Genomic DNA, 72,089 nt, shown 5'->3' with positions numbered 1-72,089 from the left:
CAATACTTACACAATATCTGCGTTGTTTACCCACCTCGGCTCAAAGAACATACTAGCTGCACAGCCACACTACACCAGCGGGAGGGAGGATGGGGGGAGGTGGGATAGTAGTTAAACCACAAACAGCAAATAGTTGAAGACCCGAGGAACTAAATTTACTATTAAATACGGCTACTGCAAATTTATATGCATAATGCTTAAATCCAGTGTTATACCAGAAATATACGAATGAAGGTTGCATTGCTAGACATAGGGGAGGAATTACTGATTGTTTGAATGCTGTTATATTAAAAATAAAAAAATATGTTTTTAAAAAACATGATTCTACAAGCAGTTCTAATGAGAAAGTTTAAGAAACCTGCTAAACGTTTGGTCAACACAATGTGCGCAGTAAATCTCCATTTTTCTGAACATATATTCCCATGATTTTATTCAGGCATACCAGTTTAATATGAGGCTGTGCAAACTAGGCCCAAACCTCGCTAACTTAAGACCTACAATTAATAAGCAAATACATAACATAAAATCATTAAAGTAACATATTACTATAATTTCTCTACACGTACACTTTGAATAATAATTAATATGCATCTTCTAAAGCATTACATATTAATGGCATCACTCAAGTGGGCACATTTTTCAAATCACACATTATTCTCTATGTTAACCTAATTTCTATGCAAATTCATAACTCATAAAACATAAAATTCATTAGTAATAAATTCAGCGTTCACAATCCCTCCACTGATGACTATGGCCCTCATTACAACCCTGGCGGTAAATCGCGCTTTCTGCCGTGCAAAAGAGCGCCAACATACCGCTGGTGCCGCAGAATTCCGCTACAGATATTACGACACACAGCTCGGAATCCGCCACGATACAGACACCCACACAAGTCCGCCACACCAAAGGTCAGTGATAAAGTGGCGATACCAAAACCGTCACCGTCACGCCAACAGTAATACATCCAAACTATCACGACCCACAAATCAACGCGGCGGTCTTTCAACCGCAGTAATCCATTGGCGGTACACACTGCCGCGCTCAAAATACACACACACTTACAAAACACGACCAATTGGACAATTAAAAAAACACACACCTGATACACATACACACACCACACCCACACACTCAATCCAATATAAAACATACACCCACAAACCCTTACAACAAAAAAATTGAAAGAAGGCCAGAGAGAGAGACTACCTAAAACAACACCAGCATCCACAGACACACAACACCATCAATTACACAACATCCACGCACCTCAAACAACACACACCAACACATCCCCTCACACATCACAACAGACACCACCTCACACATCACCCACACCACATCATGGCACCTCAAAACACCCCAGGTTCTCTTAGGAGGAGCTCAGGGTCATGGTGGAGGAAATCATCCTGGTAGAGCCACAGCTATTCGGATCACAGGTGCAGCACACCTCCATTGCAAGGAAGATGGAGCTATGGCGCAGAATTGTCGACAGGGTTAACGCAGTGGGACAGCATCCAAGAACACGGGATGACATCAGGAAGAGGTGGAACGACCTACGGGGGAAGGTGCGTTCCGTGGTTTCAAGACACCAGATTGCTGTACAGAGGACTGTCGGTGGACCCCCACCGCCTCCCCCACAACTAACAACATGGGAGGAGCAAGTCTTGGCAATACTGCATCCTGAGAGCCTTGCAGGAGTAGCAGGAAGACTGGACTCTGGTAAGACATATCTTTACTACTTTATCCCCCACACTCCACCTGCATGCCATCACATACCGCCACCCTTACCCTCACACCCATCACCCCAAAAACCCACAGATACCCCACTAACAACCCACACATCCCAAAACCAAGCCCAGCACGTAACACCAATGCATGGACACCCATCACCAAAGCATGTCCAGTACAGAGACTCACTCATGCCCCAAAATCACCAATCACACAAGGACCAAGCCAATAATGCAAGCACAGGAGTAAAGGGTCACTCACCCATTGCACAAGATGGCACACACACATACAATAACTATGCATTTACACCCCAAAGGGACCCATACCCAATGTCACCGGACATGAGGTGCCAGACATATCCACTCCCCCCACAGAAGAGACCCACAGAGATGACAGCAGTTCTGCACGCCTGGATCAAGATGACCAGCCCGGCCCATCAGGGTCCTCGGGAACATCCCTCCACTTCCGCCGGCGCTTGTGGACAGGAGGCATCGCCACAGGACCAACAGGCCATCAGCACCCCACCCCCTGCAGATGGAGAACCACCCTGCAAACGGTCCCTGAGATCCAGGAACAAGACAGAGAACATTGTCAAGACCCCCACCAGGAAATAAGACCCCCCCTGAATGTCACCCTTCTGTCCCACTATGTCACCCTGTCCATCCTTAAACAGCCATTGCCCCACTTCCTATGCCCCTTTGGACAATGCACCTGTGAAACAAATGGACAGGACTCTGCCATAGACATACCTCGACCATCACCCCAGCCCATTTCTCAACCCCCTCCACTTATTTGCACAGGAATGAACACACTTCAATCACAAAACAATCTGGAGTCAGGCTGTGCTTTCTCAAATGTGTAATTGCAATATCTATGGAATATAGCAATGTCACTTTACTTGTTCACATACCAGTGTAACACAGCTGTAGGCCAGAAGTAAACATAGCAGAGGGCACAAAGTGGGACCCAGATCTGTGAAATGGAAAGTCAAAGTGACAAGTCAGTGTCCATACACAGAGTGAAAATGACAGACTTATGCTAGCTCCAACAATAGTATGAGATGTGGGAAGCAGTGACATCTTCTTACCTGTGTCTCACTGGAAGTATTGCAAGATGATGTTGTTTCAGTTGTCGATATCCTCTTATTCTGCCTCCTCTTCTTCACTGTCCACAGGCTCCACAGCTGCCACAAGACCACCATCTGGCCCATCCTCCTCCAGAAAAGGCACCTGGCGTCGCAAAGCCAGGTTGTGCGGCATACAGCAGCAGCAGGCCACGATTATCTGGCACACCTTCTTCAGTGAGTAGTATAGGGAACCACCTGTCAGATGGAGGCACCGGAATCTGGCCTTCAGGAGGCCAAAGGTGCGTTCTATTATCCTCCTTGTTCGTCCATGTGCCTCACTGTAACGTTCCTCTGCCCTTGTCCTGGCATTCCTCAATGGGGTCAGTAGCCATGAGAGGTTGAGGTAACCAGAGTCACTTGCAAATGTCGAGAGACAACTGTTAGACACACACTAACCCTTAGGGACAACCCCATACCCAGACACCTATGTCAACTGTATTGGGACCTTGGCCTCACCTATTAGCCACACACGGTGCCTCAGGAGTTGCCCCATCGCATAAGGGATGCTGCTATTCCTCAAAATGTAAGCGTCATGCACAGAGCCAGAATACTTGGCATTCACATAGGAGATGTACTGGTTTGCCAAACACACCATCTGCACATTCATCGAATGGTAGCTTTTTCGGTTTCTGTACACCTGTTCATTCCTGCGGGGGGGACAAATGCCACATGTGTACCATCAATGGCACCAATGATGTTGGGAATATGTCCCAGGGCATAAAAGTCACCTTTCACTGTGGGCAAATCCTCCACCTGAGGGAAAACGATGTAGCTGCGCATGTGTTTCAGCAGGGCAAACAACACTCTGGACAACACGTTAGAGAACATTGGCTGGGACATCCCTGATGCCATGGCCACTGTTGTTTGAAAAGACCCACTGGCCAGGAAATGGAGTACAGACAGGACCTGCACTAGAGGGGGTATCCCTGTGGGATGGCGGATAGCTGCCATCAGGTCTGGCTCCAACTGGGCACGCAGTTCCAGGATTGTTGCACGATCAAGGCTGTATGTGATTATGATGTGTCTCTATTCCATTGTCGACAGGTCCACCAGGGGTCTGTACACCGGAGGATGCCGCCATCTCATCACCTGCCCCAGGAGACGTGCCCTATGGAGGAGAACAGCGAGCAGAGAGTCATCCAACACTGAGCTATCACAATGTGTTATTTGCAGAAACGTTTGTAATCTGCAATGTGCTGGTATCTGTCTGTATTCCCGGCCTAGATAGGTGTGACGCAGTTTTTATCTATCCCATGTGGCCCCCTGAAAAGGCGGCTGCCTGACCTGTAAGGTGGGACAAGGGGATATGAGGTAACTGCGCTGGCGTTGTACACCGTCGCGTTGGGCGGTCGAAGACCGCGCGCAATTCTGCATTGGTTAACATTGGGCCCTATGGGCCCCAGGAGCCAATGACGAGGTACGCCGGAGGTGACCGTATGCACCGCCGCGGACATGACCGCCATTTTCTGTCTAGTCACTCACTTGATACCTGACCTTCAACAGGAGAGGACCTGCACTGCAAGTGCTGCTGTGACCTGTGTCTAGAAGTGGCAATGGCTACAGTGTCTGGGGAAAGGGCCCCTGCCTTCACTTCGGAGGAGGTGGAGAAACTAGTGGATGGGGTCCTCCCCCAGTACACGCAACTCCAGACAGGTGAGTACACTGTGAGCATGCTGCATTGGCAATGCCTGCTTTGAGTGGTGTGGATGGAAGATACATGGGGGGGCTGAGGCCTGCATGTGCGGATGGTGAGTGTATGTGCGTCAGGGCATGGGTGGGAACTGGTGGGCAATGAGTATGACGGTCCGGACGGGTGAGTAATTTCCTTTACCCCTGTACCATTCCTCTAGGTCAGCGCCCACCAGAAGAAGGGTATTTGGCGTTCCATCACCAAGGACTTCCGGACCCTGGGGGTCTACCACAGACGGAGCACCCACTGCTGTAAAAGATGGGAGGACCTGTGCCGCTGGAGCAAGAAGACGGCGGAGGCCCAGCTGGGGATGGCCTCCCAACGTGGAAGGGGTGCCCGTCACACCATGACCCGCCTGATGTTCCGGATCCAGGCGGTGGCCTATCTGGAGTTGGATGGGCGCTTGAGGGCATCACAGCAGCCACAAGGGGGTGAGTACACTCTCATTCAGCTGACTGCGCGCATTACAAGGTGTCTGGGTGGGGGGGTGGATAGTGTGTTCCCCTAGGCCAGGGCGAACTTGGTAGGCAAGGTCCCTTGTGAGGCAGGCTATGTGGCACCCCAACCCCACTAGTGGTAAGAGCCATCTACACCTAGTCAGGCTACTGTGACTTCCAGGTGTGCAGCAATTGGGCTTAGGCCTCGTACCCCATGGTCAGGTGAATTTTCTAGGAACTGTTAGTGCATGGCGTAGTGCTGAGGGCTGCTCCCTGTGTGTTGTGTCCGCCAACGGTAGTGTTGTTGCATGCACTGAACATGTTTTTCTTCTGTCTTTCCCCCCCCCCTTTTGCGGTCTCCCTGTTCTTGTGTGTAATAGCATCATCAGGCAGAGGAGCAGTGGCACCGGAGCAGGAGGGAGCTTCAACCCACTTGGCCCTGGAGGGTGAAGCAACGGAGTATGAAGCCACCAGTGGGATGGAGGGCGAGGGGAGCTCCACGGCGGGGACAGGAGCATACACCAGTGACAGCGACTCCTCCTCTGATGAGAGCTCCCTTGCGGTGGTGGGCACCTCTGTGCCGACCCATGCACCACTGCCAGCACCGCCACCACAGACACCGCCGCAAGCACCGCCACCAGCACCGGCACCACCGCTGACATGGGTACCATCCCCAGTGGTCAGTCGTCCGAGGCTGGAGGAGACATCCTAGCCCCTGGCCAGCTTCCATGAGGCATGACTTCCATCACTGTTTGCACCTGCAGGTGGAATGTGAAGCTGCTGCAGTGTGGGTTATGTCGCTGCCTCCATGGCGTATCATGCTACCTGTACCTTTGCAATCTTGTGGCACACACACCCAGGTGAGGGAATTATACCGGCCACACTGCACGTGGAGTATTATTGGCACCATCCCCCCTCCAGAACTAGTGGAGAGATACATCCACTACCTCAGTCCTTGGCAGGATGAAGCACTCTAGGCACCAGGCCCCCTCCAGAACCAGTGGAGAGATACATCCACTACCTTAGTCCTTGGCAGGATGAAGCACTCTGGGCACCAGGCCCCCTCCAGAACCAGTGGAGAGATACATCCACTTGAGAGACTGTGGCTTTGCACTCCCCAGGATAAAGCAGTGGGCAAACCACCCACTGGAGAAGCTTGAGATACTGTGGCTTTGCACTCCACATGATATAGCAATGGACATTGAGCCCCCTCGTGCAGCAGTGGTGTTGTGAGTTAATCTGGCTGAGGTGTGCAACTTCTCCCTCCCCCTGAGCTGCCTGTATATTTTCAATCTGATTCCCCAGCAGTGTTCTCTCTGTTTCCAGTCAGGTATCTTGTGTGGGCTTCGCCTATGCATTTTGGCCCCAGTGGTCCACGGACAATGATTGGTACTCTATCCGGACTTGGTGTACATATTTGTATATACTGAATTTTGATTTATGACTATCAGATTTTTCATGATTACAATCGTTACCATCATTTCCTTTTGTCCTTGCACTCTTCCAGGGGTTGATGGGGTGTATATGTAATGTTGCTGCATGTATTTGTGTGTATGTTGTTGTGGGTGAGGGTTGGGGTGGGGGTATTGCGTGTTGCGTGTGTGTGTCACTCTCTTTTCCCTCTCCCCTCCCCTGTGTTGCAGGCGTCTGTCCTGCTCCTGATAGAGCAGGAGGAAGAGCAGCATTGGTAACACCTGTAGTTCGGGCTCCATGGTGTCCTAGTTCCTCGTTGGGTGTCGAGAGGTGAGTGTGTTTCCTTCTGTGTACTGTTCCTGCCGTGCTTTTGATAGCATTGGTTCTGCCCTGGAAAAGGTGACGGATAGGCGTGTTGAAATACAGTTGGCAGTACTTTGTCCTCCGCCTGTCTGCGGTGTTTGTTTCTACCGCCGTGGTGGTCGGAGTGTTAAAGTGGCTGTCTGTGTGGGCGGTTTCCGCCATGGTCATGATTCCATTTTTTTTTCCGCCGGCCTGTTGGCGGTATTACCGCCGCTTTAACACCGACCGCCAGGGTTGTAATGAGGGCCTATGTCATCACACTCTTCGTTACCCCAAATTTTATTCATCTAAAATTTGCTCTCCCTAAAACCTTTTTCGAATTTTGCCTAAACAATCTTTCCATGTTAATTTCACCCCCCTCTGATCATTTTTCAGTTTCCTCATTTTAATCACATGATACAATTAATAAATTCCCATTGTTCCAAATAGACAAATCACAAAAATCAATATTACTTGTATTATTTTCAAAATGATCCCTTTCCCAATGTTGCCAAGCCTATTTCCCAGAGAAGCAAAAACTTTGCCAGCGTTTTCCCAAACTCCAGGTTCTTTCAGATCATTTAAGTCAGTGCTCTCATTAGTTAAATAGTTAATTATGCCTCTAATCTCTTTACTATTATTAGGTATGAACGTACAACAATGTTGCGAGTTCAGCATTCTAAAAACTCTGCCCTCCTTTGCTAAAAGGATGTCTAACGCAAGGCGGTTCTGAAGAGTCATGGATCTTACCGCAACTATTTCTGTATCCATTAGGACATGGTTCCTGAAAATGTTGTCAACATGTTATCCACAGTGGTAGGCAATTTACGAATGTTCACTGGAATCATTGCTCCAAAAATATCTCCCACTATGCCAGAAGAAGATTCTCATTTTTGTCTAACATGATGTAATTCAGTCAATTTAGGTACTTTATTCAGGTTCTCAAGTTGAAATATCTTTGGGAAAACTATTCTCAAATAACATGTGCCGTACCATCTTCTTGGAAGACGGTAATAAGCATAGTGTCCACAGATGTAATAAACTCCTGGAATTGCTGGGTGTTATCCATTCAACATAAATGTCCACTTACTCTGAAACAAAAACATGTCTACATTCACTCGTTCCCACAAACAACATATCAGTTATAGATTTAGGCCTATATATACAAAGTTTCCCTATGTGTTGTGCATCTAAAGCTACTTTCCCTTGCATCTCTATTTCACTAAATGCGTGATCATTTCTAGGTGTCCTTTTCTCAAAGCCCTTTTCTATCTTCTCCTTTAATGTCTTTCTCCCATCATCTGTTTGATCTAAGAAGCTCTTTTCTATAGGTGTCAGCAAACATGTCAAGTTGTTGCGGTGGGCGTAAGCTGTGCCAAATGTTAATGTAGGTTCAAAGAACCATCTCATTAGTTCTATATTATTTCCTTTAGCTACTCTACTCCGGTAAATAATTATAGGGACAAATGAAAACACCACATCGTGATTTGAAAAGAAATATTGAATGTGCTCCTAGTTTTAGAATCTTGTTCGTAAAAGATTACAGCTGATTCCATAAGTAAGAGGCAAACTATGATAAGTAACATAACATTCTCTCGCATTCATTGTCTCAACATATTCACGCAATAGGCGATAGAAAACATTAGAAGAAAGATCTCCTTGGTTGTTGTCTCCATGCAAGTATTTCTCATCTAACCTAAACTTCTCCAACTCTGTGAGTGTAGTAGTTGGCTCTAAAGCAGCGGTGTGGTAGGCCACAATCTTGTCAAGAAAAGTCATACTCACAACCAGTACTAAATACCCTATCATGTGCACAATCGCCAAACCAATACCCATATATTTACAGTGCCTTTTGTTCCCAACCTGCTGATCTTGGTTACTCATGATCTGCAAAGAATCAGAAAGTAGAAGAGGAAAAAAATTATACCCCTGCAGCAAAAATAAAAACAAAAATTGTCAATCTTCCTTTAGCAATTATCTACAGCTTTCAGTCTTTCTTCCAGGACCCTTTTTGTCAAAAACCTGGTAGCTTGTCAAAATCTGTTTAGCAGTTTGTCAAATCAGGTTATTTCAAAAAGTCTCTTCCGGTTACTCTCAATTGTCACTTTTTTTCTTCTCCGTTTACAACTTTTGAAAGTTCCGTTCGTTGATCTCCTTCATGTGCCAAAATATTGACCTGGAATTTCTGGATCAAAACAGAAAGACAAATATTCACTCTGCCATTCACTTGTTGTTGCATAGGCCCATTCAGGACCTGCGTACCTTCTATTTGCAATTCTTTTTTTTTTTTATCTGTGATCCCCACTTAATTCTCAATCACTCAAGTCTTCTTTTCTTGTTGTGTTTATTTCTGCCTACATTTTTGTCACTGTAATTGCTTCTTTCCTCTTGGCTTGTGATTTCGGCCACTTATCACCGTTCAGTGGACCGCTTGTCAATGCTCTTTTCAGTATTGGACTTGTAACGTCTTTAGGTCCTGCAGGATTTTCTCTTGATGTACCTGCTACTTGTTCCGGAGGAGTGAGATAGTTTTGGCTTTGATCCACCTCAACTCCTTCCCCCTTGGGGTTCTGTTGCTTGCTCCGTTTGGCTCTCAAGACTGTCTGGTTCTGGGAGAGCCATCCTACATCTAGACTCTCCTGCTACTTCAGTTGAGGTTGGTTCACTTTCACTCTCCTGTATTTCTTCCGCTTTGTCTCTCACAGGAGTGTTTGAACTGCTTTCGGTTTGTTCAGATTCAGGGCCTGACTTATACTTTTTTAGTGCCGCATTTACGTCTTTTTTTGATGCATAATCGGTGAAAACTTACAAAATACAGTTGTATTTTGTAAGTTAGTGCCAATTTTGCATTAAAAAACGCTGTATATGCCAAAAACGATGCAATTGTGGCGCTAAAAAAGTATAAATATGGGCCTCAGTCCCTGTTTCTCCTTTTCCCCTCTCCAATTCTGGAGTTGGTTTGGAAGTTGTTGGTACTCTCAACAACCTTTCTTCACTGTCCAAAGGACATGGCACTTTCCGTGTATGGCTTGCATGGATCCAATTCGGAACTCCAGCACACTGCACAGCTGTAGTAGTAACCGGTACTACTTGGTAGTCGCCTTTCCACCGAGGCTCCAAGCAAGTCTTCCTCATGTGTTTTCTGATCACAACGCAGTCTCCCACTGTCAGGTTATGGCTTTGATCTAGTGATGGCTGCACTGTGGTGGCTTCCAGCTGATGAGAGAAAGAGCGAACCACATCAGCCAGGCCTTTGCAGTAGTCCAACACCATATCATCTGTTCTATTCACAAGAGCATTTGCAGGAACCGCTAGCAACCTCATTGCTCTGTCCATGCGGATTTCATGCGGTGACAATCCAGTTTTCCTGTCGGGTGTGTTTCTCGTACCCATCAGAACTAATGGCAGTTCGTCTAGCCATTTCAGATTCATAGACACACACATTTTTGCCATTCTTAATTTCAAGCTACCATTCATCTGTTCAACAAGTCCTGATGCTTCAGGGCGGTAGCTACAATGCAACTTCAACTCAATGTTTAAAGCTGAACATAGCAGTTTAATTACTTCATTGTTGAAGTGACTTCCCCTATCTGATTCTAAAGAGACCAGAAAACCAAAACGTAGTATCAGTTCCCTAAGCAGTAACTTTGCTACTGTGAGGCTGTCATTTCTTTGTGTAGGGTAAGCTTCAATCCAGTGACTAAATATACAAACAATGACTAGCACATATCTCAATCCTCCACACACAGGCATTTCAATAAAAACCATCTGCATTCTGCTGAATGGACCTCCCACTCTTCCAATGTGGCTCAATTTACCCACGTTCATCTGCTGACAGATGACGCAACAATGGCAAATTGCTTCGGCAACCAGTCTAAATTTTGGATTGAACCAGTATTGTTTGAAGGTCCGAATCATGGAATCCCTTCCAACATGTGCTTGACCATGATAATATCTCACCATTTGAGTCAACAAACTATTAGGCAGAACCACTTGTCCCTCTCCTGAAACCCATAAGTCATCTTCACGCTGAACACATTTTAACTTTACCCAATTTCTCCTTTCCTCCCTGTCAACATTTTCTTGAAGTGCTTTCAGTTCTTCCAATGGGTCAATTACATGCAAAGCATAATTAGCACAATCTTCATTTTCAGGTAACAATTCCCATTTGTCTTTGAACGATATACAGCTCAATGCGCAAAATCTTGCGACCTGATCCGCATATCCATTTCCAATTGACATAAAATCTTGAGATTTCAGGTGCGAACTGCATTTCACCACAACAATCTTGTCAGGCAGTTTGTAACAAGTCATGGATTCTTCACCATTTCTAACTGGCGAACCAGAGGAGGTTAGGAAACCTCTCTGAGACCACAGCTGACCAAGGTAGTGGACTATTCCAATTCCATACTGACCATCGGTATGCTTGCTAACTTTAAGCTGTACAGAAACATGGCATGCTCTAGTAACAGCCACTAATTCAGTCACTTGTGCAGAATGCACTCCTCAGAGTCAGGAAGCCTGGAGTATACCTGAAATTGTGCACACAGCATATCCTGCTCTCAATGTTCCCATGTTATTTCTTAAACAGGAACCATCAACAAAAACAATTTGGTGATTTTCTTCCAATCGAGTATCTCTAATGTCAGGTCTTGGTTTTGTGCACAAATCTTTTACCTCCAGACAGTTATGTTCAACTTCTTTCTTTTTGTCTACATCAATATTCTCCTTTGGAATCAAAGTTGCTGGATTAAGCACTGTACACTTTTTAATGTCACATTGGAGGAACCCAGGATGACAGTTTCATACGGGTCAACCTGGTATTCATCAGGTACTGTGTCTTGGATCGGGCAAGCAAAACTTCTACGGAGTGAGGGACCATAACAGTTAAATAATGTCCCATCACAATGCTCTCACTCTGCGTGAGACTCTCTCCAACCACAGCGACTGTACGAAGACAACCTGGTAAGGCTGCCAGGGTCCTGGGTCCAAAGTATGCAACTGGGCAGCTTACACCACCATGGACTTGAGTCAAAACAGACAATGAACATGCATCATGCTCATGACAAAACAACATGAAAGGTTTTGTGTAGTTAGGCATTCCCAAAGCTGGAGCTTTGCACAAACTCTCTCTCAATTCAGTAAAGGCTTTCATACATGCTTGATCTAACACTAAGGGTTCAGTAATTTCTTTGTGAGTCACCTTCTCCAATGGCTTTGAAATAATTGAAAGTTGGGAATCCATTGGCGACAATAGCTCACCATCCCCAGGCACATTCTGATGTCTCTCTGTGTAGATGAGGGATTCATATGTAATATTGCTGTAACCCTCTCTCTGGAAATCCTTCTAGCTCCCTTCTCAATTTGGTGTCCCAAGTATTTCACCTCTCTCTGACAGTACTGTAATTTGGCTGGGGACACTTTGGCCCTCATTATGAACACGATGATGTTAACCGCCGTGTTCATGCTGGCGGTCATTTAACTGACCGCCAGCCCCCCTGGGACCTTGCCGGCCGCATAAAGAACATTCTGCTGGGCCGGCGGGCGGAAACGTTGTTTCCGCCCGCCGGCCCAGCAGAATGCACGGCCGGGACATTGCCGGAGGCTCTACATGGAGCCGCCGTCAATGCCTCTGTGAGTCGGGTGCAGTTGCACCCGTCGTGCAAATCACTGCCCGTAAATCAGGCAGTGACCTGCGTGATGGGGCACTGCACAGGGGCCCCAGAGCACCCAGTCCACCAGCATTTCACTGGCGGGGGAACCCACCAGGGAAAGGCTTGTAGCAGAAGGGATCATTATCCTGTCGGAGGCAGCCTGGCGGTGGAGGAGAGCCGCATATGGTGGCCCTCCCTGTGTTCTTTATATGGCAGTTCAGACCGCCATGCCGGTGGTGGTCTTTTCACCCGCTGCCGGCATGGCGGTCTGAACCGCCGGGGATCATAATGACCCCCTTTATGTCCATTCTTCCCTAAGTGATTCAATAAGGCAATAGTATCATACTTGCATGCCCCTTTTGTTTTTGCTGCACCTAACAGATTATCAATGTACTGGACCAATGTCGATTGGAAAGGCATTTCCAATGACTCCAAATTATTTTTCAAGGTCTGGTTGAAAATGGATGGTGACTCTGAAAACCCTTGAGGAATTCTGCACCAACAGTAGACTCGATCCAAAAATTTTAAACAAAAGAAATTGCCTATCCTCATGAAGAGGTACAGAAAATAAAGCTTGTGATAGGTCCACTGCGCTGAACCATCCAGCATTGCATGGGATCTGAAACAATATCACTGCTGGCTTTGGCAATACTGGACAACATTTAATCACAATGTCATTTACTTTCCTCAAATCCTGAACAATTCGAAATTTACCACATGGCTTTTTTGCAAACCCATAATCAGTGAATTACATGGGCTGCTTAACACTTCGTTTAAACCACCTTAGTTTATGAATTCTGCAATTATAGGGGCAATCCCCTCAATTGTGCCCTGTGTCATGTGGTATTGTGGTATCTGGGGAAAAATCGCATTTAGCTTAACTGGCTCAACTCCTTTGGTTAGACTAATGTCTTTTCCTGTAAAATCCCACACTTTAATTTTAACTGTCCCCTGTAAGTCAGAAGGAAGATCTCTCACTGTGAAAACTGGAAAGAAACTGATCAAAGGGCACTCCTCATTCACTGTATCACAATCTGTTTCTCTAGGCAATTCATCTTCATAATCACTGTTTGGATGGTAATTCCATTATTCAAGGAAGTAATCAAACATCTTGTCTTGCATAGCAAATCTCTCCCTAATTATGATACTGGACTTGAATCACAAACTACAAATTTGTGTAATCCCTCGAAATTGCCAATTTAAACCTAAACTGTTTCTGTGATCGGAGAACTGATTGGCAACTCCAACAATCTGCACTGTCTTCCCTGAAAGGGGTAAGTTTGGAACTTCTGCAGTTCTCACTGTCGAGCGTGTAGCTCCTGTGTCAACTAAGATTGAGACTTTCTGACCCATCACTTTTTCCTTCACAGATGAACCTTTCTGGTCTACTTCTAATGAAGCTGCTAACACACAGTCCTCCTCATCTGAACTTTCACTCACACAATCACACTCATTTGCTTCATCCTCACTGTGTAGTGTGAATTGGTGCACTGTGTTATTACTCAGGTTAAACCTTTGACCTGTGACCTGCTGAGGAAGCATCACCTGATGCTGCTCCATAGGGGCTTGATGTATTTGAATTTGTTCTCTAGGTACCATTTGCACTTGAGGCTGCTTTTGCTGTGACTGGGGCATCTGCAAACGTGGCATTTACACTTGTTGCATAGGCTGAAAACTTTGCATCGGGTTCACATTTGCTGGGAAATTCAAATTTTGACCTCACATTCTCGGTCCTCTCATATTTGGAAAATAATTGATTTCATTTGTTTGCTGGACAACACCTTCCGGACCTAACATGGGACATCCCCGTTTCCAATGTCCGAGGCCTCCGCAAGCATGACACAGCCAAAATCTCTTCATTCCTTGCACATCATTCTGAACAACAACTGTACTCAAATGAGGACCACGGTTCACATTTCCCATTCCACCTCTACCTCTAACCTGGTTCAGCAACCACATGTTTCTTTGCTGCTGGTGCAGTTGCTGGGAAAAATTTCCCTGCATCCCTGTTTGTGCCGCTTTAGTCTGCATCACCATTGCCTTCTCCTTCAACTTTCTCTCCTTCAAATCAAACTCGTCACTACAGTACTTTGTATACTGCAATACTTCACTTGCCAACAAATGGAATGACTCTTAATCATCTGGCTGATTTCAGGTCTCGATCCTTCAACAAATGTGAACACACAATGAATCATGACTTTTGGCTCAATTGTTTCTGACCCACTGTAATGTTTGAACGCCTGCAACAGTCTCTCATAGTACGCATGTATTGACCCCTTGCCTTCCTGAGTTGTCCTGTCTATTCTCTGACAGTCAATATTCTTGGGCAAAATTCTTGTTTTCAAAAATTAGATCACCTTATAGTAATATCTCATTACGTCAGGAGATGGTTCACCGGTTGCTGGATCTCTATGAGGTTCTCTTGTCGGCCAATCTACACTCCTCTTGCACTCGACCCTATCTGTTTGCTGGTATCACTCCACTGGATTCTCTCTCAATCTGAGATAATCATTAGTAAATGACAATATGTCACTCCTGCTCCAAGGGACATGGACAACATTTCCTCCTGGAATTTCTCTCATTGGTAATATTTTCACTGGGTCTTCAACCTGCTGCACGTTTACAGCAAGATTCCCAGAATCTCTTTTCCTCTTGTCTCCTTTCTTCACCCATCTGCCTTCCCACTTGTCTAATGCTCCCCATGTTTGAATGCTCTGAACTAATTCCCTAAATGGAATTTTCATTTCACGTACTCTCATATTCTCAAAGTCCTCTGAGTCAAATTCTAACCTGTAACTCCTCTTGAAGTGCTTTGTTTTCTCAATTTCTACATCATATTTATCTGCCAAGTCTGCTAATTTCTGATGCGCTATTCCTGTTTTGTTGGTAATCAGTTTGCACAAGTAACGTAGCTCATCTTCTCTGTATGAGTCAATTCTGTATAACCCCATAGTTCCTTCATTCAAATCCTCTGCTTCTCATCTAAGCCTGGTCAAATTCAGGGCACTCCTTCGCTGGAATCACCTTGGGTGCTTCTCAGCTTTTCTAGCCATTCAGTTAACTGCTGAGCTCTCAAACCTTGCAATTAGATGTAATTATTACTCACACCTGGCACTTGCTGTAACATTAGGCTCAGGGTCTCTGGTGTCACCATGCTTGGATTGGGGCATGTATCGAACCTCCCTTGACTATTTGCAGGAGTCTTAAAGAAACCCAAATCAATTAATGGACCTGTTCCTTCAAATGTCAGTCTCAAGTGAGTCATCATTCTCGCGTTTTCATTAAACCTCTGCCTTTCTACACTCGGATTCAGGGTTTTCTGCTCATTGTTCCCTGGGCAAACAATGATATGACTGGACCTATGGTAACTGGTACTGATACTGCGTCTGGACTGGATCTGACATTTGACCCTCTTAGGTATATTACTCCTGTATTCTGATTTATCAATGCAGACATCTTTGTCTATGATCCTGTTATGGGGTGTATCCTGGGATAGTCTGTGCTTGCATTGGGGGCATCAAATTTGGTGTGGACTCTATCTGGATCATAGTCGGCTTCTGGTAAACTTGTCCTGTTGGCACTACTAAGTTTGTTGCAGTATCTACAATGGGCACATCTGGGTAAATTCTCGGTATGTCCATCTGCGGAATATGTATTTGAATCGCAGAAGTATTCAGAACACTATGTCTAACCTGTATCTGACACTGGGTTGATTCAACTGGTGTCAGAGCTGTAGGTTCTACACTGGTACCCAAACCTTTCTCATGTGCTGCATGTGGTGGGGGACGATTTCTCAGTAACTGTAAAATGAACTCATTATCATCTGAGTCTTCTTCGCAAGTCAAAGACATTCTAGACTCTATCGATCTCTGCTCTCTGTCATCAGAAGGGTAGGAATCCCTCTTTCTAGTACCCTTTTAAGTCCTGTTCCCACCCTCTTGGATAATTGCAGGAAACAACTTAATTCCCTGTAAAGTCTCAGTTCTCCAAAATTTCTGATCATTATCCCATCTTGCCTAAGCTAAAGTCTTCTCAGCCTTCCTCATTCTCTTCTCAAACTTCAATTGCTGTTGCTGTCTGGCTACTAGTTCCCAAATAGCTAACGCTTAGAACTGGGCTGGTCTCAGATGAGGTTTCAAATCATAAAGCACTCGCCTCAAATTCTCAAAAATTCTCAAACTAAATGTTCCATGGGCAGGGAATGCTAAGCTCCCATCTCTCTCTGTTTCTTTGCACCACTATTTCAGCCAAAGACATGGTGCAGCACCTTTCTCTTCGAATCCAATATAGGTAGGTGTACCTCATTGCAGTGTAACTTCTCCCATTCTAGCTGGTATAAACGTATCTCCCCTTAAGGCACTCTTTAAAGCTTTGAAAATTGTCATTGTCTGTACTTCATGCTACTTTCATTCAAATCAGAAAGTGACTTTCAATCCCAAAATCCTTTTCACCTACTTTCTCAACCAATTGTGCTTCACAGTTGTCCACCAATCTGTTCGTGACCCTTCTCACTAAACAACCTATCCCAACCTGACTCCAATGACGTCACACGAATAGCGGCTGACAAAGCTGTTTGGCTTGCCCTCCTAAACTCAGATTTGCGCAAAACTAATGCAAACTATTGCAAGCACTAAATAAAAATCAATACACAAATTTGTATGTTACAGGTAGGTAACACAATCGTTTCAGAAACCTTACAGATTTTTCACTGTGGTATTTCGCTTTGACAGATACTACTTCTATCTCAGTTTCCTTGACTCGCAAGCAAATTTCGACCCACAAATTTTACTCTCAACTGATCAATGGATCCTCCTGGTGCACATAGGATTCCTCAAATATCAAACGAAAACCTATCACTCACTTTAACACACAATCTTTAATTTGTCAACCATGCCAAATTGACCTATTAAATAGACAAATTACAACATAAACCAAGTGTTTCATACACGTATTCAATACTCCAGAGTCTTAGACCACGCAGGGTCCATATACCAACAAACACTTGGGCAATGTTTGAGCACAAAGCACCACACACATGTGAAGTTCGATGACGTCCCTACTCTCACACTTTGGAGTACGCAAACTCCTTCAACAACTTCATTTGGTGTACGCAAACTCCCTAAACCCTCACAAACATCACAATTCACCTGCGATTTGCTTAAGCTGTACAAGCGCAAAACCAAATTCATTCACACTGTCACTAGAACGCCAAGAACATCCTCAAACAAGCATTGGCAAACTCTAAGGTTTCGAGAAAGTCATGGGAGGTTCGTAGGTAGAGATTTTCTCTTCACTTTGTATCATCAAATCTGAAAATCTTAACCTTTACCAATTTTCTCTCACCATTTTCTATGAATTATTTTGATCTCTTAAGGAAACTACCCATCCAACTCTTCTACCACTTCTAAGGAAATTGGCCTTATAATAGCCTCTTAAGGAGACAGACCATCAAACCCCTTTACCATTTCTGGAAAGACAACAGACCTTATGATGGCTTATTAATGAGACTAACCATCCTACTCTGTTACCATTTCTGTTAGCCTTATTTGGCCTTTTATTATTAATTTATAAGGGGGCGCGTATAGGTTGATTAACCTTTTGGCTACGCTTAGTGTGATGCCACCATAAGTCCAAACTTCAATGCAAATACAGCATCATAATCAATAAACATCAAGAAATATATCCCAGGACTCAATAATCTTCACACAACTTGACCTATTCGGCCATGAATAACCACACCTTTAAGTAAAAGTTAGAATGTTTATTTTCCTAAATTAACAATGCTAATATCACATACGTCAATCTCAAAATCAACTGATAAACATACACAAACAACACTGGTTGACCAATTCTTCTAAAGAATCTCAATTTAGCTAGAGCATTGACTATCAAACATTGAAGAATCACAGTACAAATTAACAGCAAGAATGACTGCACATTGGAAATGACATACATTTAGGTTCAGCAAATGAACAACATTAACTCTTTTAGTAATGTTTTGTTAGCATTTTCTGTGGCTCCCTTTCTAACCTTCTGATTAGAGTAGCATCTTTGGGCTTCATGCAAAACAATTTCGTCAAAAGTTATTTTGGAAAACATCTAGCTATGGCTTTAACAAAACAGCGGTTGGTACTTAGAAACAAAGAACATATCTAGAACCAAGACAATAGCATTTCGTTATACCTCTCCTCAATGTGGATCGGCAAGCTGCAATTCTCTTTTTCAGTTGGACATCCATCTGGTCTTCTTCAGCAAAAGGACAGTGAAAGGGAATGGTTCAGACACAGGGGTCTCTACGCAATCTGAACCATTTAAGAAGCAATCACTAAGGCAGAATCAAATACATTTGCCCATCACGCTTTTAAACCTAAAGTTACATCAGGAACTCCTCAGCTCCCAAACAGAATAGAATGAGTGCGCATCTCCTCTGTGCAGTTGGGTTAAGTTAAAATCACCCAAAGAACTTCCCACATTGTAATTGGTAGGAAGTCGTACAGTCAATCCAATTAGAATCAAACCCCAAATCAAAAATATAACTAAACTGTCTTTCACACGTTGATTATTGGCTCCTTTTCTCCTGTTCCCATCGTCCAGCTTGTAAGGTAACTATTTTGTAACACTTCGTACTCGGGTCTGTGCATCCATTGTTGGTTCCTGGGAACATCGCTGTCTCACACATCAAGTTAACATTGGTATCTTTTCGAGTACCTCCATGGTCAGCTTGCTGCTCCTGCCTCGCCCCTACCCCCGCCCTCTGTTTTCCATGTGCAGGCCCCTTCCTGCTTTGTCTGTACTATTGTCTGGCCCCTGCCCCCTCACTCCGGTCCGTTATGCTGCAACTGTCCCTCTTGTCCATCCGGCATGGTCAGCTTGCTGCTGTCTGTTAGTGCGTCCATCCTCATTTGGTCTTTTAAAGTTAATAGATAAGGGGACGCATTATAGGTCGATAAACCTTTTGATTACGCTTGGAGTGATTCCACCATAACACCTTAGTTCAATGCAAATACAACATCACAATTCATGAACATCAGCCAATTATTTCCCTAGACTCAATAATTCTTCACACACCATGACCTATTAAGTCACGAATAACCACACCTTTAATAAAAGTTAATGAGTTTATTTCCATATATTAACAATGCTAATATCATGCAAATTAGTCTCAAAACCAAATGATATGCATACACAAACCACAGTTGTTGATCAAATCTCCTAAAGAATCTCAATTTAGCTATTGCATTGGCTATCAAACATTGTAAAATAACAGGACAAACCAACAAGAACAACTGCACTTTAGAGATGACATACATCAGTTCAGCCAATGAGCAACATGAATTATTTTAATAATGAATTGTTAGCATGTTATGTGTCTCCCTCTCTACCCCCAGATTAAATTAGCATGTTTGGGCTTCATGCAAAACACAATTGTAGTCAAAAGTTAATTTGGAAAACATGTAACTATTGCTCTAACAAAACTTGGTTCCTAGAAACAAAGAACATATCTACAACCAAGACAATAGCATTTCTTAATACCTCTCCTTAATATGGATCAGCAAGCTGCAATTCTCTTCGTCAGCTGGATATCAGTCTGGTCTTCTTCAGCAAAGGACAATGAAAAGGGAATGGCTCAGACACAGGAGTCTCTACGTAATCTGAACCATTTAAGAAGCAATCTCTAAGGGCAGCATCAAATCATCTAGCCATCAAGCTCCAAAGTTAAAGTTAAGAAAATAAAGTTATCAGGAACTGCTCAGCTCCCAAACAGAATGGAATGAGAATGGCTGCTTCTCCTCTGTGTAGTCCGGCTAAGTCAAAATCACCCAAAGAACTTCCCACATTGTATTTGGTCAGAAAATCGTACGTTTACAGTCAATCCAATTAGAGTTAAACTTCAAATCACAGTTATAGCTAAACTGTCTTTCACACGATGATTGGCTCCTCTTCTCCTGTTCTCATCATCCGGTTTGTCAGGTAACAACTTTGCAACACCCCGTACACCAGTCAGTGCATCCATTGTTGATTACTGGGAACATCGCTGTCTCACGCATCAAACTATACATTTGTATCGCTTTGAGTACAACATGATTCTACAAGCAGTTCTCATGAAAAAATCAAAGACATCTGCTAACGTTTGGTCAACACAGTGTGAATAGTAAATGTACTAAAGCTTTCTGGACATACATTCCCACGATTGTATCCAGACATTGCAGTTTAATATGAGGTTGTACAAACTAGGCCCAAAGCTCACCAACTTAAGACCTACGAATTAATAAACGAATACATAACATCAAATCATTCATATAACATGCTATTATAATTTCTCTACACATACTCTTTGAATGATCATTAATAGACAATTTCTAAAAGCATTTGCGTATTCATTCCAGCCACTCAAGTGGGCAAATTTTTCGAGTCACACATTATCCTTTATGCTAGATTACTTCTATGCAAATTCATAATTCATAATACATAAAATCCATTAGTAATACATTCAGCATTCACACCCTTGCCTCTTCCCCTTTGCTTTCTGATGTCCATCTTCATGGCCCTGTCCCCTCTCTATTGCTTTTTATGATCTGTGTTGCTGCACTGCCATCCTGCTTGCCCTGTGTAGTGTATTGTGCTGCTGCAACCCCTGATGCTTGCCCTGTAGCATCAGTTTGCTGCCCCTGCCCATCTCCCTCCTGGCCTCTGTTATTCAACTTCATGTCCCTACCCCATTCCTCCTGCCCACCGTGATCCAATGTATCATATTTGCCAACATTTTGAACTTGGTAAGAGGGAGATTTTGAAAAAAAAACCTGGGGACTTGATTTTCACCATTGACGTGCATTGAAAAAGAGGTGATTTTAGGTAGGAGACAGACAAAATAAAGCCCTTTTGGGTCTGTTGGCATGTATGGTTGTTCTGCTTCCGTCTGCCCACAAGGGTATGTTATATTCTCACAGAACCTATTGCATAGTTGATTTGTTGCACCAGTCACCCTTTCCCCTGCCCTCCATGGTCTGTTGTGCAGCCACTGCTCCTCTCCCCTGCCCAACATGGTCAACTTGTTTCCCTGCACCCTCCTCCCTGCCCTCAATTATCCGAGTCCGTGCCTCTGACCTCTGCCTCCCCACAGTATTCTAATAAACAACTAGATTGCTAACATTCTATATTTATTACAAAAGTGCGACACACCTGGCATCATCTTGATGTAACTGAAACTGTAATACCTATAGCATTTCCTTTAGGTGTTATAAAAATTAGAGTCTTATTTCTATAGAAATAATGGTTAGTGCTCTAAAAAACTAAAATGAGGGCATATTGTATGAGTTCTCAAATTGTGAGAAACCACTTTTAAATGTTTTGCTATCTTTATGTTTTTTTTATCCCGTTGATCATATGGATCAACTGGATAAAATGGAGTGGATTATATGTTCCACTTAGAAGAGAGGATGCGGCCAGAGCTGCAGACTTTGCTACTGGGGAACCAGGTTTGAGTTTCGGCATCAGCTCGACATCATCGATGAGAATCACTTAATTTCCCCATACCTGAAGCCCAAAAGGAATGTGTCCTTGTGTAATATTACTTATGCTCATGTAAAACACTCCAGTAGCTTTGGATCAAGTCTTCGCTATATAAAACTGCAAAAAAAAAAAAAATTAAGTGTTTTGCACAATTATGTCATAGGGCTACACTTGGGCTACATTTGGGTGACATTTGTGCTGAAAGTGGGCACTCAGGAGACTTATTTGTTATGAACCTTCCTAATCTCCCCGTTTACTGCAATATCCTCAGTAGAAAATGCTTTCAGTTTTCCACTTTAATTCCATCAAGATAGCAGTCAAATGTAAACCGCTGATCACCAGGGAGTTAACTGCTGCTTTTGTTGAAAGTGCATGTTTCAGTCTACATTTAAGAATGTTAAGAGGAAGACATTTGAGAACTCACTTAAATTGTGTGCTAATTTTTATTTCTACAGCACTATTTCTATGACAAAAGAAACCCCTCATTATGTCCTTTTCTAAATTAAATGTTTTAAGTTTTACCAGTTTGATTCAATCAAGATGCCTTCAGGTATGGCACTCTTTTGTCATAAGTAAGACTGTTAGCGCTCTAGTTGTTCTTTAGAACACTCTGCGCGGCTGTAGTAGAACACAGGGGAATGAGAAATGTCCTAGCTAGCTTGAAGAAAAGTTTCAATTCTAATAAGGACATGGAGGCGAGGATTATGCAGTCCTTTCATCACTTCTATTTATTACAGCAAGTTCAAAGTTCAAACAAAAAACATCGCAAATACTTCAAATCCCATGATGCTGTGAGCGTTGTCATGGAAACCATTTTAAGTTAAGTTCAAGCGGCATCAATCTGTTTTTTAATCGCCTCCTAAAATGTAAGGAAGATGTCAACGCTCTGGTCTCCAAGTGATTAAAGCTTTTGAAAAACATTAGTTTTTTGCTCAACCTTGTCATACTAACAATGCTTACGATTAAAACAATGTTCATGAAAAGAGTTCAAAGTCAATAAAATCATGTCTGTAACCACATAAAGCATAGAAGCAATCAATGCCATAAGCATGAATATTACACATAATACCTGTAACGCATTCGCCTCACTGGAGTTCAGGGAGGGAATACTGTCAAAGTATTGGGGGAGGGTGGATAATCTTCACCTCCGTGTCCTCAATAGAACTGAAACTTTCCTTCACACTAGCTAGGAAACTTCTCATTCTATGTCAGGACCGGAGGCGAGGATTATGCAGGTTCAAAGCTTACTTACCACCAAGACGCCGCCTCAAGTATAGAATTTTTTAAAGGTGGACTCTGATGACCAATCGTCCGCATTCATAATATCCTCCAGTCTACCACCTACCTGTATGGTTTTAGAACCATCGCTCCTCTGGTCGAATGAGCACCAAAGAGATGGGTATCTATGCCCGCTTCCATCATAATCCATTTTACCCACCTGGTAATAGTCGGAGAAGCGACTGCCCTGTGTGGTTTCTTAATAGTGATCAGCAATTGTCTCTCCCCTGGAGGCCTTAATTTCTCCGTCATTTCCTCATATGTTTTAAGGCATCTTACAACACACAACTTATGGTGAGAATCAAAGCTAGGATAAGATACTGACCTGGTATTCGTCTTGGTCCGTCTGGAAACTGTAAAAGTAACCCCTTCTGGGGTGAAGACCCTTGCCATAATGTCCAGGGCTGGGTCATCCGAGACCCTTTTGCAGGATATAAGACACAACAACATGGCCAGTTTCTCTGAGATTTTTTTCCTAGTTAGGAATTGATTGTCCTGCCATTCCCAACAGAAACAAGAAAAACAGTAACCCAGGCCCTCGTCAGCAGCAGACTCGACTACGGCAAAGCCCTCTACACCGGTATCCCATCCAAACTCCTACAAAGGCTCCAATGCATCCAAAACGCCTCCGCCCGACTCATCCTCAACATCCCTCGCCACAGCCACATCACCCCCCACCTAAGAGACCTTCACTGGCTCCCCGTCAACAAGAGGATCACCTTCAAGCTCCTCACCCACACACACAAGGCACTCCACAACACCGGACCAACATACCTGAACAGCAGTCTCAGCTTATACACCCCCACCCGGCAACTCCGCTCCACCAACCTCGCCCTCGCCTCCATCCCCCGCATCCGGCACAAATCTTCCGGCGGCAGATCATTCTCGTACCTCGCCACCAAGACCTGGAACACCCTCCCGTCGACCTAAGACAGACCCAGGACTTCAGAAGACTCCTCAAGAGCTGGCTCTTCGAGCAGTAGCAGCACCCCCCCCCCCACACCCAGCGCCTTGAAACCCTCACGGGTATGTAGCGCGCTTTACAAATATTTTGATTGATTGATTGATTGCTGAAAGGAGGCTGAGTACCTTATTAACATCCCATAACCCTGAAGATCTGGGTTCTAGAGGTCTAGACAATCTGACCCCTTTCAGAAGTTTACTCACCCAGGGATGTTCCCCTATTGTTGATGGATAGGTGTCCTTCTGAAATGGCCAATCTGAAGGAGTTGATTGTGTAATATGCTAATACAGAATTGTCCAGTTGAGCCAGGAAATTGACTATGAGAGTGACGAGTGTCCCCATGGGACCCACTTTCCTCTCCAAACCCCAATGTGCCCATCGATTCCAAGCTGAGTTATGTCTTAGTTGTGCCCAGTGCCCAAGATTGTCTAATGAGGGAGTTATTGTCCTCTGAAAACTTGATTTCTTGCCATCTGTAACAGAGTTACTCCGACTTTGGATGCCAGCACAGGAGTGGGTCCGACAACTGCGTACTCCGGCACTTCCGACGGTGAAAGGAAGTGGAGCGCGCGTACAAACTAGGATATCCAGGTTTTGAAAGCGGCGCAAGAGTTTCCTGATCACGGGGAGGAGAGAGAGAACGCAGGAGGATCGGAAAGGGAAAACAAGATATCATCGGACGGAGCGATGAGAGAGGCGGAGATGGAAAACAAGTCAACATCGGGAGGAGCGACGAGAGAGGAAGGGACAGAGAAGAAAGACATGGAGAGCAGAGGCACACCCGGAGGAGAAAGCAAAAGGGAGGCAGCCATCGGAACAGAAGGGAGCCAACCCTTGAGAGGAAGCAAAGTACCCCCCCTTGTCCCCGGAGGGATGTGGCTCATGCAGGTACGTGCCTGAATACAAAATCCTGGTACTTATTTGTGGAAGTGGGGAGGAGGGGAAGATGGAGAAAGAGAGAGAGAGAGAGAGAGAGAGAGAGAGAGAGAGAAGGAATCTTGATTTTTATATAAAAGAACTTCTCCTACAACGCTGTGCACTTTGGTTACCGGGCTGCATGTATTTCACTGGCACGATCTTGTGGTACCTTAAAAAAGTAATAAAGGAGTAACACGCCAAGAATTGCACACTACCCAGCACATTTTCCTAAAACGGAAACACTTTTTCTGTAGAGGTCTTACCTTTGCTACTTACCTCTTCATCTTCCTCAGTTCTTCTTTTCCCCCTCCCCCTTCTAAAGCGTCAGCACTTAATAAAGAATACAAAAGTTCACTTACCTTTTTTTTCCATTGTTCCCTGTTCTTCTTGGATCCATCCTTCTGCAGGAGCATATATCGGCGTGACTCTGGGAAGATACGTAAAAGGAGAAAAGAGGAGGAATCATGAAATGACAATCCTAGAAACAGTCCACAAGAACTGAAGTAACGGAAAATGTGGAAAGAAAACAGAGGGACATAAAAGAAGAACAGTAAAGAGAAAAATACGGGAACTAAGACATATGGACAAATACAAACGCAATAAAATCAATTATAATACTCTGTTACTATAAACAATTGTCATATCTATTCTGTTGCACACGCTCTGTTACGCTACTTACAAATCAATCCACAACACCATCGTCCCCTGAAATCCTCCACGCCATGAGGCTGAGATGCCCCTGTGTCACCAATGGGTGTGGGCACCCGTTGAATCCCATGGAAGTTGTTAATTTAAAAGGCGCCATCCAAGAAAGCTCCAGAAGAGTAGGGAACCACATCTGTGATTTCCAAATCAGGGTAATCAGTACTAGAGAAGCTCTTGATCTGAGCTGCCACCCTGGGAATCAGGAGGAACAGAGGGAAAGTTTCTCCCTGGCCCATCGTCCAGTCTTGCAGGAAGGCATCCACTGCTTCTGCTCCCGGATCCGGTCTCCAACTGAAGTACCTGGGGAGCTGGGCCTTCATTCTGGATGCAAACAGGTCCACGCTGCAGGGTCTCCATTGATCCATCAGAGACTGGAAAAATGAAGGATCCAGTTGCCAGTCGCTGGAGTCCTTGAGGTAGTGGGAATTCCAAGCTGCCACTCTGTTCTGTGCTCCTGGAAGATACACCACTGTCACTGAGATCTGCTCCTGCAAGCAATAGTGCCAAAAATACTTGGCCAGCTGCGCTAAAGCTCTGTATCGGGTGCCCCCCAGTCTGTAGATATATTGAACCGCCGAAGTGTTGTCCATCCTTAACAGGATGCAACAGAATACATTGTCCTGTGTTAGGGATCGAATCGCAAACAAACCTGCAAGGAGTTCCGAGCAGTTGATGTGAAGGTTTAACTCCTCCTGTGTCCATTGACCCCCATGGAGATCTGTCCACAGCTGGCTCCCCAACCCAGTCTGCTGGCATCTGACTCTATTACCAGGTCCGGGAGAGAACCAAAGATTGCTCTCCCGTTCATGCTTTCATATGGTCTATCCACCATTGGATTTCTGATCTGGCTTCGGGCCATAGTTCCACCAGCTCCGAGTACATGAGGACCTTCCTGAGATGTGACGCTTTCAGTCACTATAGAGCCCTGGAATGCAGTGGACCTGGGCAGATAGCTTGGATCGAAGAGGATAACAGTCCCACAATCCTGGCTATCTGTCTGAGGGAGACCCTGTTTCTCCTGATCACTTTTGAAAGTTCCTTCTTGATTTTAGAGATCTTGTATTCTGGGAGTTTTAATGCAGCTGGTACAGTATCTATTAGGATTGGGAAGGAGTCAGCATTGACTTGTCCCAGTTGATGACAAACCTGAGGTCCTGAAGTAAGACAATAGTCGTGGTCAGATGTTTCAGCAACTGCATGTGTGATTGGTCCAACAGGAGGATATCCTCAAGGTAAACTATCAATCTGATGCCCTGAGTCCTTAGGGTCTCCACGACCAGTTTCAGCAACTTTGTGAAACACCAAGGTGCTGCCAAAAGGCCAAATGGTAGACATTGGAACTCGTACACCTGGACCTGCCACTAGAATTGCAGGAGGCGACGATGTGGCGGAAAGATAGGGACTGTTAAATAATCGTCTTTGAGATCCAGGCGAACCAACCAGTCTCCCTGGAGCAAGAGGTCTCATAGGAGATAGATAGCCTACATTTTGAAGTGGCCATAGAACAGCCACTTGTTGAACTCCCTAAGGTTTATAACCGGACGGAAGTCCTTGTTCTTCTTTTCTACGAGGAACAGGTTGCTCAAGAAACCCCTCTGATGAGGATTGGTTTGGATAATGGCTTCCTTGAATAGGACCTACTGTATCTTTTTTCTTGATCAGCTGCAAATCCTGTAGGTTGAATTGAAGAGGGCATGGCCTTACCTGTTGAATCTGAGTGCCATAGAATTCTATGTGGAACCCTCTGATTGTCTCCATCACCAAGGATCGGATGTAATCCGTCCCCAATTTGTCGTAAACAGTCTCAGTCTCCTTCCCAGATTTCAAGGGGAAAAAGGATAGTGCTTACCACTAGGTCCTCCCGGGGCGTTGGCGCCTCCTCTTGCCGATCGGTAGGATCTGCTTCTACTGCCACCTCAGTTGCGAAAGAAGGCTTCCAGCCTTCTGCCATTTCAGCCGTTGTTGCGGCAGACCTGAGCTCTGGAGGGGCTGGCCTGGAAGGAGCGGCCTTATCAAGCGCCAAAAAGGTTGTCACAAACTTCCCGAGTTCCTTTACAAAAGGGTACTCGAAAAGGTTGCCTTCTGCAATCATGCCAGCCTCGTTAGATAGTTCTACCAGATTGGCGTCGATTTTCATTAAGGGAGAATGGCACCTCTCCGCAGAGATGGCACAATAGGTGTTTCCAAGAAGACAAACCGCACGCTGTGCCCACCCCATGACTATGTTAATTGGCATAGGTGATCCAGACTGTCTGGATGGCTCTGCCCATTCAATAATCTTTGTCAAGGGTCCCAGGACATCCAAGAGTTTGTCCTGGCAAGCTTGCCAAGAGCGATCGAGCCCTTTCTTGGGGTCATGCATATATTTGGCAAAAATGTATAGAGCATAGGATCAATGGAGGGGGTGGCTGCTACCTTGTCCTCCAGTAAAGGTCTAGGGTATTCTGCATGTAGGCTGGCTTTCACCTCCTTGTCTAAGGGGTGTCAAATCACTTTGCCCAAGTATGTCGCCACCTTAGGATCTGGGACCCACTCCGAAGACCTAGGGTGATAAATATCTTCGGGGTCAAATATATCTGTGTCCTCATACCCCTCCTCCTCATAGCCTGAGGTGGTTGCCACCACAATTACACCACAATTCCTAAAATGTGAATTGTACCTTCAACAAAAGATTTAGGGCCAGATGTAGCAAAATCCGATTTTGCGACTTGCAAATTGCGAGTCTGAACGACTCACAATTTGCAAGTTGCAAAATCGGATGCAGAATGGTGTCTCAGACACCTTCTGCGACTCGCTATGGGGTCGCAAAGGCCCACCTCCTCAATATTCATGAGGTGGGTCGCATTTTGCGACCCCATAGCGAGTCCCTGTACTCACAGGGATGGTGGCCTGCTGTAGTCAGCAGACCTCCATATCTGTGACTGTTTTTTAAATAAAGCAGTTTTTTTTTTTCATTTTGCAGCCCGTTTTCCTTAAAGGAAAACGAGTTGCAAAATGAAAAAAATTACGAAAACATTTGGTTTCGTTTTTTTCAGAGCAGGCAGTGGTCCATACGACCACTGCCTGCTCTGAAAAAATATTTATGTCGACATTCACAAAGGGGAAGGGGTCCCATGGGGACCCCTTCCCTTTTGCGAATGTGTTACCACCAGTGTGACACTGGTGGTAACTGCGAGTTGGTTTGCGACCACATTCGTGGTCACAAAGCAACTCTGAATTGCGATGCGAGTCGCAAATAGGAAGGGAACACCCCTTCCAATTTGCGAGTCGCATTCCCAAATTGCGAGTGCATCGCGGGAGGCCGTTTGCATGGCGCAAACTGCGTTTGTCGCAGTTTGTGCCATGCAAACGGCTTGCTACATCTGGCCCTTATATTGTAACTAAAATTTGTTACTATCCCTTATAAGTTCTCCATTTTGTGACCCTCAGAACTTGCCATTCACTACAATGCATTTTAATGGTGTGCTAGCATGTACATTGGTCCAAAGATGATCTCACCATGGGAACTGTGCTTAGGCTCTGCCCAGATATACAAATGTCTTTTTCTTTTAATTCCTCAAATACTACTGAATGGATTTACACCAAATAACAAAAAGCGGGCTTTCTGGACGAAGATCTACCTTTCTGTCAAATTTGGTGCAATTCCGTCCATTGGTTCAGGAGCTATCGCTATTCAAAACCCCAATGGGAATTAAGAATGGAAATTCTCCTTTTTTACCCTTTTTTCGGCCCCTGCTTGACGGATCACCCTGAAACTTTCTAGAGAGCTGCTGACGTGACTCTTAAATTTTTTGGGGAAAATTCTGTGAAGATTCGCCAAGCGACATCAAAGATATAAGCAAGTAAAAATATGCTTTTTCTATAGAAAGTAGGTCCTAACCATATATATATATATATATATATATATATATATATATATACATTTATATATATATATAATTGTTGCTGATGCTTGGAGACTGAATTTTGCATATATATGTTTGTGTATATATATATATATATATATATATATATATATATATATATATATATATATATATGTGTGTGTGTATATATATATATATATATATACATATATATATTTATATATGTATATATATATATATATATATATATATATATATATATATATGCAAAATTCAGTCTCCAAGTATCAGCAACACTTTTTTAAGATTTTCAGAATCCAAAAGATTAGAAATTCTATCTAGCTTGTTATGAGTCAATTATGTTAAGCTTCGTATGTGTTATGAAGTCGAAATACAAATCAACCCAATAACCCAATAATTTTGTCTGCTCAGAAATCAGACAAAATAGGCAGTTTCCTGGATACAATTGTGATGCAACTTGTCAAGCTGATCCTTGGCTGAATATAATAGAACAGTGGGAAGGAAAGAATAAATTACCTCTGAATCATAGAGGCTTTAGAGTATCCTAAGAAACAATGGACCACTACTTTACCCTTGCATGACTAGTAGAAAAATAGGTTGAAAACATGTGAGCCCATATGCTCTGTGTCTTTATATAATATAAGGCCATCTTTATTTCTATAATAATACAATTAATGTGGGTAAATTGAGAAGGCTGGGCATGTAGGACATCTTGATTCGATTCATATTTTTTCTGAATTCAGACACATGGTCTGAAACCTATAATCTCTCAAAAATGTCTTTCTAAGTGAGCTACTGCAAGGTAAAAGCATGGCTGCGTTATAGCCCAGATTGCTGTTAGTTTCTTTGTGGGAGGAAAGCCACAGCAGGTAAAAAGCATGGCTGTGTTATAGCCCAGATTTATTTTTGTTTCTTTGTGGGAGGCTTCTCAGGTGCCCTTTTGGTGACCTGAATAAAAACAAAAACAAATGATGGACGGAATACCGAGCAATGCAAACATTCACCCCAGGTCACAAAGATCTGGGTTTGTTCCTTTGTTTTTTTGCCACTAAGCCACCCAAGTTTGGACCCAGCCAAATGCAAATCAGTTTTGACCCTGCTCCTCATGGGAACAGTCCAGCCCGAACTGCCAAGCCAGGTCCTCTCTGGACCGGTAACAGGCATCCTGGGACCAATTTTGTGATAACACCCCTCATCAGTCAGACTAGCTTGAATCCAGTGGTGCAGTGACATGGGACCCACATCTGGGCATACCCTTCCCACTTAGGGTGACAAATCAAAAAGAACAGATGATGGACGGAACACTGAACAATGCAAACATTCACTGCAGTCACAAAGATCTGGGTTTAATTCATCGATTTTTTGCCCACCACGCCACCGCAGTTTGGACCCAGCCACATGCAAAGTCTTGGCCGTACTCCTCATGGGAACAGTCTAGCCCGAACTACCAAGCCAGCTTGTCCCTGGACCGGAAACAAACATCCTGGGACCAATTTCAGTGTATTACCCCTCATCAGCCAGGCAATTTAGAATCGAGTGGTGCAGTGAGCATGGGACCCACATCTAGGCATACCCTTCTCACTTAGGGTGACAAAAGATAAAAGAACAGATGATGGACGGAATACTGAACAACGCAAACGTTCACTCATCATCACAAAGATCAGCATTTCATTTGATCGAAGCAAATCTCCTAACATTAATATCCTACAACAGGGGTTCTTAACCAGTGGTCTAGGGACCTCTAGCAGTCAGAAACACCTATCTTGGGGGACTGCAACTGTTAAAAACATTAAGTAATATTAACAGTTTAATAAGGTGTATAAAAATAAAGAAGCAACTTGTAAGATTGACAATTTTCAACTTTCTGTAAAAGTGAAAGAATTTGAAAATGGAGGATAAAATGTAAATTGGTATTCTCAGATTGACTAATGGGAGGAATCAAATGGAATATAGTAGGGATGATGAATGACCTCAATTGAATTTAAAAAAGCTCCAACCTTCCCATTCAAATTCAAATGTGTTTTTTTTTGTATTTGTTTGGGACTTAAATAAATAAATAAATAAAATATTTAATTGTGTGTTTATTTGTTTAGTGAATACTTGTTTGCATATTTTTGTGCATTATTTTCAAATTCAAATCATGGAAATTGCCTAGGCAAGGGACCCCACATTCCAATAATACACAGGTGGGGTCCCTGGACTCCAGTAATTATTAAGTGAGAATCCCCTGATTCCTGTAGTGATTAAGTGGGAGTCTTCAGAAGTCAAAAGGTTAAGACCTTCTACGGTATGTGGATGGGCAATAATCTGAGACTGGACTTGAATAGGCCTCCAGAGACAATTGAATATGCTAGAGGCCCAGGGTATTAAAAGAAATGTGTGCTTAATTACTACAAATAATCTGCATTTAGGTGGATGATAGACTGCACCCCTTGTAAAGAGTTGGGCAATTTTGCCTCCCTCTGCATGTTTTTGCAAACATCATTTTACAAAGGCTATGACAAAACATTGAACTCTTTTGAATTGCTAATTAGCTTGAATATACTCAATGATAGCCATTTCATTGTCTCCCTATTCATAGTTTAAGAAGCAGAAATTGTTCCCCAAGTCTTTTATTTCTATGAAATTCAGGGATCTAATAAACCTTTACAGTCAAATTCAGATGTAATTGAGGTAAAGGTACACTTTGTCTGGTACTTTAGAGAAAAGAAGTATAAATGATATAAATTGGTCAATTACCCCCAAATTCTCAGTTTTGAACCAAAGCAACCACAGGTCAGAGTCTTTTTGAAAAAGGAGGGGAATTAGTGGGTCAAAGTAAGGGGACAGTGAAGATGAGACCCTCACGGTGAGTAGTGTGCTTTACATATTCCTGATTGATTGATTGATTGATTGATGAATGACCCATTATCTACTCTTTTACAACATGGCTATGCAACCAGCATCTCCAGCCAAGGAAATGATGATGGAACCACAAACCACACATGATCTCAAAAATGCAATTATTGCTCATGAACTTTGTGTTTATTCAGAGGATGCCACAACCATCTTATCTGTGCTGTACTGACTCCCAGTCATTCTCCACCAGTAGCTTCTACTACCTGATGCAGACTGAGAGAACTTCCAAGGTTGTTGCATGACACATCTACTATTGATACTCTTAGACCTCTGCTCAGAATTTAAACTGTCTCATGTTAATCGTCCTAACTTCTAGACGGTGGCTTTCTATCTGACTGTGTGTAGGCTGAGACAATCACAGTTCTAATCCATCTAGTTAGGAATGATCATGACTGCTTCACAGCCCTTTGACTGACTCACAGTTCACATAAGAAAGCCACAGTGTCTGAAGCCTGTTGCTTGGCCTAAGTAAATCAGCACTGTTGTGCTCTCTTTTAATGTCTAGAGCAGTGTATTCTCTGGGTAAGGTGAGTTCTGGTAAAAATACTGTACAAATAATTAGCTCTTTATTTATATTCCTAGGAGAGTTCATTTTCGTGTAAAATGTCACAGCAAAGAATGAGAATTAATTGATTTGGACACATTCAAAGATGTGGCAAACCACCTCTCAAAGCCACAGTTTTCATTTGGCGAATAACAGGTGATATGTTCACTAGAAAAGATAACTATGAGAACTTTACTTATAGGTTTTCTAAGGATGTTAATGTGACATCCTGGAAGACTTTAAAGTGAGTGAGGAGCCCAAGCTGGAACAGGCAGTCTTGTCAAACAGTATTATAAAGTGTGACAGATATCAAGGTGCTCATACCTGGCTGCTTTTCTGTGTTTTTTTCATTCAAACAACGATGTCTTGAGTCCTTTTCTGAATTCCCCGAGTGATGCGATGTTCCTGAGGTGCAGGGGAAGGTCGTTCCAGACTTTAGCTGCCAGGTGAGAGAAGGAGCATCTCTGTTCTTGGATTGGAGGATCCGGGGGTGTCTGCGAGGAAAAAGGAGGTGGATCAAAGATGTCTGGTTGGTTGATGTAAGGTTATTTGTTTGTTGATGTATGCTGGGTCCTTCGTTGTGCAGGACTTTGGATGCACGGTCAGCATCTTGAACCAGTATCGTTTCTGGATCAGGGGCCAGTGTCGCTTCTTGTTGTGCGGGGTGATGTGAGTCCGTCTGGGGAAGTCAAGGATGAGTCTTGCCACTGAGTTTTACATTGTCTGTAGTCTCTTAAGGAGATGTGCATTGATTCCTTTGTAAAGAGTGTTACCGTACTTCAGCCTGCTGGTGATGAAGGCTTGAGTGATGGCCCTTCTGGTGTCAATTGGGAGCCACCTGAAGATCTTATGGAGCATGTGTTGAGTGTGGAACCAGGCTGACAAGACTGCATTTACCTGTTTCTGCATAGATAACTTGCTTTCCAAGATGATGCTGAGGTTGCATCTGTGGTCTGTTTGAGTAAGAACGGGCTGAGTTAAGCAGGCCACTAAGTGTCGTTCCATGGCAAGGTGTTGTTCCCAAAGATGAGGACTTCCGTCTCGTCTGTGTAGAGCTTGAGACAGTTGTCCTTCATCCAGTTGGCGACATTCATCATACATCTGTGGAACTTGGTTCTGGTGGTGGAGGGGTCTTTTGACATGGAGAGGATGAGCTGAATGTCATCTGAATACGAGATGATGTTGAGTCTGTGCAATCTGATGGTGTTGGCCAGGGAGATCATGTATGTGCTCAAGAGGGTGGGGCTGAGGGATGATCCTTCTAGGACGCTGCAGATGATCTTCTTGGGTTTCACAGTGTATAGAGGGAGATGGATTCTTTGGGTTTTTCTGGTGAGGCGATCCATTTGATGGCATTTCCCTGGATTCTGATTTGGTGGAGTCTGTTGATCAAGATGTGGTGGGAAATGGTGTTGAAGGCGGCGACAGGTCCAGGAGGATGAGAGCTCCTCATTTGCCGTGGTCTAGGAAGGCCCTCATGTCGTCTGTGGCTGTGATCAGGGCTGTCTCGGTGCTGTGGTTAACTCGAAATCTGGACTGAGAGGGTTCCAGGAGGATGTGGTGTTCCAAGTGTTTGATGAGTTGTTGGTTGATTGCCTTTTTGAGAACCTTCACCGGAAAGGGGAGTAGCGAGATCGACCAGTAGTTCTTTGGATCTGCTGGGTCAGCATATTGTTTCTTCTGGAGGGGACTCACTTCAGCATGCTTCCAGTCCTCAGGGAAGCGGGCCATGGTGATGAAGGCATTCAGGAATTTCTTGAGCTTGTTGTCAATTGCCTTGCTACTGATGTTAAAGATGTGGAGGGGACATGGATCCGTGGGTGCTCCCAAGTGTATGGAGTTCTTGATGGTCATTTTGCCTTGAGTTATGAGATGGTCCCAACAGGTGAGCAGGTGTTCGGGTTTGTGTTCTGACCTATCTATACTTTGTCCCTTCCACAACCTCTGTGTGTAGGACTCAATCACTGCTAACATCTCCCAATATTCTGAAAAGACTGGACCTGGCTAACAGCTGGACCTGAAAAGGGGAAAATTATAGCCCTTTTCTTAAATTGCTCAACAATGACTGAACAATGATGCTCTCTTTCAACCCCAGGTCATTATTTCCACTGGTGCGCCATAGTTGAAAAGATGTCTTGTGATCGTTGCAAGACTTAGGCGGTCATTACAACATTGACGGTAAAAGCCGCTTACCGCCGTGCAGAAGACCGCCAACACACGGCCGCAGCAGCAAAATTCCGCCACAGCTGTTATGACCCACAGCACGGAGTCCGCCAAAATTCAGACACCCACACAAGTCTGCCACACCAAAGGTCAGTGATAAACTGGCGAAAACAAATCCTCCACTGTCACGCCAACAGATATACGCCCACACTATCACGACCCACAAATCCACGTGGCGGTCTTTCAACCGCGGTATTCCATGGGCGGTACACACCGCCACGCTCAAAATACACACACATACACAAAACACAGCCACATTGGACAATTTGAAATACACACACCTGATACACATACACACACCACTCCCACACACCCAATACAATATAAAACACACACCCACATCACCCACAAACCCCTACGACAACAATTACTGAGAGAAGGCCAGAGAGAGACACCACCATCAACAATACTAGCATCCACAGGCACACAACACCATCACCCACATAACTTCTACACACCTCACACTACACACCACTACATATCAGCACACTTATCACCCCACACACCACCCCACACATCACCTACACCACCACATGGCACGGCAAAGACACCCCAGGTTCTCGGAGGAGGAGCTCAGGGTCATGGTGGAGGAAATCGGGTAGAGCCACAGCTATTCGGAGCACAGGTGCAGCACACCTCCATAGCTAGGAAGATGGAATTATGGTGAAGAATAGTGAACAGGGTCAACGCAGTGGGACAGGACCCAAGAAATCGGGAGGACATCAGGAAGAGGTGGAACGACCTACGGGGGAAGGTGCGTTCCGTGGTCTCAAGACTCCACCTGGCGGTTCAGCGGACTGGCGGCGGACCCCCATCTCCTCCCCCACAACTAACAACATGGGAGGAGCAGGTCTTGGCGATTCTGCATCCTAAGGGCCTCGCAGGAGTAGGTGGAGGAATGGACTCTGCTAAGTCAAATCTTAACTATTACATCCCCCACCCTGCCTGCATGCCAGCACATACCCCCACCCTCACCCCATCACTCTAACTCCTCACAAATGTCCCAACATCACAAACCGCACATCCTAACACCAAGCCCTGCATGCAGCAACAAAGCATGGACACCCATCAATAAAGCATGCCCACTGCATACCCATACACCCCCCTAAACCACCATCACACAAGGACCCACACAGGAATGCAAGCACTGGGGTACACGGTCACCCACCCATTGCACACCATGCCACACACAGATGTAATAAACATCCTTTTATATCCTTGCAGGACCCCTACCCAAAGTCACCGGACAGGAGGGTCCAGACATGTCCACACCACCAACAGAAGAGGCCCACAGTGATGACAGCACCTCTGTCCAACTGGATCTAGATGACCAGCCCGGCCCATCGGGGACCTCTGGACAGTCGGTTCCCCTCACACAGTCACAGGCCACCACAGACCTTCCCCCCTCTGGAAACACTAGCACAGCACCCACCCAGCGGGCCCATACCTCCGTCCCCAGGACACGTCAATCAGCAGTGTGTCCACTACTACAGGGAACCCAGGATAACCCACCACCCCAACAACAACAGGGACCTGGGGGCAGTGGCAGTGGGCACACGGTCCAGGGGACGGAGGCCCAGGAACACAGGGGAACTGGGAGGGCTGCTGTGTGACAGGGGGCGAACAGGCCCAGGGAACCCACTCTCCACGAGGCCCTCTCCAACATCATGGGAGCCTACCACCACTCCCAGGAGACGATGGCAACGGTACTGGCCAATTTTCAGGAGACCCAGAGCCTGCAGGAGGAACAGTATTCGGGCTTCAGGGAGGAACTCAGAGCCATCAATTCCATCCTGGGCACCATCGTAGGGGTGCTGAAGGAACTCCTCAACACCAGGAGGGACACTGTGGCACTACAAGAGACCCCTGACACTAGCATGGACGATGAACTGCCCACCACCTCCGCCGGCGCTAGTGGACAGGAGGCACTGCCACAGGACCACCACACCAGCACCCCACCCCCTGCAGAGGGAGAACCACCTCGCAACCGGTCCCTGAGATCCAGGACAAAGACAGAGAACGATGCCAAGACCCCTGTCAAGAAATGAGACCACCCTGATTTGTCATCCTACTGTCCCACTTTGTCACCCTGTCCATCCTTAAACTGCCCCAGCTCCACTTCCTATGCCCATTAGGGCAATGCACCTGTGTGACTAATAGACTGGACTCTGCCATGGACATTCCTCTACCATCAACCCTCACCATTTTGCTACCCCCTCCAATACTGAGCACTTAAATAAACACCCTTAAAGCACAAAACAATCTGGAGTCAGTCTGTGATTTCGGAATACTGTATTAGCGGTCACTGTGGCAAAAAGCTCTTTCATTTGTAATGTCAACATACCTATGTCACACAGCTCTAGTCCATGAGGAATCAAAGCAGATGTCACACTGGGGACCCACATCTGTGAAATCGTAAGGGAAAGTGACAACTCAGTGACCATACACTGGGTGAAAACGACAGACAGTAGAGAGGTAGTAGTGTTTAAGTACATGTAGTAGGCAGGTTTGTATTCTTACCTGTGTTTCACAGGAAATATTGCTGGATCACTGAGTCCCTGTTGTCCATGTCTTCTTCTTCTGCTTCCTCGTCTTCACTGTCCACAGGCTCCACAGCTGCAACAATACCTCCATCTGGACCATCCTCCTGCAGAAAAGGCACCTGTCATCGCAAAGCCAAGTTGTGAAGCATACAGCAGGCCATGATGATCTGGCACACCTTCTTTGGTGAGTAGAATATGGATCCACCTGTCATATGGAGGCACCTGAACCTGGCCTTCAGGAGCCCAAAGGTCCGCTCGATCACCCTCCTAGTTCGCCCATGGGCCTCATTGTAGCGTTCCTCTGCCCTTGCCGTGGGATTCCTCACTGGGGTCAGTAGCCATGACAGGTTGGGGTAACCAGAGTCACCTGCAAATGGCGAGGGACAACTGTTAGACACACACTAACCTGTAGGGATATCCCCAGACCCACACAACCATTCCCACTGACTTGCTTCCAGGTGCTCACCTAATAGCCACACACGGTGCCTCTGGAGTTGATCCATCACATAAGGGATGCTGCTATTCCGCAGGATGTAGGTGTCATGCACTGAGCCAGGGAACTTGGCATTCACATGGGAGATGTACTGGTCTGCCAAACATACCATCTGTACATTCATAGAATGATAACTCTTCTGGTTTCTGTACACCTGTTCACTCCTGTGGGGGGGACCAAAGCCACATGTGTCCCATCAATGGCACCTATGATGTTGGGGATATGTCCCAGGGCATAGAAATCACATTTCACTGTAGGCAAATCCTCCACCTGAGGGAAAACATTGTAGCTCCGCATGTGTTTCAGCAGGGCAGACAACACTCTGGACAACACGTTGGAAAACATAGGCTGGGACATCCCTGATGCTATGGCCACTGTTGTTTGAAATGACCCACTTGCTAATAATTGGAGCACTGACAGCACCTGCACTTGAGGGGGGATTCCTGTGGGATGGCGGATAGCGGACATCAGTTCTGGCTCCAACTGGGTACACAGTTCCTGGATTGTGGCACGGTCAAGCCTGTATGTGATGATCATATGTCTTTCCTCCATTGTCGACAGGTCCACCAACGGTCGGTACACCGGAGGATGCCGCCATCTCCTCACATGTCCCAGCGGACGATGCCTATGAAGGACAACAGCGAGCACAGAGTCAAACAACTCAGAGGTACGTACCCACAGCTTACACAGAACACCAATCATAATCTAAAAAGTGGCCTGTATGTGTGTTGAGTCTAGGCCTAGGTATGTGTGATGCAGTTGAAAACGAAGCCATGTGGGCCCCTGAAATGGCGGCTGCCTGACCTCTAAAGTGGGACAATGGGATGTGAGGTAACTGCGCTGGCGTTGTACACCGTCGCGGTAGGCGGTCGAAGACCGCGGCGCAATGCTGCATTGGTTAACATTGGACGCTATGGGTCCCAGGAGCCAATGACAATGTACGCTGGCGGTGACGGTACACACCGCCGCAGACGTGACCGCCATTTTCTATCTGTTCAATCACTCGATACCTGATCTTCGACAGGAGAGGACCTACACTGCAAGTGCTGCTGTGACCTCGGTCTGGAAGAGACAATGGCTCGAGTGTCTGGGGAAAGGGCCCCTGCCTCCACATCGGAGGAGTTGGAGAAACTCGTTGATGGGGTCCTCCCCCAGTACACGCTACTCTACGGTCCTCCAGACAAGTAAGTACACTGGGAGCATGCTGTATGGGCTATGCCTGTGTGAAGAGGTGTGGATGTAAGAAGGAAGGGGGGAGAGTGCGGCATGGATGAACCGACGGTGAGTGTATGTGCCACATGGCAAGGGTAGGGATGGGGGCCAATGACTGTGACGGTGCAGTTGGTAATAAGTTTCTCTTCTCCCTGTACAAATCATGTAGGTCAGTGCCCACCAGAAAAAAATATATTTGGCGTGTCATCGCCAAGGACGTTCGGACCCTGGGGGTCTACCACAGACAGAGCACCCACTGCCGGTAAAGATGGGAGGACATTCGCCACTGGAGCAAGAAGACGGCAGAGGCTCAGCTGGGGATGGCCTCCCAACGTGTGAGGGGTGCCCATCGCACCATGACACCCCTGATGTTCAGGATCCTGGCGGTGGCGTACCCGGAGTTGGGTGGGTGCTTGAGGGCATCACAGCAGCCACAAGGGGGTGAGTACACTCTCATTCTGCTGATTTTGCGCGCAGTGGAGGGCGAGTTCCGTAGGCAAGGTCCCTCCATAAGGCAGGCCATGTGGCACCCCACCGCACCTCTGTAGAGTGCCAAGTACACCTAGTCATGCCCCTGTGTCATCCATGTGTGCAGTTGTCGTCCATAGCCTAGTAGGCCATTTCCCAGGAATTGAACAGTGGAGTCCAAGAGCGCAGCGTAGTGCAGGGGGCATGTGTGTCTGTCGTGTCCGCCAACGGTAGCTGTAATGCATGCACTCAACATGTCTTTCTTCTGTCGTCCCCCCCCTTTTTGTGGTCTCCCTGTTCCTCTGTGCATTAGCATCATCAGGTGGAAGAGCAGTGGCACCGGAGCACGAGGGGGCTGCATCCCACATGGCCATGGAGGGCCACACTACGGAATCGGACTTCACCAGTGGGACGGAGGGCGAGGGGAGCTCCACGGCGGGGGCAGGAGCTGAGACCAGCGACACGGACTCATCCTCTGATGGGAGCTCCCATGTGGTGGCGGCAACATCTGTGCCCCCCCCATCTACAGGTACAGCCACCACCCCCCCTTCCAGCACCGCCCTCCCAGCAGCCCCTCAGCCTTTGCCCCGTGCCCGCTCACCCGCAGGGTGGGCATCACCTTCGCCCCAGGCACCTCAGCCCCTGCCCCAGTCACCCCTGCTGCCCTCAGTGAGGAGGCCATTGACCTCCTCAGGTCCCTCCCTCACTGTTGGGCAGTCTACCATTTTGAATGCCATCCAGGGTGTAGAAAGGCAGTTTCAACAAACAAATGCATTCCTGGAGGGCATTCATTCTGGTCAGGCGGCCCTTCAGCGAGCCTTTCAGACTCTGGCCTCAGCACTGATGGCAGCCATTGTCCCTGTGTCTAGCCTCCCCCCTCCAACTTCCTCCACCCAGACCCAATCCCCTGTACCCCAGCCTCTCCCAAGCACCCCCTAGACCACTATGCACACACGTCAACACACAAGGGAAGCTCAAGCAAACATAAGCACCACACATCCCACAGGCACTCACGCAACCATCACACACATGCAGACACACCAACATCCACTGCCTTCACTGTGTCTCCCTCCTCCTCGTCTCCCTCCTCCCTCCCCGTCTCGTCTACACTCACACCTGCATGCACTACCTCTATAGCCACTACTACCATCACCAGCACACCCACCACCACACCCCGCTAACGTGCAGTCACCACCCTCACTACCATTCACACATCCCCTGTATCCTCTCCCAGTGTGTCTATGACGCCCCCTCCCAAGATACACAAACGCAGGCACAAACCCACCCAACAGCCATCCACCTCACGACAGCCTCCAGCGCATGCACCTTCACCCAAAGTCAGCAAACGAACACCTCCTACAACCACAACCTCTTCCTCCACAACCTCTTCCTCCACTCCCAAACCCCCTCCAGCTGCCCGTCCCAGTGTCTCCCAAAAACTTTTTCTGTCCAACCTTGACCTCTTTCCCACACCTCCCCCACCCCGTCCGTCTCCTAGGTCCCGAACTAGCACCTCAGCCACAACATCTCCGGGACCAGTGGTGCCTGTAGTCACCGGAATCTGGAGTGCACCGACCATCAGGGCAGCCAGTGTGGCACGGAGCCACAGCACAGACAGTCCCCCACCTGTGAAGCATCAGAAGTTGGCCAGTGGCCGGCGGGAGAGGGGGAAGACTCCAGCCACCAAAGCCGCTCCCAGGGGTCCCGGTGGGAGTGTGGAGTCAGCTGCGACACCTTCCAAGGTGGGGAAGGGCCACAAGAAACCAGGAAAGTCTGGGAAGAGCAGCACGGCGGAGGAGACTGCCATCATCCGCGGCCCAGGAGGCCACCGCCGTCATCCCTGCTGACCAGGAGGCCACAGCCATCATCCCCGCTGACCAGGAGGCCACAGCCGTCATCCCCGCTGACACAGAGAGGACCGCCAGCACAAGCCCCGCTGACACAGAGAGGACCGCCAGCACAAGCCCCGCTGGGCTAGAGAGGACCGCCAGCACAAGCCCCGCTGGGACAGAGAGGACCGCCAGCACAAGCCCCGCTGGGACAGAGAGGACCGCCAGCACAAGCCCCGCTGGACTAGAGAGGACCGCCAGCACAAGCCCCGCTGGGCCATGAAGGACTGCCAGCAGCTGAGTCACTGCAAAGGAGCCCGCCGCTCCAAGCACCGCTGAACAGGGCACTGCCGTCTCAAGCACCGCTGAACAGGGCACCGCCGTCTCAAGCACCGCTGAACAGGGCACCGCCGTCTCAAGCAACGCTGAACAGGGCACCGCCGTCTCAAGCAACGCTGAACAGGGCACCGCCGTCTCAGGCACCGCTGGCCCATGAGCGCCAAGGGCACTGACGCTACTGAGTCCGTCATGGGCAGAATGAAGCACTCTGGGCACCATGCCCCCTCCAGAACCAGTGGAGAGATCCATCCACTACCTCTGTCCTTAGCAGGATGAAGCACTCTGGGCACAATGCCCCCTCCAGAACCAGTGGAGACTGTTATCCACTTGAGAGACTGTGGCTTTGCACTCCCCAGGATTGAACAGTGGGCAAACCACCCACTGGAGAGACTTGAGAGACTGTGGCTTTACACTCCCCAGGATGGAACAGTGGGCAAACCACCCACTTGTTAGACTTGAGAGACTGTGGCTTTGCACTCCCCAGGATTGAACAGTGGGCAAACCACCCACTGGAGAGACTTGAGAGACTGTGGCTTTGCACTCCCCAGGATTGAACAGTGGGCAAACCACCCACTGTAGAGAGTTGAGAGACTGTGGCTTTGCACTCCCCAGGATGTAACAGTGGGCATGTGGCCCTCTCGTGGATTTGGCGTCATGCACTCAACCGGCTGAGGTGCCCCTCCTTTCCCTCCCCCTGAGGTGCCTGTTTTCTTGCTCTCTGATGCCCATGCAGTGTTCTCTCCGTCATGGTCGGGGATCTTGTGTGGGCCTCGCCCATACCGTGTGGGCCCAGTGTTCCACAGACTGAATTGGAGCACTACCTGGACTACTATGCTTGGTGTATATTTTGTTAATGGTGTATATAAATATTTTTGCCTACTTGCTTTTAATATATTACAATGGTTACACTCATTTTCTTTTGTCTTTGCATTCTTCCGGAGGGGTTGGGAGGTGTAACTATAATGTATCATGCTGTATTAATGTGTGTGTTGTCGTGGGTGAGGGTGGAGGTGGGGGTGTTGCGTGTGTGTGTCCCTGTTTTTCCATTCCCCCTCCCCTGTGTCGTAGGTGCAGTACTAATCGTGGTCTTTGCCGCCGGCGTTCGTGCTCCTGGTAGAGGAGCAGGAAGACTATCGCAGGGAGAATTTGGAGTTCCGGCCCCATGGTGTCCTAGTTCCTCGTGGGGTGTGTAGAGGTGAGCGTTTTCCCTTCGGAATCCTGTTTCCGCCGTGTTTTATCAGCGTGAATCCACCCCGGAAAAGGTGGCGGATTGGTAGGTTGTGATACTGTGGGCGGTACTTTGTCCTTCACCTGTCTGTTGGCGGTGACCGCCGAGCTGTTTGTTTGTACTGCCGTGGCGGTCGGAGTGTTAAAGTGGCTGTCTTTGTTGGCGGTTTCCGCCACGGTCATAATTGCAAAATTTTTACAGCCGGCCTGTTGGCGGTCTTACCGCCGCTTTAACACCGACCGCCAGAGTTGTAATGACCACCTTAATGTGGGAACTGTGCTTAACTTCTCGATTGCCTCTTTCAATTTATTACAAAGTCTGAACCTTTGAAAACCTATACTCCTTATAGTGATGGCAATAACAGAAGTACCCCTTGATATAGAGGGGCTGGCTGTAGCCATCACTGGAGACATTCTTGAGTCATGGGACACTACCAGTAATCAACACAAGCTTGCTAAAGAACCTAGATCGATTGTCCCATTAGCCTCCATCAAGCCTTGGTGGTGCATCTTTCTAGTGGCATAGCCTATGAAACTAAAGCTATCGCTTTTGCAGCCCTGCTACTGAACAGCAGCACCCTTCTTGGATCCATTCAGAAGTGGGCACAGATACCCTGAAGATCCTGGCATTAGGAGTAATAATTCATGTTGAGTCACTAATTTGTAAACTCTTCTCATGTCTACTAAAGAACGGTGAGAGAAGCCAGCTGTGGAGGCATGGTGGAGACGCCTACCTCGGCGTAAGCATCTTCATGAATACCCTTTAAGTAATTTTCTGTTGAAGAATAAAATCATGAAATGCTTCTGACAGCCTTCTACTGCAAATATTGCGAATTGCTGATCAAAAAGGAATTCTGGTAATGGACCTGTTTATGGTATATTTTACTAAGTGGGCATATAAAGTGTGAAGGAAGAAAGGTGGTAAAAAGTGATTTGGTAAAAGTGTTTTCAGTTTATAGGGCACAGAGTGTCTGTCGGGGTGCTGGCACGCATCACTGATTAAGGAATTGGATGAGGTTGTGGTCGCTGGAAGTAACACCTGTGATGAGCTATCACAGTGGCTACATGAAGGAATGGTAAGTGTAAGGGCTACTCCAGCTATGAACCAGATTAGGGATTTAAGGGATTGTGTAGGAAGCTGCCTCTGCCCAGTTATCCCTTGAGTTGGGATCTGGGTCACTGTGTGATTGCTAGTACGCAGAGGAGATTTGATGGATGCTATTGTCCTAATGGAAGCACATTACGATGTCATGGTTTACATGTTCTACGCTGCCTGATACTGCATTAGGGAATCTGTGGTCTGCTCTGAAAGACATCACACAAGGCAGTCATTCCAAGAGCCCATGTAATATCAGTTTGGGCCCAAACAGTTCTTTGGACCAAAATCCAGATTAAAACTTGTGAACAAGTACTACACCGAACAATAATATTCAAAGTTTTGCAGCTCAGAATATGGAAATTACGCAGGGTTACGTCAGAATTGCGATTGAGGAGGTAAAATGAGATCGGATGTAAAAAACAAACCCGTGGCAGTAGTACTTCCCAGACGATGTTATCGCCTGGATATAGCGCGGGCCCTAGATTGCCGCCAAGATGTCATCCGTTTGCGATTTGGATTCGCATATCTTTAAAGCGCTGGATAATTACATTCATAGGCCCAAACATATCTACGTAAAAATAGAGCTGTCTCAGGCCCTATATGAAGCACTTTATGTATGAAAATCTACCTCGCCGCCTCCAGTGATCTGTGCAGTTTACAACTACCTGTTTAAAGCATGGACCTTTCATCCAGTATATTTAATATCTGTAGATTAGCCACAATAAAACTTGCTGCTATGGCAGTGTAATCATTCTACTCTTTATAGACGATCTTGGAAAATGTTTTATTGTTGTCTGTGCATTCTAATTAGTGAAATAATCTACGTAATGTGATGTAATGCGTTTTTGATATAGCGCATGCTCACCTCTTACTTGGCCTCTTAGCGCTTTAGTGTTTACTCGAGGGACGCAGGCTCCGTGCGGGAAAGTCCATGGACATGACTAGGGTGGAATTATTTATAGAAATTGCAAAGTGGAATCGATTTTACATGTTTATTGTTTTGAATTGCAATATGTGTCACATTACTTTTCGTGCATTTGTGTATGTTGTACAGGCTTTCATAACTGATTTACAGTTTGATGCGACACGTGTCAGCTCTACTGACTGTGACACTAGAATTACAGCGTCATGCCATTGTATGGCGTTTCCGGCCCTTTTCCCCGCGGCATCACGTGCGCCCGCGAGAACAGCACCTGCCGCCTCTTCGCTGACAAACCTCCCACACCTTGGGCTCTCATTACCTGTCCTGATTTTATTTGTCTTCTGCTGGCTGTTAATTTCCTGCATTCTGTTGTCTCTGCGATAAGTGGCCAGTGATGGAAAAATGAAGTGTAATTTACAGGTGTCTGACCAGAAAATGATCAAACAAAACAGATCTGGGCTTATCTCTCCCATCGGGAGCACCCTCTCTCTCTCTTGTCCCCCTTCCCACCTAGAGATGCGTTACTTGGTTACTGAATGATAGGAAATCTCCGCCCACACCAGGCGCTTCACCGTAACGCCTGAGCAGGCAGGAAAAGGAACGCAAAGGCGCAAGGAATCTAGGGGATTAAGAGGAAGGGGCCGAGGAGAAGAGGCGAAAGGAACGAGGACTTGGGATAAGTAATAGAGGAGAACATACCAGCGAGAACTGATTAAGGAGAACAAATCGAGGAGGAATTTTGGGAAAGAAGGGGTCATCACGGATGCAGACGAGGCATGTGTTTGGCGGGGAGTGTCATTTGAAGGGCCACATCATTTCAACAGTTAGGGGGCTTTGGGATAACTCTCACCAGTACCATTGAATGATTGAATGAGTGTAAGAGGGAGCATGCATAGAGTAGTATGGAGAAATATACCTCACAGCTCTCATACAATTCAAAATCTTTAGACAGCCGGAATTTGCTACAGTTCTTGAACCTCCAGATTTGACCTTGTTTAGCTCAACCAAGTCATCTTCTTACTGTTGTTGACCATTAAGAACAACAAGATCATTAGAATTAGTGACACTACTCGAATATTGTTGACTGTCAAGAACAGAATTATCTCTAGAATCAGAAACGTTCCTTGAAAATACACAGACAAATTGTTCAGAACTTCTTTTATCCTGGGTAACATCAGTGGTCAACATAGAATGATCTATATCATTGTAGGTACATGTTTTAAAGTATTTATCAGCTTGAGCATTTGTAATAGGAACCACTCTGTTTCTATTCCACCATCCCTTCTCTTGAAGCAAAACAACAGATTTACTAGCTCTGATTACTTTGACAGGACAGGTAAACTTAGATACCTCCTTCATTACTTTATTAGGTTTTTTGATGAAAACCCAATCAATAATGGTAACATCTTGGACACTTAAAAAAAAAAATCAAAGTATTTTTTCTGTTTGTCCTGTCTATATGACACTACACCTCTAATCTCCTTGTCATTAGTTATCTGATCATTTATGATAGCGGTAGTAGACTCTAATCATCTGGTTACAAGCTTAAACCTGACATCCCTGCCCCGTAAACTATTAAATGGAGAAACTCCTGTAGTTGAATGTAGTGTTGTTAAGTACGCCCACATTTTTTTTCCAAAAACTTCTCTACATCTAAGTTGACTGAAAGAGAAGTTTGAATTCCTTCCTTAATAAAACAGTTTGCTCTCTCAACTAGTCCATTGGAAGATGGACTATAGATAGCAACCTTTGAATGTCTGATATCAAAATTTATCATAAATTCATTTCTATTGAAACAAAATGCATTCCATTATCAGTCACAATGAATTGAGGATTTCCCTCAACACGGAAAACCTTTTAAAAAAAACTCTATTGCAGATTTGGTATTATATGCATCCCCAAAATCATAGTAGATCCATTTTGAAAAGTAGTCCACTAACACTATTACAAACCTCTGCTGTCTAGGTAGTAAGTCAAACGGCCCCATGAAATCCATAGCCACCTTAACCCAGGGTCCTGCTGGAAGAGGTACTGGAAACAGAGACTTATATGTTTCCCAGTGTTTATCTGATACAATACACTCTGGACACTTCTGGATCAATGAGAAAACATTTATTTATTCCAGGCCCACCGCCCATACGCAGCACACAGACCCCCCGTCAACCAATGACACCACAGACTCTCCACCCACCAACCTCCTGCTCTCCTGGACTCACGTCAACGGCAACAACACCATCGAAATCATGAACAGCATCCACTCCGGCTCACCATCCGACCCCTGCCCTCACCACATCTTCAAAAAAGCAAGCTCCGTCAGCGCACCCCAACTCCGGAAGATCAACCACAGCTCCATTGAGTCCACCACCTTCCCGGAGAGCTGGAAACACGCCAAGATCAACGCTCTGCTCAAGAAACCTAAGGCAGACCCAGAGGACCTCAAGAACTTCTGGCCCATCTCCCTGCTCCCCTTCCCGGCAAAAGTCATAGAGAACCTTGAGGAGAACAGCACTGTGGACCCATCCCAATCTGGATTCTGGCCAACATCAGAGCCATACTGGACAATGGTGACCGGACCTCTCAGCCGCTTTGAACACCGTCTGCCACCACACCCTACGCACATGCCTCAGCAACGCAGGAATCCGTGACAGAGCCCTGGACTGGATCACCTCCTTTCTCAGCGGCAGAACTCAGAGAGTCCGCCTCCCTCCATCCTGCTCTGAAGCCACCAAAATCATCTGTGGCGTACCCCAGGGTTCGTCCCTCAGCCCAACCCTCTTCAACATCTACATGGCCCCACTCGCTAACATTACCCGATCTCACAATCTCAACATCATCTCAAACACCGATGACACCCAGCTGATCCTCTCCCTCACCAAGGACGCCACCAAGACCAACCTCCACAAAGGAATGAAGGCCATCGCCGAATGGATGAAGAACAGCTGCCTTAAACTGAATTCCGACAAGACTGAGGTCCTCATCTTCGGCTCCACCCCTTCCACATGGGATGACTCCTGGTGGCCTGCCATACTAGGAACCGCACCAACACCCACCGACCACACACGCAATCTGGGATTCATCCTGGACTCCTCACTATCTATGACCCAGCAAGTCAACGCCATCTCCTCCTCCTGCTTCAACACCCTCCGCATGCTTTGGAAGATCTACAAATGGATCCCCACTGAAACCAGAAGAACAGTCACCCAAGCACTGTTAAGCAGCAAACTGGACTACGGCAGTGCCCTCTAAGCAGGAACCACGGGCTAACTCCATAAAAGACTGCAACACATCCAGAACGCCTCCGCATGCCTCATCCTGGACATCCCCCACCACTGCCACATCACAGCCCACCTGAGAGACCTGCATTGGCTTTTCGTCAACAAGAGAATCACCTTCAAACTCCTCAACCACGCTCACAAGGCACTGCACAAGACCAGACCAGAATACCTCAACAGACGGCTCTCCTTCTACACCCCGACTCGACAGCTTCACTCCGCCAACCTTGCCCTCGCCACCATCCCACACATCCACAGAACAACCACCGGCAGCAGATTATTCTCGCACCTCGCCGCCAAGACGTGAAACACTCTTCCTACCCACCTGCATCAGACCAAGAACCTCCTTACCTTCAGGAAACTTCTCAAGACTTGGCTGTTCGAGCAGTAACCGCCCCACCCAGGGCCTTGAGACCCTCATGGGCGAGTAGTGCGCTTTACAAATTCCCTGATTGATTGATTGATTCTAAAGCTTTCCCTTTCAATTGTGCTATAATTCATTCCAGTCTGGGAAAGTGCTCTAGAAGCAACAGCTACAGTCCTTTCTACACCCTCTACTCACTGACCAAAAATTGCCCCCAAGCCTTTTAAGCTGGTATCAACTGAAATGAAAGATTTCCAGAAGGATAATATAATTGTAGTGCAGGAGCTTCCATAACCAATTCTTTAATATTTTCATTTTTTAAATTAATTTCTTCTTACCACACAAATTTGGTACCCTTCTTTAAAAGTGAACGTAACTGTTGCACTTGAAGAGCATATCCAGGTACAAATCGGGCATAGTATTCACATAAACCTAGGAAAGATCTTAGGGTGTCCTTATCAGTAGGAGGGGAAGCTTTTCTTATAGCTTCTACATTACATTCTTTGGGTCTTATACCAGAACTGGAAATATTATGTCCAATATTCTCTACCTGTTGTACCAAAAAAATGCATTTCTGAATTTTCACTGTCATGCCCCTTTTATCTAAAATATGGAATACTCTTTTCAACACGATCGTGTGTTCCTCCTTGGTTTTGGTGTGCACTAGGATATCATCCTGGAATGCTTGGACATGAGATTCTTCTCTAAAAAAGTTATCCATTAACTTTTGAAAAACACTTGCAGCTGATGCAAATCCAAATGGAAGCTTTAAGTATTTTTAAGCACCATAAGGTGTGACAAAAGTTTGTTAATGATTGTGATTTCTCATCGAGAGCAATCTGGTGATAAGCTACATGTAGATCAATAGTCGAAAAATATTTAGAATCCCCAATGTTTGCCACCATTTCCTGTATACGGGGTAGGGGGTGACCTTCTACTAAGAAATTTTGATCGAGTGACCTCAAGCCAACACATAATCTTAAATCACCAGATCGTTTCTTGGTAAACACAATCAGAGAAACCCATTCTGATGAGTCAATAGTAGCAATTACACCTTCAGAAGTAAGTTTCTCTAACAGATTTTTTAAGTCATCCCTTACACTCATAGGAACCTGTCTCACCCTATGAATTACTGGTTTGAAATTCTCTTTTAATTTTATTACATGTTCAGAACCTTTTACTGTACATATGGTATTTGAAAACACTTTTGGAAATGTTTGTTGCATCAATTGTTTAATGTCACCTGTACTATCTAGATGTGGAATATGTATTTCATCTAAAACTATAGGGTCCGTATGACCTAGGCATAGATAAATTCCTAATTTTGCTAAATCACGCCATCCAACAATATTGCGTCCCTTAACTACTGCATACACTTAAGTATAAATCTGTCTGCCAAGACGCTGCAGAGATGATGAAAAATAGCCAAATAGATCCACATCCTGTTCCACAAAAGATTTAGGGTTTATATCCGCTGGAAGTAGTTGAGTATTTTCTGGACATAATGCAAAAAATGTAGAATCTGCTAATAAAGTGACTGGGGCTCCAGAGCCTGTCATTAGTTGTTGCTTTGCAAAATGGTCCTTTGATTTTCCCATCATTCCGATTGTGCTCTGTATCATCATCTAGAGTTAAGAGTACATTGAAGAACTTCTGAGTGCACTCTTGTACTCCATTAGGTTCTTCCACCAGATTAACATTGTGGATCTTTACTCTATTAGATGAACTCTTACATCCCCTACTGACTGCATGAAAATGACCAATATTCTTACAATGAGTACACTTTTTCCCAATTGCTGGACATAACCAATTATTTCCTATGTGATTTTTCAAAGCACACCTATGACACATTTTTGTTGCCCCTCTTCCAGGAGTTGGTTTCAGTCTACTAAATGCACATATTTGTGATTCCTCAGTAATGCAATTGACTGGAGATAAACCTGTTGGTAAAGTACTCTGTTCATTGTTATGGTTGGCCATGACTTGCGTAGTTAGAATGGATCTTTCAATACTCTTGGCAATATCATTAGTTTCTGAAAGTGTGGGATTCCTACGGGCTAATAACCTTTCCTGCACTTTTTTTCGAGTAGCAATTGAACACAAACTGATCCCTGATGTATTTGTCCACACTATTCTCAAATTCACATTTTGAAGCTAAATCTCGCAAGGTCGCACTGAAATCTTCTACTGTTTCATAATTTGCCTGTTTACATTTGAAAGAATTGTACCTTTCAAGTAGCACAGTAGTGTCTTCCGAATATTGTTTAAACATACGCTCTTTTGCTTTAATAAAAATCAATATAGTTTTAAAAAATTCGAAGCCAGTCTCTCCATTTAATATCTGTTTTTCTGGGTTTCTGTAAAAATGGAGGAAGTTGCACCAAACCTTGTATGTACGCCATCATTTAAAGTAAACATAAGACCAAGAGTATTAAACACAGGTGCTGGAAAAAAACCTATCTATCTATCTATCTATCTATCTATCTATCTATCTATCTATCTATCTATCTATCTATCTATCTATCTATCTATGTTTTCCGATTATCAAATAAAATTATATGCCCTGGTTGAGGATTTCTAAAAGTCAAGCAAGTCACTTTTCCATTAGTGATCTTGTGTCATGAATACTTCCAAAATGGCTGACACGTGACAACAGCATGCTTCTGAGCAACGTTGAAGATTTCGCAGTCAGACAAATCCTTTTTCATGAACGATCCTACATCACAAATACTCCCAAAATGGCTGTCATGTGACAACAGCGTGCTTCAAAGCAACGTAGCAGCGTGAATTGATAATCAGCAACCACTCTCTGAGAGTAGTGTTGCTCACCAATGGAATCCTGGCAGGTCACAGGCGCGCGCAAAGCGTTGTCAAAAGAAATTCTGGCAGGCACGTGAGCGCACATTGAAATGCTGTTGAAAGAGTTAAGTCAAAGAATATTTAATTATTTCTTTTTTTTCCATATTTATTGTTGATTTGCTCACCAGTAATTATAATGTATTAAGAAAAACTCAATTAGCCTGTAATGCTGGAGCTAAAAACAGCGTTGCTTCTTCAAGTAGGCAAGTAATTGAAAAGATAGAACGCACAATGCCGCTTGTAACACAAGGAAAATAACTCACCACTGGAGCCGGTCAGGAAATAAAGTGTCATTTCTTTCCCATTCACCATCAGAATTTTATTACAAGACAGGAGGCTCATATTATGCTATTCTTTTCATGCTTTATTTTAAACAGCAGCCAAGAAACTACAAATCCCAGAATCCCTGGGAAAAAACTACAAAACTGCGTCACAATGGGATCCACCAATCACACAACGATCCCTATAATAACTATCTTGACTGAGAGCAACAAGCCCTCTTTTCTTGCTGCTCGCAGTCAAGATAAGTACACTGCTCGCATTCTTGTTTGTTTTTATGACTTTATAATGTAATTATATGATGTGTTATGTGTTTATATCCTTATTTGTCATTGTTCTTGTGGGGGTTTTCCTTCTCCCGGATAATATGCCCTCCGTAATTTAGTTTCCATTTAAGTTGCATTTTTAGCGCTCGCGCGCTCCGTTGCGCATTCTGCGCTGGCAGGCCGACTGTCAGAACGTTCTCTCAACGTTCTGACAGCCGCGCCTCAATTAACTGCATTTCTCGAATTCCTTTCCACAGCCGGCAGCCCAGCGTGTGCTCAGCTGCGTTCAGCCCTCACGCTCGAGTTATTTTTACGAGCGTCTTTCAACTCCTCAGCGTGTTAAGCTTTACACGCTCGACTGCCCAGCTTAATCCTTTGACTCGTAACCCAATTCCTTCTCTGGCTCAATACGCTTTCTGTTTTCCAAGCGCGTTATTTCCTTTAAGGTTAGTGGCACATTCCCTCAACTCCGGCCAGCCTCCCCAGGTCAGTTAACTCTTTCCTAATTGTTTTTCCCTTGGTTTAAACAGGATTTTTTCCTGTTCCTTTCCCTTTTATTGAATTTAGACCTTCTCCTTTTCCCCATTATGTCAGAGGATGACCAAACCCAGTCCATAAAGGACAATTTGAAATCCTTTATCAAAGATTCGGTCCAACACGCTGTATCAGTGTCTATGTTGGACGTCTCAAAAAATTTGGAAGCCTCTATCTTGAAGCTCCTTCACGCACCCAAAGCGAACCCTCTTTTGAGAGGCAAGAAACATGTGTCCTACTCCAGGGACAGTTCAAAAGGTGTTTCTAGTAAATTTGGGCCTCCAACCCGAGAGGCGAAATCTTCGGGTCTCCCCTGCTCCCCCCTTAATATCCTCCATTTGCGGGACACGGATAGTGATGGGGATGATGATGTTGTGCAAGACAATCTTGATGATGATTATTTTGATGGGCCTTCGGAGAAAAGGCGTAAAATTTCTCCTCATGAGTACTCCCCTCACTTAGTGCCCGATGACCTAGTTGACCTGGTTGGTGAACCTTTGTTTGACCCTACTTCTATACATCATCCCAATTCTTCGGAATGGTTCCCTTCAGATCATGTTTCCGATTATGTATCCTTTTATCTCCGACATCCCCTGGATAAATAATCCAGAAATAAATTGAAATCTGAATGTCCTAGACCCTCCCTACCCTGTAAAGTCACTGATACCCCTGCCATTGATCCCAATATGCTCCTTTTCTTCACAAAATTTGGTAAGGATCCCAAGAAAGGAGTTGACCGGGCCTGGTCAAATTGTCAAGATAGACTCCTAGACCTGGTAGGTCCCCTCACCAGGATTTTCGATCTGGCTGAAGAAGCCAAGATGGAAGGCTCGCAAGTGGATCCTGATACTCTCTCCAACTGGGCTCAACGGGCTATCTGTATGTTGGGCAATGCCAACTCCTACATTTCCCAGGAACGTCGCAAAAGCCTCCTCCTCAGGATTGATCCAAAACTCAGCACTCTGGCTTCTAAAGAGGAAGGCCTTAATGCTGATGGTCTACTCTTTGGGGACTCTTTCATAAAGGAGATGGGCAAATACATCTCTACTTTTAATTCCCTGGACAAAGCTCATTATTCAATGAAGAGAATTTTTTCCAGTCGGGTTTTTGGAAGGGCCGGCAAAGGAAGGAGCCGTTATGCCGGCTGCTTCTCGTCAAGGGGGCAATCCCTCAACAGAGGCTCCTACATCCAGTCCAACCAGCTTGAAGTGTATCAAGGATACAAACCCCAATTCTACCCTCGCAGATACCGCGGCGGCCGCAACAGGGGTTTCAGAGCCAAAGGAGAACAGCTTGCAGGTAAGAACTTTCAATTCTAGCCTTCCTCCAGTAGGAGGCAGACTAGCTTTGTGTTTAAACGTTTGGCTGTCAATAACTTCCGACCCTTGGATAATACAGACCGTCCAAGGCTATTGCATAGAACTTTATCAGACCCCTTTCCAACCCTTCCTTCCTCGCCCCCTTCATTTTTCTCAGGATCAATCTCGCCTCATTCAGGACGAGATACAAGGTTTACTGTCAAAGCGAGCTATAGAAGAAGTGGTGTTCGATCCTTTGGGATTTCTCAGCAATATATTTTTGGTTCAAAAGAAAAACAAAAAGCATCGACCGGTCATAAACTTAAAGGAGTTCAACAACTTCGTAGTCTATTACCACTTCAAGATGGAGACTATTCTCCATCTAAGGGATATCCTTCTTCACAACGACTGGCTAGTTCGCTTAGATCTCCAGGACGCCTACCTTTCAGTACCGGTGCATCCTTAATTCAGAAAATTCCTCCAGTTCCGGTGGGAAAATTCTTTCTTTCGTTTCAAAACTCTTCCCTTCGGCCTTTCTTCTGCCCCTTGGTGCTTCACCAAGATACTCAAACCAGTGGTGGCCTTTCTCAGGGCTCAAGGAATACGCCTTATTGTATATCTCGACGATTTCCTACTTATGGCCCAAGACAAGTCTTCCCTAACATCTCATCTAAAAATGTGTCAGGACCTCCTTTCTCAGTTGGGGTTCCTTATAAACTTCCAAAAGTCATCTCTTGTTCCTTCCCAAACTCTCGAGTTCCTTGGATTCCTCGTCAACACCGCCGAGTCGATTCTCCAGCTTCCGCAGGACAAAGTTTCTTTAATAAAGAAAGAAATTCGTCATGCCTTGTCTCTCCCTTATACTTCCCTCAGGGCACTAGCTCGTCTAGTGGGCCTCCTTTCTTCCTCCATCCAGGCCATATTTCCGGGCCCTCTTCACTACAGAGCCCTTCAGAGACTCAAAATCCGCCATCTTCAACAGGGACTGTCTTATTCGGATCAGGTTGTTCTCGACGCGGACTCCAGGGAAGAACTCACATGGTGGATGAGTCATTTAGACGCCTGGAACGGGAGAACGATTTTCTGTGCCACCCCAGATCTTGTCTTAGAATCAGATGCAAGTCTGACAGGATGGGGCGCAAGATGTGGTCCACACTCGACTGGCGGGCCATGGTCCGTTCAGGAGTCGTCCATGCACATAAACTGTTTAGAGATGCTTGCAGGTTCCTTTGCCATCCAATCCTTTACCAAAGACAGAGTAAAATGTTCCATTCTTCTCCGAATGGACAATCTATCTGCAGTATCTTATATAAACCGTCTGGGCGGGACACGATCCAAACCTTTAGCCCTTCTGGCCAAGAGTCTTTGGGAGTTTTGTCTTCACAAAAATATTTCGGTCAGAGCGGAATACCTACCAGGCAATCTCAATGTGGTGGCCGATTGGTTCTCAAGACACTCCCACGACTCGAGCGATTGCCATCTTCACCCTTCTATATTCAAGCGTCTTTCTTCTATCTTCGGTATAATGTCCGTAGACCTCTTTGCCTCAAGACTCAACTCCCATCTTCCCAAATTCTTCAGCTGGAGACCAGATCCCTTAGCCTTGGCTTCCGATTCTTTTCTCCAGCCGTGGCCTCCTTCCCTTCTGTACGCCTTCCCTCCCTTTCTCTTTATTGCCCGAGTCATGGCACATGTACGCCGTCAGGGCTCCTCTCTAGTTCTAATCACCCCATTCTGGCAGTCTCAACCCTGGTTTCCGACCCTATTAGAGCTCTCGTCGGATCTTCCAGTCCTGATCTCCCCCTTCCCAGACCTTCTGTTGAATCCTCAGGGACATCCTCACAACCTCATATTACAAGGCTCTCTATTCCTCATAGCTTGGAGAGTTTCGGGGCTTCCTGGAGAACCCCAGGAATTTCGCAACAGGCTGTCCAATTCATCCAACAATCTTGGGCACCGGGTACCTCAAAGGTCTACAGAGCGGCTTGGTCAGTATGGTGTAGCTGGTGTATGGGCAGGGATTCCGATCCCGTTTCAGCTAGCGTTACCTTAATTGTAAATTTTCTAGCTTCCTTAGCCTCTCAGGGCAAAGCATACCGTACCGTTAACACCTACAGATCAGCAATATCTTCGGAACATGTCAGGGTGGATGGTAGACCAGTGGGAGAACATCCCTTAATTTGCCGCCTACTAAAAGGAATACGCTTTTCCAAACCTCCAACCCCCAAATATAATTCTATGTGGGATGTGAACTCCGTTCTCTGTCTTCTCCTTTCTTGGCCCGACAATTCGGACCTCTCGTTAAAATATCTGTCTGCTAAAATCACTATGCTCCTTTGTTTGGTCTCTATCAAACGAGTTTCTGATGTCAGAGCTCTGGATGTTTCCTCCTTTCAGTTCTCTGCCTTCGGTGTGTCTTTTAATGTGGCTAGACGCACTAAGACCAATTTGTCTTCTGTGATTTACCCTTTCTTTCCCTCCCAACCTAAGTTGTGTGTGGCTAATTGCTTGAAAGAGTACGTTTCTCGAACTGCAGATCTCAGGACAACATCTTCTTCTCAATTATTGATTTCCTATCAAAAACCCCACAAACCTGTATCATCTCCCGTTGGCTTAAGTGGCTGATGGATCTGGCTGGTGTCCCTATTAACATTTACGGTGCACATTCTGTTAGAGGAGCTACAGCTTCTAAGGCCTTCTTTACTGGGGCTAGTTTACAGGATATCCTTAGATCTGCAGATTGGTCTAACGTCAATACGTTTAGAACGTTCTATTGTAAACCTGTTGATCATCCTCTGCAAAATGTTGTTTCATTGCTTTGAACAAGCATAATATGAGCCTCCTGTCTTGTAATAAAAATGAGATTTTCCTAGCCTTGGTGTCAGAAAGGCTAGATTTTATTAAAGACAAGGAGGCAAGTATTATCCCGCCTCTTCTAACCCTCCCTGTTCTTTATTCTAGTTGCCTCCACCGCAACCAATAACAGCGCTACCGTCTGATCAGCTTCTTTCAACTCCTTCTGGACCTTCTCTTCAACCAACAGGATCTACACAGGGTTATCCTTTCCTCAAGGCCTTCTGTATGGACGTCCTTTCAGCATTTTTGACTCTTTATGGTCTATTATTGTTTTTCTCGAATCGTTCTATTGACTGACTTTAGCAAGAAAAGAGGGCTTGTTGCTCTCAGTCAAGATAGTTGTTATAGGGATCGTTGTGTGATTGGTGGATCCCATTGTGACGCAGTTTTGTAGTTTTTTTCCCAGGGATTCTGGGATTTGTAGTTTCTTGGATGCTGTTTAAAATAAAGCATGAAAAGAATAGCATAATACTCGCCTCCTTGTCTTTATTAAAATCTAGCCTTTCTGACACCAAGGCTAGGAAAATCTCAATTTAGGTAGAATATGTGTGAAGTATTTAACGGTCGAAGAGTCTCTCGTCTGTGGGCTTGTATTGTAGTTTAGCCAAAAACAAACAGAGACCCCACTCCTGGTACCACAATGTAGTGTGTCTCTGGGTGCAGGAAAACGCCATGCAGGTCAGACGTGATGAAATATATTTTTTATAGCTATATTCAAGTAAATGAAAACAACAAACCCACAAACAGAAAGACGCCAGTTGGCTCCCAGGACTCCAGGCATAAAATGGCCAGGAATTCTAAGAACCATCATGACTCTCTCATCACCATAGTTACAAGACGGAATGGTACAATGCTTACATAGAATATTACACTACCTTGCTGAGGAAGTGGTGGTAAGACTGATGAGTATCAGTGCTTACTTTATAAAAGAATGAGTGCTCAAAAACCTACGGCCGGTGCTATTAAAAGTCAGCACGTCGAATACCATGGCTGCATAATTCGGAATCCCCCTCATGCACCTATAATCGACTGCCAGACACCCCTATGCCTTTATCTCACTCTTGAGGATTCCCGCTTTCTCCCTTTGTGACAGCTTCCCAACTTTCTCTTTCTCTTTCTCCTTCTTTCCCTTTTTTTTGTTTTACTCAATCTTGCTCTAAGAGCAGTGCTGACTTTTGTTTAGAGACTGCCCTAGGAATCAAATTTGCCCCCCTCACCACACGCACTTTTCTAGTGTCTGGAGATCTGTGCCCTGGGAGTGGGCCCAGCTCCCACATGCTAAAAGCCGGCCCTGTCTCTAGAATATGTGCGATGAGGAAAATTAAGTGCTGTTTCCCAAAAATGAGTACCGGTAGGCCCCTCTGCAACGAACAGATCGAACTAAGTATTGCCGATGAGACAGGTGCATGTTCAGTTTTTTTTTCTCCTGAATTCAAGGTTCATCTATCTGTGTTCATGTCAAAGGGAGCGAGAATTTGCAGTCACAAAATCTTCTCAGGCTCCAATTTTTAGGTGTGTCTTAAAAAAAAACCACTTTGGGCATCTCACCGAATATACCAAAGAGGCAGGGGCATAGTTTAGTCAGTAAGAATCTGGGGTGCTGTAAATCTCAATTTTCCAAATTGAAAAAGCAGTGGACTGCAGAGTGAAGGGGCAAAATGACCAAGGTTCTGGATGGACTGGTTCCATGAGGAATAGGGTCAGCCATGATTTTCATTAGGTGGGTCTCAGACTAGAGTGGCACAGGGGCGAAACACATTGGGTTTGAATGCTAGCCAGTGTGACTGACACTGGTTAGACCACTGTTCCCAAACTTTTTATAACTATGACCCAATTTGTAGAACAACAGACTTTCATGATCCACCTACCTTTAATGGTCATGAGGAGGGGCAATTTTTAAATGCACTAAAGCATCATGTGGTAGTGCATTGTTATTTACAGACAGCACATTTCCATTGAAATGGCAACTACATTTTCACAGACATACAGTTTTACTGATAAAACTACATAGTACACAGTTGGTAATTTGTGGACATTGGGTTTCTAGAATATTTATTATTTGTGCGTCACTAGGTAACGTGTCCATTTGTTTTGATCCTATTAAAATCTCTGTATCCAGCACGTCAGATTTACAAAATGTGCTTAATTTATTTTTGCTTTCCTAAATGCTGAATGCATACAGTTCATTACAGATATTTACATTCTGTTGAGTGTTGCAAAAAATGACATACAGCCTTTTGTTTCATAGTTCACAAGATTGTTACATAATTCACTTTAAAAACTCCTCTGTGTTTGCAGTCAGAGAAAGGAAACTAAGGGGGTCATTCTGACCTCCGCGGGTGGCGGAAGCCGCCCGCCTGGCGGGAACCGCCTGAAGACCGTACCGCGGTCAAAAGACCGCGGCGGTCATTCTGAGTTTCCCACTGGGCTGGAAGGCCGCCCGCCCGCCTAGAGGGAAACCCCCTTCCACGAGGATGCCGGCTCCGAATGGAGCCGGCGGAGTGGAAGGGGTGCGACGGGTGCAGTTGCACCCGTCGCGATTTTCAGTGTCTGCCACGCAGACACTGAAAATCTATGTGGGGCCCTGTTAGGGGGCCCCTGCAGTGCCCATGCCAGTGGCATGGGCACTGCAGGGGCCCCAAGGGGCCCCACGACACCCGTTCCCGCCAGCAAGGTTCTGGCGGTGAAAACCGCCAGAACCCGGCTGGCGGGAAGGGGGTCGGAATCCCCATGGCGGCGCTGCTTGCAGCGCCGCCGTGGAGGATTCCCTGGGGCAGCGGGAAGCCGGCGGGAAACCGCCGGCTTCCCTTTTCTGACCGCGGCTTTACCGCCGCGGTCAGAATGCCCCCGGAAGCACCGCCAGCCTGTTGGCGGTGCTTCCGCGGTCGTTGGCCCTGGCGGTCCATGACCGCCAGGGTCAGAATGACCCCCTAAATGCCAATCTTTATGTTAAAAGAATAAGCAGCAATTTGTCAGAAGACATATCCTGACATTTGACCTCTGTCTCTGAAGCACTGGCAAATGTTACAAGATAAACCCAGAATTTGAAGGCATCCTCAATTATTGCTTCAGCTGTCATGACTCACCGAAATTCAGCTCTTGACCCATTGGTTGTGACCCACAGTTTGGGAAATGCTGGGTTAGACTATTTGAAAACATTCATCCCACCACTTTTTGGGGGTTTGTCAGAAGTATGTCTGGAAACTCAAGATTTGCACAGCTCTCCAAGCCTGCTAATGTTTGGGAATTCTAAAAAGTCGTACATTTGCACCCTTTCAAGAGTTCTTTTATGGTTGTAGATTTACTATTTATTTGGTAAAACAGTCACCATAAATACATTTAGCTTTCTGTTCCAAACAATGAACAAGTTAAAAGGTCTTAGCAAAATGAGAATAACAAGAAAAGCTGGCATAGACATTGCAAACCCACCTCAGCCACCCTAGTCCCATCTACCAATCCAAGGATGCATTTGGGGCAGTGCTTCAGTTGAGGCGGCAGTTGTCGATGAGGGGCACCAGCACCTACTTTTGAGGGCCGGCACTTATTTTTCTTCAACAGGCAATTACTGCAAGCAAAACATACATATGGAAAAGACAGAGCTAAGAAAGATGGTAAATTGTCAAAAGAGAAAGCCGAACACTGCAAGAGTGAGCTGAAGGGGCAGGGAGTGGCTGAAAATGGATTAAAGAGGCCCAAGATGGCTTTGGGATTAGGCTGTCTCAGTATTCTGTGCCTGCACATTTAAATGCAGCAATCGCATGTTTTGGAGGAGAGCTTTGGGCACCAGCACATTTTTATTTACAAATTAACCACTGATTTGGGGGATGCGTTACCGCAAACTCTCCCCCTCCGACCTCCCCAAACCCACTCCCAAAGCTACACTTCTACCCATCCCACCTGGGCCTGGTAGTTCTCACAAGTAACTCAAGACTATGGTTAAATTAAACACAATGGCCTTGAGTCCCTTTCTTGGGATCACTTTTTTAAATGTATTTTCACTGCAAACAATCTTTTTCATCTTTGAAAAAAGAAGCCTTGACAGTAGATTTGTTAAATCGGTGCATGTAGGCAGGGCTCCATGTTTCCAGTTTTCACATTTTACAAATCATTTTACCAAGTGACTGATAGTCCCGTGTACTGAGCTGAAGTTGCAAATAAAGGTGGGTGTGTCAGCAAATTAATAGGGCAAGCCAAGCTAGATCCCAGCTAAGAGTCTGGCTTGAGTTTGTGAGTCCATGCACAAGAGCCAAAACACAAAAACATTTGGCATGGTTATTGTGCAAAAAACATAATGTAAAAACATGACACAGTCTCTTCAAAATTCAAAAAAGTATATTTCTTGCAGAAGCATTTTGCTTTAATGCTTGAAATTATATCACTGCATCAGCAGGCAATTATGTGGTAGTTTAAAAAAAGTTGTAGTTTTTAAATATGAACTTAGAAACTCTAATGCTCACACCCCAATGACAATGTCATTAATGAACTAGGAGGCGTCAGTAGATATGTAAGCAGTAATCAAGGCCTAGATTCTTAATATAGATGGAGAAACATTTTATGACAAGACCGGAGGCTCTATTATGCGTTCTTTTCTTACTTTAATTTAAACAGCAGCAGTCAAGAAACTACAACTCCCAAGAGGGTTAGATGAAAACTAACCAATGGGAGCAAAACAAGACCAAAATTGGACCAATAACAACGAGCAACAAACCATAGAGTGTACCCTTGACTGCAAGCAGCCCTCTTTTCTTGCTGCTCGCAGTCAAGATAAGTACACTTTTTTCGTCTTCTATGTTCTAATGGTTTTCAGAGTATATCTTTGGGTTTTGTTTACTTTCAGCTTCCATTTCGGGGAATACCCTAGTGTTTCTATTCCTTTGCCGCTCCGCGGCGGTCTTATCCAAGCTCTGGTTGTCTGTTATTATTCTTTTTTCCCGTTCCTCTTCGGCGGCCTCGCCCGTTCCAGCCGCGCGCTCCCCTGAACGTTCTAAGCCGCACTCAAGTCTCCGAACCCGTCAGCGCGCGTCTCAGTCGACGCGCGTCTGACAGGGGAAATCCTTTCCGGCTCAGCTGTTCGCCGCGCTTCTTGCAGAGCGGTTCTACGCGTCTCCTTCACACGATGTTGTCTTTCAGGAAAGCGCTAACATTACAGCGTGTTTTCTCTTACCGCTGTTTCCAGTACCGCCTTGCTCCTCGTCTGGCTGCCTTACTGAATCCCCGCCCCAGGGAGGAGCATAGCTTCTTCACACGGAGCGTCCTGCTCCTGTTAACCCTTTGCTGCCTCTTCACTGTTAGTTTCTGGACTTCGTTTTTTTTTCTGGGTTTTTTCTGCCCTATCTGCTTCTGCAGCTATGGAATCAGGGAGTACTCCCTCAAGGTCTGCCTCTGAGGAGGAAGAAGAATCCTTTCAGCAGGATTTAAATAAATTAATCCAGTCCGCTGTTAAACATGCCATGAAAGCATCCATGGAAAAAATGTCTAAAAATATCGAAAATTCTGTCATGTCCATGGTGTCCAAAACTATGGCCCATTCTGCGGGGGAAAGCAGAAAACGGAAATTATCATCTGCTAAATCACGTAAAGGCGCTCAAACAGAGAGTGAGCTTGCCTCACACAAGGATGAGGACTTGATTCCTCCCAGGCCTCCTTCTAAGGAGGGGATTTCCATCAAAAACACGATCACTCAATCAAAATGTAAATCAAAATTAAAACACGTCTCTGCGCCTAAAAAGATTGTGATTTCAAAAATTTTGGACACGGACGATGAGGACATGGATGATCTATCTCAGTCTGACAACCCGGATGATACGTTTTCCTCTCCCAAACGTATTAAACTTGCAACAGATGGTCCCTCTACCAGCGTGGTTGACTCAGAGGGCGTCCCTATGTTTGACCCGTCACTCATTCACCACCCCAATTCTACTGAATGGCTCCCGCTAGACCATGTTGGTGATTATATCACTTCCCGCTTACGCCTCCCTTTAGATAAGCAAACCAGATCCAAGTTAAAATCAGAACGTCCCAGACCTTCGTTGGATTCCAATATTACGGCAACCCCAATTATTGATGACTCACTTATCACCTTTTTCACCAAATTCGGCAAGGATCCCAGAAAGGGAGTCGACAAGGCTTGGACCACTTGCCAGGACAAGCTCCTGGACGTGGTAGGCCCACTGGCAAGGATCTTTGACATAGCGGAATCTGCTAGGTTGGAGGAATCGCCTATTGATCCTTTAGATCTTTCTCTCTGGACCCAGAGAGCTTTTTGTCTTTTGGGTAACGCCAACTCTGCTATCATACATGAAAGGCGTAAGGGCCTTCTCCTCAAAATGGACCCCAAGCTAGCGAACCTAGCTACTCGAGACCCCGGGATCCAGGCCAACGGAAAGCTCTTTGGGGATAGCTTTATAAAAGATGTAAGCCGTTTTGTCTCAACGTTCTCATCCTTGGACAAAGCACAACAAAATCTCAAGAAGGTTTTCAACCAACGTGTTTTTTCCCGGGCCGGTAGAGGTAGGAGCCGCTTTACCGGCCGCACATACAGAAACCAAGGCTCAAGAGGATATTCCAACCCCTCCTCCTCCTATCCCCAAGAGTTCGAACCCCACTTTTACCCACAAAGAAATAGAGGTTTCCGCAGCCGTGGCCAGCGTTTCTCCAGACCGCCCACTAATCAAGGTAAGCCAACTTTCTGGCCCTCCCGTAGGAGGTCGCCTTCGCTTCTTCCTCCAGAAGTGGAAGTCAATCTCTGCAGATCCGTGGGTCCTCTCCACGGTTCAGGGATACCAGATCGAATTTCTTTCTCCCCCCTTCCAGCTCTGTCTTCCTCCTCCCCCAAAGTTTTCTCTAGAAATGTCTTCATTAATCTCTTCAGAGATTCAATCTCTCTTAAGAAAGGAGGCCATTCAACTTTGCACTCCAGACCCTTCCGGGTTCATCAGCTCTATATTCCTCGTTCACAAAAAGAACAAAAAGCTCAGACCGGTAATCAATCTCAAATCTTTCAACCAGTTCGTCATCTATCGACACTTCAAGATGGAAACTATTATCCATCTCAGGGATATTTTACTCCAGTCCGATTGGCTAGTCAGACTAGATTTACAGGATGCATACTTGACCATCCCTATTCACCATTCTCACAGAAAGTTTTTGCAATTTCTTTGGAATTCAAAAACTTATCAATTTTCCTCTCTTCCTTTCGGCCTCTCCTCCGCCCCTTGGTGCTTCACAAAACTGTTGAAGCCGGTCGTAACCTTCCTACGCTCCTTGGGTATCAGACTGATTATTTATCTCGACGACATTTTGATCATGCACCAAAACAAAGCCTCGTTGCTTTCTCACCTCCAGTTAACCTCCTCTCTCCTCTCGGACCTCGGTTTTTTGATAAACCTCGAAAAGTCAGTTCTTTTACCTTGCCAACAAATAGAGTTTCTAGGCTTCCAAATAGATTCCGTTTCGGCCGCTCTGTCCCTTCCCCATTCCAAAGTGTCTGCAATAAAAAAAGAATTAATCTTAACCCTTCAAAAAGAGTCTATCTCCCTCAGATCCCTCGCAAGGATTGTCGGTCTTCTCTCATCTTCTATTCAGGCCATCTTTCCAGGTCCCCTTCACTACCGCGCCCTCCAGCGCCTCAAAATCCTCCATCTTCGTCGAGGACTGGCCTATTCCGACCTTGTCTCTTTGGACCCAGAATCCCAGATGGAAATCCAATGGTGGATATCCCATTTAGAGGCTTGGAACGGCAGGTCCATCTTCCCCTCTGTGCCCGATCTTGTGTTAGAATCAGATGCAAGTCTCACGGGTTGGGGCGCCCGCTGTGGTTCGATATCGACTGGCGGTATATGGTCCGCAGGGGAGTCCAGATTGCACATAAACTGTTTAGAGCTTCTTGCAGGCTCCTTTGCGATCAAGAGCTTCACAAAAAACAGAGCACGATGCTCCATTCTACTCCGGATGGACAATATTTCAGCGGTACGCTACATCAACCGCTTAGGGGGCACCAGGTCCAGACCACTAGCCCTATTAGCCAAGAGCCTCTGGGACTTTTGCCTGTCACACAAAATTTCCCTCTTGGCGGAGTATCTACCAGGTTCATTGAATTCAAATGCGGACTGGCATTCCCGCCACTTCACCGACTCCAGCGACTGGAAACTTCACCAGTCAGTCTTTCATCAGATAGAAAGGAAATGGTGTCCTTTCCAAATAGACCTCTTTGCGTCCAGACTCAACACCCAACTTCCCCATTTTTTCAGCTGGCGCCCGGATCCTCTTGCTTTGGCCACAGACGCTTTCTTACAAGATTGGTCCGGTTCCCTCAACTATGCCTTTCCTCCTTTCATCTTGATCAACAGAGTTCTGAATCAGGTCAGACGTCAGCAGGCATCCCTCGTTCTGCTAACTCCCTTTTGGCAGTCTCAGGTTTGGTTCCCTCCCCTTCTCGAGCTGGCTGTGGATTTTCCTATTCTACTCCCAACATTTCCATCTCTCATTCTAGATCCTTTCGATCGCCCTCACGATCTAATATTAGACCAATCTCTGACTCTCTCAGCCTGGTTCATTTCCGGTCTACCCAACAGACCCATACTATTTCGGCAGAAGCTTCAGAGTTCATCAATAACGCATGGGCACCTGGCACGAGACGAGCCTATAAGTCAGCTTGGGCTCTTTGGTCAAGCTGGTGTCTGGGAAAGTGTGCCAATCCCTTTTCAGCGGATCTAAATCTTATTATTAATTTCCTAGCTGCCCAGGCGGGCTTGGGCAAGTCGTACCGCACAATAAACCTTTACAGATCAGCTATTTCTATGAACCATTCAAATATTGACGGAAACCCTGTTGGGTCTCATCCTTTAATTTGTCGTCTCCTAAAAGGGGTCAAACTCTCTAAACCTCCTTCTGCCAGGTACTCTCATATCTGGGACTTCTCTCTAGTTTTGAACCTCTTTCTCTCTTGGCCAGATAACCCTAGTCTTTCGCTTATAATGCTTTCTGCTAAACTTACCATGTTACTATGCTTAATTTCTATTAAAAGGACTTCGGACGTTAAGTCCCTAGACGTCTCGGCCCGTCAATTCTTACCTTCAGGGGTCCTATTTCACATTTCTAAACGTACCAAAACTAACTTACATTCTGTTTTCTACCCTTTCTTCCCGAACAAACCTAAGTTATGTGTGGGTCTTTGTCTAAAAGAATATGAAAAAAGGACCGTTAACCTGAGAACGTCCTCTTCCAATCAATTGTTAATTTCTTTTCGAAAACCCCACAATCCAGTGACTTCGGCAACTTTAGCCCGCTGGATTAAGTTGATTATGTCCTTAGCGGGAATAGATATCTCCGTTTTCGGAGCACACTCCTCCAGGGGGGCTATGGCCTCAAAAGCTTTCGCTATTGGGTCCAGTTTAGAGGACATTCTCAGGTCGGCAGACTGGTCAAACGATAATGTTTTTAAAACTTTTTACTGTAAACCTGTTAGGACTGCTTCGTCCTTAGTTGTTGACCAGCTTTAAACGCGCATAATAGAGCCTCCGGTCTTGTCATAAAATGTAGATTTTCCTAGTAATTTATGACGGAAAGTCTTAATTTTATTAAAGACACGGAGGCAAATATTATCCCACCTCATTACGATTATTAATATGTACTTTTTCTTTCCCTCCCAGCGATTCCGGCACTGCCTCCAGCTTCCGGGTAACGCCGCTAGTTCCATCACGTCTTTCTTCATGAACAGAACCCTGGAGTTGCCAGCACAACCTATGCAGGATCAGCTTCCTCATCCATCGCCCTCTCGGCTCATCGCGGTGCTTCAGGACTTGTGTTCAGTTTCCTTATCCTTGGCAATTGTTGGACTTATTTATCCTTTGTTCCATGACCCTATTTGACTTGCTCGTTCAAGAAAAGAGGGCTGCTTGCAGTCAAGGGTACACTCTATAGTTTGTGGCTCGTTGTTATTGGTCCAATTTTGGTCTTGTTTTGCTCCCATTGGTTAGTTTTCATCTAACCCTCTTGGGAGTTGTAGTTTCTTGACTGCTGCTGTTTAAATTAAAGTAAGAAAAGAACGCATAATATTCGCCTCCGTGTCTTTAATAAAATTAAGACTTTCCGTCATAAATTACTAGGAAAATCTACATTATAGACAAAACAAACATAAGAGGTGCTTGTACAGCGCACACCCTGAGCTCAAGTATTTAAAGGTGCTCTCATGTGTTATAATAAAGAAAAAGGAGGTTCTGTGAAACAACATTTTTGCCTAGCTTCACACAATGTGGACAAACACGGAAGCGAGTTTTGATTCCAGGTTGTCTGGATTCACATTTTGAAATTCAGCAATCAGATCTCTCTCTCTCTCTCTCGCTCTCTCCTGTTTTACATTAAAGTCACTGTTTTGTCTTTTATACTTGGTGCACAACAAGAAAACCCCTGGCTCAGGGCCCTCAGTTCCAACTACAAAGCCAAAAGGGTATTGTTTTTGTGGAGTGTCACACCCCAAACACCCCCTTTCAGCTACACCCATGCAAAGAGAATCCATCGCAAGTGATTCTGTAACCTATATTTAATATGAAGCGCCTAGAACTCGACACAATACTTCACATGAGATATTGACATCAGGGCATATTCTTCAAGACAAGGGTTGCAGAAGTGAGCCCAGTGTTCCAGGTGAGGCCACAGAACACAAGGGGTGAAAGGGAGGTTAAGGTTGGGCAAATTGTTCAGTACCACACCACAGGTTCTGCCCAAGACATTCTGTGACTCTCCAGTTCAAAAGTCCCAAAAGGAAGGGCACTATGGCCAGATTAAATGTAATGTTTCAGCCAATGTGACTGAGTATACTGAGTGGTCTAATACCTATATAGATGTCCTGGCATTGTTGAAAAAAAGGCTACGTTGTTAAGGCTTTCCTGAAAAGCTAAATCTTGCAAAGACAGGCTATGGGAGTATTTCACTGCCTATCAGAAAAGGATATGCTGTCCAGTTGTTTGTGCTTGCACCTAGGAGCTACTAATAAAAAAGCCTCAGTGGACCATAAGTCATGAGAAGGTAGATATTGTTTAAATTTATGTTGACAATAGCAAGGACCAGTTTTATAAAGCACTGTATGCAACCGGCAACCACCAAAATGAAAGCAAGGCTGCAGAAACAGAAGAATATTGTGCCTGACCAAGCACCAATTTGGCTGCAACCTTTTGTATGCACTCGATTCTGCATAAAACTCCTGTAAGAGTCCCCCAAAAAAGAGAATTACAGTAGACTCAGAATGGTCACCTGGACCACCACTGGATCCATAGAAGAAGTAAGGAATGGTAACATTTTGTGCACAACCCCACAGCAGGCAGAAACACGTTGCAAAAAGATGATGTACATGCAAAAGATAAGAAAAACATGTTGGTGTGGGATGCATAAGGATTGGATCAAACATGACGCTTGGATTGTGCAATACCTGTGAGATGGAGATTTTGACTGGTTGTGAGTCTTTATAATCGCTGATGAAGTCCTGTTTGTTAGGATGAAACACGTTGGCTGGGCTGATTATCTTTGTTTGAAGAAAAAAACTGTGCTCATCATTACTGGTCCTGTGTATTGATGGACTAAATGAAGAATTAATACAGAATTGGACTTGCATTACACTACCTAGATATTAATGATTAAAAACATATGGGGGGTCATTCCGACCCTGGCGGTTATGGACCGCCAGGGCCGGGGCCGCGGATGCACCGCCAACAGGCTGGCGGTGCATCCATGGGCATTCTGACCGCGGCGGTACAGCTGCGGTCAGAAACGGGAAACCGGCGGTGTCCCGCTGGTTTCCCACTGCCCTGGGGAATCCTCCATGGCAGCGCTGCTTGCCGCCATGGGGATTCCGACCCCCTTACCGCCACCAGGAACAGGATGGCGGTAACGGGTGTCGTTGGGCCTAACGGGTGTCGTTGGGCCCCTGGGGGCCCCTGCAGTGCCCATGCCTATGGCATGGGCACTGCATGGGCCCCCTAACAGGGCCCCACCAAGATTTTCAGTGTCTGCCAAGTAGACACTGAAAATCGCAACGGGTGCAACTGCACCCGTCGCACCCCTTCCACTCCGCTGGCTCCATTCGGAGCCGGCATCCTCATGGAAGGGGGTTTCCCGCTGGGCTGGCGGGCGGCCTTCTGGCGGTCGCCCGCCAGCCCAGCGGGAAACTCAGAATTACCGCGGCGGTCTTTTGACCGCGCAGCAGCCCGCCAAAGTCAGAATGACCCCCATGGTTCTTTGTGATATTTAGAGTGCTCCACTATTCATTTTGTATTTTTTAACAGCAGATAGATGATAGACCTGCCAAGAAAGGGACAAATTCTCATCAAGAGAGAAGCCAAGATTGCACACCACCTCAAAAGAGGGAGGGTCACTCTTCCCTGACTACTCTAGGACGGGAGGGGTGTGAAGCACTTTGAGTGGGGGCTGTGAATCAGGCCTATGAATTTAACTTTCACAGAGGTCTTGTCATCATCCATGGCCTGACTTTCCTTTCTGCCTAAGATAAAAGACAATATCCAAGTAACAAGTGGGCTCTTGTTTGTGCAGATGACAGTGACTAGGATAGTGCCTTCCCTCTGCCTCTCCTGGGGGGTGTCCATCACAGCTTCTTCCTCATTGTCGCTTCTCTTTGGGTAATAGCAGAAAGTGGACCACTAAGAAACACCTTCCAATCCAGTATGTCTGTCAAATAAAAGGAGAGTGTGAGATATATTCCAGCCAATTGTGTCTGCACCAGACCACCAATTAATCTCCTCTACATGATGATATTTTAGGACAACTTAGCACCAAAGAAACTGATCATCCACACCTTTCAGCCAGAAATGTAAATAGGGCAATCATCCTTAAAGCGGGGTACCTGTTGAAAATGCTACCAGCACCGATGGCTTGCTACCGATCGATCCTATGTAGGGCCTCAGCTTCTGGCTTACAGATTCTTTAATGCCAGAAGTTATGAAACTCCTAGCAAACACCACATCCTCTTCAGAAACAGAATACCTTTCTTCATAAAGTGCATAAAGGTTACCGGCCTTTGTATGCTTTATGGCATACCTCCTTCATAACAAGAACCTTTCTCCTTTCTGAGGCAACATCAATAGTCTTGTGTAACATATACTCGCAAACATAGTCTCCAACTTAGGAGACTAAAAATCTAGGCCAATGTTCTATTGTCCTATCCATCCTATACCCTGAAGGTATCATTCGGGTTATTGATAACCAGTGTTAGAAATGAGTCTTTAGTTGGCAGTCAGCTTACATCCTATCCAAGTAGGGACCCTCATTCTAGTCAGGGTAAGGGAGTCACACTCCTACGATAACCCCTTCTCAGCCCCTTGGTTGCTTGGCACAAGCAGTGAGGCTTATCCCAGAGGCAATGTGTAAGTGTCTGTACCCGCGCACACAGTAACAGAGTGAAAATATTACAAATGTACAGCACACCAGTGTAGAAAAATAGCCACTCGCGAGGGAGTGTGGCGCCAGTCACTGAGTCTCAGTGACCCAAGGTAAAGTACCTTAGAAATGAGGCAGAGCCAAAGATGTAGCATGGAGTCGGGGAGGTGTGGCATCGCTGAAGACTTACTGCTCCTTCGTCCTCTCCAAAGCAGAATCAGCAACTGCAGGCCGACCCAGGGAAGCACACACAGCAAAGGGGCTCCTTACAGCTCTTCAGCTCTTCTCCTTGACAGAGTCTTCTCTTGATCCAGAAGTATTGTAAAAGTCTGGGATTTTTGGGTCCAATACTTATACTCATTGCTGCCTTTTAAATAGGCAAATTGCAAAGGAAAGTCTTTGTAGTGCACAAGATCCTGCCTTACCTGCCCTGGTCCCAGACACATTCTAGAGGGTTGGAGACTATATTGTGTAAGGACAGGCAAAGACCTGTTCAGGTGCAAGTATCAGCTCCTCCCACTACTCTAGGCAAGGAAGACCCATCATGATATGCAGGCCACACTTCAGCTCCCTTTGGGTGACTGTCTAGAGAGAATTCACAACCAGCCCAACTGTCATCCTGACCCAGACATGTATTCCATAATCAGGCAGAGGCACAGAATGGTTAAGCAAGAAAATGCCCACTTTATAAAAGTGGCATTTTCAACATGCAATTTAAAAACCACCTTCACTAAAAGATGTATTTTTAAATTGTGAGTTCAGAGACCCCAAACTCAAGATCTCTAACTGCTCCCAATGGGAAATTACACTTAAAATATATTTCAAGGCAATACCCATGTAAGCCTGTGGGAGGGATAGGCCTCGCAGTAGTGAAAAATCAAATTTGCCAGTATTTCACTATCAGGACATGTAAAACACACCAGTGCCTGTCCTACCTTTTAAATACACGGAACCTTGCCCATGGTGCTACATTGGGCCTACCTTAGGGGTTACTTACATGTACTAAAAGGGAAGGTTTGGGCCTGGCAAGTGGGTGCACTTGCCAAGTCGACATGGCTGTTTAAAACTGCACACACAGACACTGCAATGGCAGGTCTGAGATATGTTTGCAGGGTTACTGATGTGGGTGGCAGAATCAGTGCTGCAAGCCCACTGGCAGCATTTGATTTGCAGGCCCTGGACACACATAGTGCACCATACTAGGGACTTAATAGTAAATTAAATATGCCACTTATAGATAACCAATCATAATCACAATGTACACAGGAAACACTTGAACTTTAGCACTGATCAGCAGTGGTAAAGTTCCCAGATAACCAATACATGCAAAAACAGGTCAGAAAAAGCAGGAAGAAGGAGGCAAAAGAGTTGGGGCTGAGGGCCGGGTCTAACAACCAGGATCCCCAACAATTAGCCACTGAAAGAGCCCACTCCAGGGCAATACCCTGGACGCCTTTCCCCCCTTCATACTCAGGCTTCACTTTATCAATAAAAAGGCCCTCATTGGTCTAACCATGTAGTGG

Source organism: Pleurodeles waltl, chromosome 7 (genome assembly GCF_031143425.1).
Source record: "Pleurodeles waltl isolate 20211129_DDA chromosome 7, aPleWal1.hap1.20221129, whole genome shotgun sequence".
Lineage (NCBI taxonomy): Eukaryota > Metazoa > Chordata > Amphibia > Caudata > Salamandridae > Pleurodeles > Pleurodeles waltl.
The sequence above is the reverse complement of the archived record's forward strand: the minus strand, read 5'-3'. Positions refer to the sequence as shown.